The 60,948-nt window shown below is 47.5% G+C and overlaps 2 protein-coding genes across 3 annotated transcripts; both read right to left on the reverse strand.

Annotated features, from left to right (window-relative positions):
* Positions 1-38,485: 38,485 nt before the first annotated feature.
* Positions 38,486-48,788, reverse strand: LOC133347020 (HHIP-like protein 2). The gene is made up of 9 exons (XM_061558904.1): positions 48,252-48,788; positions 43,604-44,256; positions 42,974-43,117; positions 42,017-42,345; positions 41,699-41,825; positions 41,334-41,479; positions 40,562-40,643; positions 40,357-40,439; positions 38,486-40,250 (listed from the first exon to the last, which is right to left on the reverse strand). The coding sequence occupies exons 1-9, from the start codon at positions 48,540-48,542 to the stop codon at positions 39,835-39,837; spliced, it is 2,271 nt and encodes a 756-aa protein (XP_061414888.1). The 5' UTR covers positions 48,543-48,788; the 3' UTR covers positions 38,486-39,834.
* Positions 48,789-50,274: 1,486 nt separating this feature from the next.
* On the reverse strand, positions 50,275-58,344 carry TAF1A (TATA-box binding protein associated factor, RNA polymerase I subunit A). Of its 2 annotated transcripts, none has more exons than XM_061558907.1 (11): positions 58,138-58,344; positions 57,501-57,662; positions 56,467-56,624; positions 56,000-56,113; positions 54,765-54,966; positions 54,377-54,510; positions 54,103-54,261; positions 53,552-53,618; positions 53,324-53,444; positions 52,361-52,515; positions 50,275-51,116 (listed from the first exon to the last, which is right to left on the reverse strand). In XM_061558907.1, the coding sequence occupies exons 2-11, from the start codon at positions 57,652-57,654 to the stop codon at positions 51,046-51,048; spliced, it is 1,335 nt and encodes a 444-aa protein (XP_061414891.1). In that variant the 5' UTR covers positions 57,655-57,662; positions 58,138-58,344; the 3' UTR covers positions 50,275-51,045. The 2 variants fall into 2 exon arrangements, with proteins under 2 accessions (XP_061414891.1, XP_061414890.1); XM_061558906.1 differs by having other exon boundaries at positions 58,132-58,344.
* Positions 58,345-60,948: the final 2,604 nt, after the last annotated feature.

Below are 60,948 nucleotides of genomic sequence, written 5' to 3' on the forward strand. Positions count from 1 at the left end.
CGCGCTCTTGTTCACCTGCCAGCCACTCTTAATGCGGTATTTTTAGGGGAACCGCCGGGCACCATGGAGAACACGGCAACAAACAAAGAGGCGAGTTCCCCCCAGTAGCTGTTGGTGGTGTCGAGATTTTGGTGGCAAAGACCTCCCCACTCCACCCCAGCCTTAACAAACTGTTGGGGCAATTGCTGTGAGCGGGCACCGATGAAATCCGGCACGGCACCCTACGAGGTGGTTGGCCAGCACCACGCCCGGGCAGCCTTTGTCTCCCTAGTGGCGACGTTTACATACCGCGTCAGGTACTCATTTGAGGCTGAGTCGACCTAGGGGGGGCGTAATCGTCACTGATTGTTGGCTGTGAGCGGGAATCGAACTCTGGTTGGTAGCGCAGAGCGCTAACCGCGACACTACCGCTCCACACAAGTGGAGGCACACGCGCCTGCTAGCGCTCGGGCCACCGGGAGATGTACAGTATGTATGTAGAACTTCTTTCGCACCATACATAGGCAACCGTGCGAATCGGAGGTGCTTAAAGATGAGCTAACCCTATGATTGCAATACGCGTGGATTATATTTGCTACAGGGGTCCTTTCAGCGAAAGTCCAATAAATCATGACACTCATTTGAATCGTTTTTTTTATATAAACTATTTTTTTATTAGTACTGGGCCATAATACAGAGCCACCGAGCTATTGCAACCCTCTTTTTAAATGCTCATTAAATCTTCATGAGGAGCAGTAGGCTATTTGGTAAAATGCTTAAAAAGGCATTTAAGTGGTCATTTTATGGATGTAAAATTGATTGTTCTGGTGACATAGAATTATTATGTCCTCTATATAATTAGACCATGTATATGCTGCCACCCAAGTCAGACACATACACATGTAAATTATGCTCTTTGCTCCGGAGGAAGTCTTTTTTTTATATACCAATTGCTGCGGTTATGCAAATGACTGCACGCTGATCAGCTGGCACATTCAATTAAGCATCAGAACGCAAACTGCGCGAAAGCTGCACAGATTTTAAACCTTTAAAACAGTCTGCCTCAGCAGCTGCCCCCCTCTATTTTCTTTGAACCTATCCACGTGACTTTACCGAAAGACCCAAAGAATATGAATTCCTGCAGTCACGAAAGCTTTAAGTCAGATGAGAGTTCTGTTACAGAGTAGCGGTGAGCATTGAGCTGAGCGCGCGCACAAGCGCCGCATTCACGAGGCACAAACAAACCCCTATTATGTCAAAAGCCAAGAGTAAACGACGCCCTGGATTTATAAACTCGGGGCGTCATCGTTCACTTCATTTCCCCCTGGCCGGCTTCTCCTCCCCGGGGAGGGCGAGGACCTGCTTCGTGACATCATGCCCAAGTTTCCTTCGCCCGCGTTAAAGTTTCGTATCCATGCTCTCGCCGTTAGTCACGGGCATGCAGCGGCGCAATAGGGCCGTGTTGACGAGTGTCTGTTTCCCTGCGAATGCAGAGGTGTTTTGCCATCAGTAGACACACATAGTAGTGTACCTACGTTATAACAAGTTTTGCCGGCTGGCTGGCTGCCTTATTCGCTGGCTCGCTGGCCACGCGCTGCGTTCTAATTGGCTGCATGTTGGTAAAGGGCGCGCGGTTTTTTTTGGGGGGGGGGCACTGGGGAGTTATGTGAGTGGTGGGGGGCCTGGGGGTTGTCACGCGTGAGACAAGGGGGGGGGGTAACCAGGGGTAGGTAGGCAGGGGTGGCGGAAAGCCATCGTCCAACAATGGTTAATTTTACTATAGGTACTGTATTTTTCTTGTTTTTTTGTTAAGTTTTGCTCACTGGCTGGCTGGCTAGCTGGAGCGAGACAAGGGAGGGAGGGGCAAACTGGCAGTCCAAAGGAGGTGCAGGCTTCTAGTTGGAAAACAAAATAACACCGCTCCCTCACCTCCCCCAGCGTGCGTGCGACGTGCCCACGATGGCTCGCGTGCACAAGTCGCCGCACACGTTTCGATGAAACTTGTTTACACGTGTCTCTGGGTCATCAGGAATGGGTCACCGGCATCGTTAATAGTAATTAATACTTACTTTTGTGGATCCACTAGTGGATGAACGCCTTTCCGTCGTGGGTAGCTGTTAATACTTCAAAGCGCTGGTCTTTTGGTAAAGGAGAGCATCCAGGACCGATTGAGATATCACTCACCGCTGAAATTAGCCGTGGCCAGGGATCAAACTCAGGTCATAGGGCTCCTAATGTAGTCCGGTAACCACTAGGCCACTGCTCCTTTCCAACCCCAAATTCATGTAAATATTATATGAGATAAATCATCAATACATGTAATTGTGCTTCCTGTGTCACAGGCATTTTGCCTGTGACTCAAGTCTGTGACTCAGGTCATAGGGCTCCTAATGTAGTCTGGTAACCACTAGGAAACTGCTCCTTTCCAACCCCCAATTCATATAAATATTGTATGAGATAAATCATCAATACATGTAATTGTGCTTCCTGTGTCACAGGCATTTTGCCTGTGCTCAGGGACCTCCCAGAAGAAATATCTAATATCTGTGCACCTCGCTAACACATTAATACTCGACCTTGAGAGAATTATGACACCCAATGCTATTCAACATTCACCTTGAACACAATATGTTACAGACAACTCACACGCGTGGGCCCAGAACGTCTTACCACTGTACCTCGGGTTGCCACCTGCGCTGGTTTTCCCATGACATCCTCTTTTTGAGGTAGTGTACCTGTCATTGGGAGCCTTCCCGGGACATTAGGTGTCCTGATTTCGTCAGTGGTGTAATATACACCGCTCAAGACGTGCAGTCTTCCCTTCTTGAGGTATCCTGAGATACTGCATTCTTCCGGGTTTTTTGTCCCTCAGTGATGGCAATCCTACCTGTACCCCATCCAGGGCCTACTTCAGGCTGCGTGTGGGATTAAAACTCACTGGCTGGCAAGGCGGGACAGAAGCCATGTCTGTGTGCCAGTACCTGTGTGTGTGTGTGGCGGTCGGTAAGAGCGTGGTGCACCAAGGCCACCTTGCCTCACCACTTACAGTGAGCAGGATGCCACTTAGCCTCGTGTTATGAATATTCCACACACATGTTTACTGCATTCAGCTCTTCATATTATTTGATGCCGGCTGTAGTCTGGGCACGAGAGGGTGAAGACAGCTCCCGCTGTACCCTGCTGCAGTTGGCAGGGAAATTATTTCATATTAGTTATGAACAGACATCTCAGCGCTGCAGATTTAACCAAATTCATATTTTATCATCATCATCACCACTATTGTTTGCGACATTTTGACATTTGTCCCTGTTTCCAGTAATCACAATGAGACAATTATGCCCAACTGACACGATACGGCCTCAACGCAGGAACACAATAGTTTACTAATTGCAACAAAAATATATGGTACGTAATATTTTCTGTCAGCACAAATGATTGTACAGCGGCTGTTTCATGATGCTACTGCCACAGAATACATTAGCTCGGGGTTGAGGTTGAATTTAATCGGCAAAACCCAGGGGCAAGAGCACTAATCACTAAGCTGCCCAGCGAAAGTTTATTTTTTTAAATAAGCAGTCTGCTGCTAAAAATAAAATGTTGTACACTTATAATGAAAGCAATCATAATTATAAATTGTACAGTTACCTTGTTGACCTTTGCACAACTCAAATTGTCACGTGAAATATTTACTGAACAAATTGTTATACAACTTAAAATATAAATTCAGCAGGATGAAACATTTCTAAAAATACATTAGTCTGGCTAGGAAAGTAATTGCACAATGGTGCATGATAACATTACAGTATTAGGCTTCAGCAGATCTACAGTTGTGCGAAAGTGAAACTGCGCTGGACGTGATTCAGGTTGACCGAAATGTGATGTGAGTGCGAGGTGACGAGCCCCAGACAGCATTCGCCACACGTCTCACCGCTGTGTGCACGCTCGCCCGCCCGCCCGCTCGCTCGCTCACTCCTACGGCTGCAGGCAGCTCGTGCCTTCCACGGGGCCTGCTGCTAATGGGTGGTCGGGGAGTCTGCGGAGGCATCGACATACACAGACGGAGAACCTACCGCCGACACAGCCCTCACCACCTTGAAATAAGCAAATGGTCAAGACGCTCGCCAATGGAGATCGGCCTCGCACGCACGTCAACTCAAACCTTCTCAAAACAAGAGGCAGGCTGGAGTGACTGGGCTGAGACAGATAACAACAACAACCGCCATTCGCCACTAAGTAGGGGTGACGTCACCACGACGCTTGTGCCAAGCCAAGTGCACCTTGAGGCCACGTGAAGTGTCGAACGCCCGCTGGCAGGAGGTCACGGGGCAGACCCAGCAGGTGCCACGGGTCGACTGACTGAGATGACCGAGATGACTGGCTGATGCACCACCTGTGCCCCCTACTGTACCAACTTGCTGTGCTTTAGCCACCCGGCGTTCCGCTCGTTGTTGTGAGCGTTGCTCCTCCGCCCTCCGTTGTTGTTGGAGGGCGACTGCCTCCAACTGCCCAGTAGCGTCCTTCACGAGCCTCCTCCACTGAGGCCGATCTTGATACCGCTGGTATCAGTCATCGGCAAGTCCACTCAGCTCCACGTCCTCCTGTACCACATCACTCCATCTCTTCTCTAGCCCGTGCCGCGCCCGTTTAGCCCCCTCGATCCGGCCGAACATACAAAGACAAACAAAGACACCCGTGAAGACGTACTTGCATATCCACACAAATAGGGCCTGCTACTTTCGCCAATGGTCCCACAGATACAGATGCACAGATACGTAGACATGCATGCAAGGAGAAAACAAACCTCAAACAAGGGCTCCCTCATGAGCAGCTGGGCCCATCTCCACGCTGGTCCTGATTGCTCAGTTATTGGCGTCTCATCCGGAGTTCTGCGCGCGGCGCTGTACCAAATTGTTTCTGTCACCGCTGCACAACATAAATTGGGTCCATAAAAATAACACATTGGGAGTAATAAATAACATGTGAAAAAAAAGGGGAAATAACAAGAGCATAAATAAGAATGAAAAAAAAACTATGGCATAAATAACAATCAAGCCAAACAAAGGCATAAATACTCAGGAATGCAAAGGTTGCGTCATTGGGTAAAGTACTGGCCAAAATGCAGGCGCTCTGCTCTCTGAGTCCAGCCAATGTGGGTTATAAACTACACTTCAGCAGAGAAAAAAAAAATGCATGAGAGCTATCTTTAAAATAATGAATGCTGTAGCCAATGTTATATAAGCGGCTATATCGATCACTTTGTTAGAGAATGACAGTAGCGAGATTACAGTAAGCGAAGGCACTACAGAAAAAGAACGCCATGCGTCAGGAATAGCCACAGTACTCCGGCTTGACCATAGTGGCATAACCCCAGTGGTGTGGCCTGCCCCACGGTGGTATGACCTAACCTCGATGGCGTGGCCTTTTCCACGGTGGCGTGGCTTCACTACAGTGGTGAGGCCCGATTTCAGAGGCACGCGTGCATATTCTAAAGGAACCAGAATGAAGACCGTCAACTTCAGCGAGAATAATCCGGCTACAGCAGTGGCTGTATCAGGGGCAGAAATGCGTGACCAATATTCTGCGCCTACGGTATTTTCATTCATTTCCAAGTGTAAACTGTAAAAGGAAACCGAATGTCAACTTTAAAGCCACTGTACGCTGCACTATATGCAAATCAAAGCGTCTGCCTGCCCGAGTGAGCACCGGGGCACCGCTCGCGTCTCTCGCCAGCCCTAAGAGAGCCGCGTGCATTTCCACGTTACCGTGGCGGGTAAGGTTTCTCAGTATGACACAAACCGCGCCGCAGTGTACGAGATGGTCAAATTCACCGACGTCCAGAAAACCGACCCCAGACAGAGGCAGCAGGATGGGGGATGGAGAGCGCTGTGCCGCGATCGCCGATGACATTCGACGACGAGCGCGTCCCTCGCAGCCGTGATGCGGATGGCATCCCCTGGCCGCGACCCGTCTCCTCGTCGCTTAACGAGGAGACGTTATCGGGAACACCGCCTGCATGGTCAGCCTGCGTTCTCGCTGCCTCGATAGCCCATGAAATATAAGCCAAAGCTTCTCTACCGAGCAGCTTCATTTACTCTCCGCATTTCAGATTTGCTGCTTCTATTTTTCATCCTAACCTGCTCAACACAATCGTTGTAATTGAATTCCTTTTCCTTGTTTTTGAACAGGGCACCGCTAAATCAAGCACAGCTGCCTCCTGCAACCGATTCCGTTCGAGCCCGATAGAATTGTACGTGTTATTGTGGGCCCGTTTGGAATTCCACATATGTCGGGTGCATTTTAAAAGCCAGTATTTGCAGCTGTTGGCGTGCATAACACCATAATGCTAAGCCATGCTAGATAAACATACTTTTCAATAACGGAATTTAAAATATATGGAATCGCGTTTGTGTTTTAAGCTGTTTATTCTTTTACCAACGAAACCGACGCACACATTCGATTTTAAACAATGTTGGAAAGGGTGCAGTGTTTTGAGGTATGATGTCAACATCCTGAGTCGCTTGACAATGATGATATGAAATTCACAGGTCCCAGACCAAGAGATCCAGATCCACAGCCTCTTGACAGATACATCATTTCTGCCCAACTATCTTATCAACACACTTGGCAATAATCTGACAGCTAGTAACACATTACCTTGTCATGTTTCACACTGGGCGTGCAACGACTCCATTCCTTCGCGACTCAATGGCTTGGCGTGATTTCGCACCTCAATTCCATCTAAGAATCGATTTTTTTTTACCAGTGAGACTGGGGCACTGCACCAGTCTGCAGAGCTTACTGTAAGCAAATGACATCCATCACACACGATGTTCATCCCTTAGTCAATACGATGCTGGACGGGTGGCATTCTTCCTTCCCCGCACAATTTAGGTCATGGGGTTGTTTCACCATACTTGAAACCATGCTGACCTTGCCCTCTTGCTGTGTCACCTTGTTGTGGTGGTCGTGGTGGTGGTGAGGCTCGTGTGCTTCAAGGACCCCGAGAGGCTATACCGGTGGGGGTTTCTGGCAGGTCTGACAAACGACAGCATGCTGGCACCTCCAGGTTGGGGGTTGGGCGTAGCGCTAACAACGCGACCCACGGGAAAACGAAATGTTTGTCACGGTAACCATAACGAGAGAGAGAGAGACAACACCAGGGCCACAGTAGGCTCAAGCCTACCTACAGGCAGGGCCGGATCAAGGCACGAGGCTTTAGGGGCTGCAGCCCAGGGGCCTCCGCCATCTGGAGGGCCTCCAGAGATGAAGTGAAAAGTTATTTCGTTCTGTGAATGGTGAATTTTATTTGTTGTTAGCCATGTAAAAATAAAAAAATAAAAAATATTTTTGTTCCTTTTGAAAATATTACTGAGAGCCTTACAGTACCTGTAGCCCAGGGGCTTACAACATCTTAATCCGGCCCTGCCTACAGGCAGTATGACCACTCCTGATGAAAGATGTCTCGTCCCCACCGTGGACGAGACATCAAAGACAGCCCAAGTCAATGCCGTGAAGGACGAGCTGCCGGCGATCAACCTCTCTTGGGGCGAGGCTCAACATGTTGCCAAGGACAGGAAGAAGTGGAGGGAACGCATTGCGGCCTCGTGTCCCATAGGAGATGAAGGGGATTAGCTATAACTAACTTACCATGCGGACAGTCGTGTGGTTTGGCGAAGTGAATGGGGGGGAGGGGGGTGCGTCCAGAAGCGGTTAAAATATCACTCACCGCCGGCTAATGTTAGCTGTGACCGAGAATAAAACTGGGGTCAAGTAACTGAATTCAATATAAAGTTCACGCATGTATGTTGAACTTCGTTTGCACCGTACGTAGCCAACCATGCTAATCGGAGGTAAGAAGACAACGCATACGAATCGAATATAACCATTTGTTACGCGTACGACTCAATAAATCGTGAGTATAAATATCGATATGACATTGATGCACCGTCACACCCCCCCCCCCCTCATTTCGATCTGTCAGCATTCGATTACTCTGCATGTATTCTGATTTCAACAGCACACAATGCCGTTAGAAATACTGCACCGCTTTGAGGCCAACAAATACCCGACGTGACAAGTTACATCGCCTGTTCTGCAGGGAGACCAAACTGGGCTCAGGCTCCTGGTCCCGGCTCTCACTCAGTCTGACCAAACGCAAACCTTCGTTTTTAACAAAACTCAACGCACCTGGAATTTGCTGGGCAAATCGCCCGACCAAGCACGGCCGTGACAAGTGAGTGGATAATGAAAGCACGACGCAGTTCCAATTGAGCGTGAGCAATTACGCTAGGTACACATGACCCCCCCCCCCCCTACCAGGGAAAGCGCCACGGCCGTGAGATGTTAACTACCTCGCCCGGTATACAGGAGGTTGTGGGCTCGATCCCGACCCTGACGTCTGCTGTAAATTTGGAGTTTGCGTGTCTCCACGGTCGCATGGATTGTTCACCGGGTTCTTCCGGAGTTTTCCTCCATAGTTAAAACGTGCGTTTAGAGTATTTGGCTGCTCTACATTTCCACGTAATGAGCCACTTTGTTGAGCTATCATTTGTGATGGTCAGGTCGCTTCTGAAAAAGAGCTACATAGTTCAGTGGACCATACCTGGAAAAATAAACACATTCCTGCGGAGGGAGCTGGTAGGAACGTTGGGTTGCTCGGTCAATGGCCAGGGTCAACGGCGGCGTGGTGTATTCCGCAAGTATGCCCGACTGTGAGGGCGAGCACAAGCCGGCGTGAGTAGGTTAAACGTTGAATTTTATAAGGACACCACGGGGTGACCAGCCCCTCCCCACTCAGCCCCACCCCTTCCACCCCCCACCCAGCCCCACCCTTCCCACCCAGCCCCTCCCCACCCTTCCCACCCAGCCCCTCCCCACCCTCCCCTCCCCACCCAACCCCTTCCTGCACGACGGACGAACGGACACAATAATCCCCTGTGGGCTGGTGTAACCAGGAGGTTCCTACCAGTAAAAGTGTATTTTTTCAATATCTATTTTTAATATAAAGCCGCAAGATTTACCACGAATATTGGACGCAACAGGGAAGGAGCTACGTGCTCAATCAAGTGGCACATTCCAAAGCTGCAGCGTCGTTGAGAGCGGAAAGTTACTCCCGTTGCATGGATTTGCCTGTGGCAGAAACGCCAGTGTCACAACAACGCCACGTGGATCAAAATGATCGTATTGCGTTTGACGTTCTAGGTCACGAGACCTTGCGGTCAACAGTTGAATGTCTTCTCATTGGCACAGCCCCCGGTTGCTGGAGCCGTCTCACATTGACATGCTAATCTTTACCCTTGGTTCTTTCGGTAAAGTCACGTTGGTAAAGAAAATAAAAAATAAAATAAATTAAATCACGACGTTTCGGGCGCAACACAAGCGTCCGTCATCAGGCGGGGACAACCACAGCAAGAAACTCTTGAGGAAGGTTGGCGATTCGATTGGCTGTGATTTCTTGTCCCGTTGTCTGTTAAAAGCTCTAACAGATAAGTTGCACCTGAAACGTCGTGATTTCATTTATTTATTTTTTTATTTTATTTACCTACGTGACTTTAACGAAAGAACCAAGAGTTTGGATCCTTGCAGTCACGAAAACTTCAAATCTAGAACATGCTAATCTCTTACATTTTACATGCAAATTCCATCTATAGCTCCGCCCACTTACCCTTGGGTTGATCGCACCTCAAGCCTATAACACATTCCTGCGGAGGGAGCTGGTAGGAACGTTGGGTTGCTCGGTCAATGGCCAGGGTCAACGGCGGCGTGGTGTATTCCGCAAATATGCCCGACTGTGAGGGCAGGCACAAGCCGGCGTGAGTAGGTTAAACGTTGAGTTTTATAAGGGCACCACGGGGTGACCAGCCCCTCCCCACCCAGCCCCACCACTCCCATCCCCCACCCAGCCCCACCCTCCCCACCCAGCCCCTCCCCACCCAGCCCCTCCCCACCCTCCCCACCCAGCCCCTCCCCACCCTCCCCTCCCCACCCAGCCCCTCCCCACCCAGCCCCTCCCCACCCTCCCCTCCCCATCCAGCCCCTCCCTCTCCACCCAGCCCCTCCCTGCACGACGGACGGGCGGACACAACAATCCCCTGTGGGCTGGTGGAACCAGTGGGTTCCTACCAGTATAACCTCGTGTTGCAGCAGCTCTCTCCTGCCTCAGCAGTTCTCCTGCTGTGTTTGTCTCACCTGATGACCGAGTGCTTGTGTTGCGATCGAAACCTCGTGATCTATTAATTTTCTATCTACGTGACTTTACCTAAAGAACCAAAGGGTATGTGTATCGTGCTTTAGCCTGCACGTGTTGCGTGCTCAGTGCCCCGTTGATGGGGTAGCTCACGAGCTGGAGAAAATGTAATTTGGCTTTAGATCATTACTGATACAGAGTGTTTAATCAGGTGAGAATATGGGGACCTACATAGTCTAATTTCCAAGTGACCTGATGCATTAGTCTGCCATTTGGGGGCGATTAATGTTTTGTCTGAACCCAATTTAATTAAATGCGAGTGATTATATAATTTTATAAAATGTGGACCCCGTTGCCAGCACACAATGGCCTACTCTTGCGAATGACATCACGGGATCTTCCGCGTCCACTGGGACGTAGACAGCGTCGATTATTATGGTTATTACGCACGCAAATATTCACCGGGGCGGCCACTAGGTCCAGAACCGTGAACCTCTGCAACAAGCGGCGAATGTGCTACCTTTAAGATCCGCCACGTGTAGAGTGGTCCAGTGGTAGAGCTTAGAGTGTGTAAAAGGTGCAACTGGACTCGGCTGTGGTCGGGGGAGTTCAAGGCGCTGAGCTACAAAAAAACGGGAGTGTGGGGGGGGGTGGAATTGACAAGATGGTGTCCCCATTTAATTCCATGCACGAGGGCCCAATGCCAACCATTCTACGCCACTGCACTGCTTGGTCAGGAGAACTCATTCCGTTCACTTGAGTGAACAAGCTGCGTGCCCGCTGTCCGTGTGTTTACCGCTCTTTCTATTCGCGGGGCTCAAGGCATGGCCTCGCTAAGATGATGTCACCGCCATGTGAGCTGGAATAAAAACAGTGGCTGCACAGGGGAAGAATGCACCGTGGCCCCAGCCCATTAGTGGTACATCTTGTATTTACACAGCTGATGCATGACTTCACATTTTAATTTCCTCTTTTCCAATAAGGCATGAATTGTCTTCACTGCAAGCACAAGTTGTGCCAGCCTATTACCACAGCCAGGAGATTCATCCAGCCGTGGCAATGTGTGTATCTTTTTGTTATTATTCATTGATATTAAAAAAATCTGTACGAATTCAGCTCATGAGCTCATGAGAATCTGGCATTATATAAGGCGCACCAACTCTGGAGAATAGCCTTGTGATATCATGAGAACATTGCCCATGATCACGATGTGGTCACGTGACTGTGTCCGAGTTAAATCAATCTGGCGGGTGGTGCTCTGGCAAAGTGTCCGTCACAATCAGAGGGTCGTGAGTTCATTCTCCAGTAAGGATTTAATTCAACCCACATCCTTGTGGGGTCAATAAAATAAACACTGCTGATCCAAGTGCCGTCTTCCGCGTTGGGCTGAGTGTTGAGCATTTCTTCTGCTCCAGCTTTTACCACGCACTACTGTCAGCATCTTCAGGAGTTGAACAGTCATCCTCTCCTCGACATACTGGCCCTGGTATAGGACTGTGGAACTTCTTCCGCTGGCTTTAGACTGTCAATCGAGGCCAATGATGAATGCTCAGTTGAACAGGGAGCCACTGACTTTCACGGCACGACCAGAAGGGATTGTTCATATTTGGCTCCATACAAAATGATCACTGAAGATCATGCCAAAAGCGGTTGAGGCCACACATCGCCAACGCTTTCGTCTGCTCCGCCAGTTTACTGAACCCTAAAGGCATCCGTGTCGCTATGAACAGTTAATTTGTCCTTCGCCCGCACCTCCATTTAGCCCGGTTGGCAACGTACAGTCCGAAAGAAGTTCAACATACAGACACACCGTCTGAAGTCGGGGCGTACAATTGTGTACACATGTTTAGCTTAGCTTGCAAATGAGATGCGATCACAAATTATTTTTAATTTACAGAATCACTCCCAGTGTACATTGGTTGTGCACCGTATGTTGCAGCACCTTTCAGCCTTGCACATAGAATGTGCGATGAAGGTCAGTTCCTCAGGGCAAGCGCTGCATACATTACGCTGCCCATTTTCCTCGAAAGTGAGATTAAAATGTACTTATCTTAACGCAGAGTCTGTGAAAATATCCTCATTAGGGAAGTGTCAGCGTCAAATATTTTTTTAAAGAGTGTAATGTTAAACTGTGGCTGTCCCTCGCAACAAATTTAAAATCGATCAAATGGTGCATGGATTCAAGCTGGCACCTACACAGCCATCAACTAGCCATTGATGACCCAGACAGCCATCACACAGCCAGCCATCACAGTCAGTCATCACCCAGACGGCCATCACCCAGTCGGCCATCACCCAGCCAGCCATCACAGTCAGTCATCACCCAGATGGCCATCACCCAGCCGGCCATCACCCAGCCAGCCATCACAAAGACGGTCATCACCCAGACGTCCATCACACCGCCATCACCCAGACGGCCATCACCCAGACAGCCATCACCAAGAGAGCCATCACACACCCAGCCATCACCCAGACAGCCATCATCCAGCCAGCCATCAAACACCGTCATCACACACTCAGGCCTTCACCCAGCCATCATTTAGCCAGCGATCGTTTAGCCCGCCATCACGAAGCCAAACATCACTGAGTCAGCCAACAGTAAGGCAACCATTACGGTTCCGGCCAACAGCAAAAACGACCGCCAATATTCAGATTCGAAAGGGAAGAACCAGCACCAATCGTTTTCCCAAAAAAATGGCAAGTTGTTTGCCTCCTCTCTGCCAAAATTCACAAATAGCACAGCAGTAGTCCCCAGTCAGATTTCTGACATCACCCGTGGAATGTGGAGCCGCAGCGTTCAGGATGAAGGTGCCATACAGTTTTGCCTGTTCTCATTTCCATGCCCAAACAAGCCCATGTGTTCAACTGCCTGCAAACTGCAAGCGTAATTTGATGAGACAAAAAGAATGGTACTCGCCACAGCAGACGCATTGCTAATGGTAATATTTTGTGTGCATCGCTAAGTCGGCTGGTTACATAAGACTGCTTAGATCGAGAAAATAACAGGGCCTCAAGACCTGATATCTTGCAGGCTCGTACACCCTAGAGTTTACAAAAATGCATGCCATAATGTAAGCTTTTGTGTGCAGTCACTGCTGCAAGTGTATAATGAGTACAGTAAGGTATGCATTTCGAGCAGTCTTTTTACAGCAATATCAACCTGAAGCTCTCGACAAATGTGCACACATGAAAGCAATGCTGAAAAAAACAGTAACGTAAAAAAAACATTCTCTCGTGTTAATTTTTCAATTAAATGAAAATAAAATTCCGTATTCAGCCAAGGTAAACGGGAGTCGTGGAGGGAAGACGACTCGTGAGATGTGAGCCCAAATAATGATCGTAGTACGTCTTCTTGGTTCTTTCCTGCAGTCACGAAAGCTTTAAATCGAAGAAAAGATCATAGTACGAAAAGATCAAAATATCAAAGCCGTTCATGACACCACACCTCGCCAAAGCGTTTTGCCCTCCGCCAGCTCCTGCAAATGCTGCACATTAGACAGACAACCTCCAAAATCTGTCCCAACAGTTTCCCACCATCTGTTCTTAGGTCATCCACTCAGTCAACAGACTTATGGAGACCACTCCATTACCTGTCTTGGCCATATGTCCTCTACCCATCCTCCACACATCCCAACCAGCACAGCGGTTTTTTGTTTGCAATCACATCCACAAACTTTACTTACCTGACATGTTATCTTCCATACCTTCCCAATGCTCATATCCTGTCTTGCCATGGAAATCCCGATCATCCGTGTCGGACATCTGTAGTGCTCAAATCCTCAACAACTTATTTTTTAACCGATGCTAGTGCAGCTCTCTGATCCGTACAGTAAAACATATTCAGCACTCCTGCCTCACATAGCATTGTTTACACGCTTATCTCTATTTCGCAGTAGTTTCCATAGCCCATCAAAAAAACATTGTCTGCTGATAGCAATTCACTTCTTGACCTCCTTCTCACAACCCCCTGACCTGATTTAATGTTCTTCACCGCTGTTTCAACTTCTTCTGAGGTTACCTCTTTCAACCATGCCTAATCCTGCACGGACATTTTCTCCTGTTGCCCGTAGCAATTATACTCCTGAGTCGATGCGTTCTTCTCTGCTCAAAAGGCGGCTGCCATACCTCTAACACTCATTCATCATGTCTGCCATACCTCGAACACTCATTCATCATCAGTGTTCACACTACCATCCCTGCCCAGATCCAGCTCTAATCCGCATTCTTAAGACATTTCCTTAACGCGTCATTTATTGACCATTGGAAATAAAGTTCTGCTGTTCCTCTTCCTGTTAGAATTTTCCATCTCCTCTGCTCGCGCCTGCCAATAAGTAGTCCTCACCTATGCCAGTTTCTGGTTTCCTTCCTGTGGTCGTGCAACGTATCCTCATTCTTCCCTGCTCTTCCCTGTTCTATTGTCCTCTCCATGCAACATTTGCTTTCACTTCCCTCGTACAGCTCTATCTATGGCTTCTTTCGGTTGAGCACTTGTCCATCCTTATTGCTGACTTTAGGACCAAGGACTTCTCCTGCTGCTGCTTCAACTTCAACTACCATGAAGCCTTCCCGGAGCGTCTGCTTCTCATTCCGACTCCCCTTCTTCTTCTGTCCAAACCTGCCTCCCGGTGCTTACCTGGATTTGTGGCTGTACCTCGTAAATCTTTAGTTTTGCTGTGTCACGACTAAGAACAGCTCCTCTAGGTCACTTGCTCCTTGGCTTCTCTCTGACTCCTGCAAGAACTATTTTGTGTCTGGATTGATATATGCAACATTGCAAGCTCTGGTCTTCAGATAAGATTGCCTGCGTTGTTCCCGGGTTACAATGTAATCATACAGAGCCTCAGGCTCACCATCGGGTGATTTCCACATCAGCTTGGGTGACTTATACTGGTAGGAACGAAGTGGACCAGACCACCAATAGATTAATGTGTCCGTCCGTCCGTCCGTCCGTCCGTCCGTCCGTCCGTGGGAGGGGTGGTGTTGAGGGTGGTGTTGGAAATGAAAGACTACGAGTCTTTAAATCTCACAGCGTTTCTTGTCAAAACAAATACTTTTAATTAACGTTACACTAGAATACAGTAATTTTTTCTTTAACTCCTCTATACCTGGTCGATATCTCTGTACCGGTACTAAGTATTATTCCTACCAGCCCACCCCGCAGGGTCCTGTTTCTGTTCAAACTGTGTATTACAGATAATGAATCTATTCCTTGCTGCATAACTCGAGTAACATGGTTCCATTATCATTCGCCCTGCCCTATCCCATGCTGCCCCTCTGGGACAAACATGGTCATCCAATTTGCTATCACGTTGCTAACGGCCATCCCTCGTCCTGCTTCTTGATGCCTCACCCCCCTCCCACGCCCCACGATATCGCAGAGTGTAATCCTCACGTCCGGTCCAACTTGAATCTATCCCCCTAATTTCACTTATCCCACCATTCGCGGTGCTGTTACCTTTTCGTATCACCAACAAAGCAATGTATCTGCCTCGCCTTTTTTGTGCAGTGGCCTTACATTTCCACTGTCATATCCTGGTTCTTGTCTTTGTATTGACTTCAAGTCTTCCTGTTGGATAAACTTTCCCCGGCCTTTAAATTTCTTCATTTAAGTAGCTGTACTACCACCCAACCCTGATGCCACAGCTAGAGAGGCTAGGCCCGCAAGCCAAGTATTCACAACCACCGCGGTGCCTGAGTGGACTGCGCAAACCTCGTTGATCCAGGTAACGTTGAATCCAGCATCGGGAATTCTGTTCGGGGGCTAATTGCCCTCCATGTACCCAGGAAAAAAAACTTACTTGAGTATAATTATTATTCAAGAGGGTCCTGCCATACTGGAATGCTTGTTCAAGTCCACGTATGAGTGTTTGACTTGTTGGAAGATAAAAAAAGAGTACCTGCAAAAATGACATGCATACAAGGGGGTAAGACTCAAAAGCTCCACACGGATAGATTTAAGAGAAGCAATTGCTATACTTGCGCCTCCTGGCCAATGCACCCGCTCATCTGAATACAAGCACCATCACCATAGGCGCCATCATCAGCTCCATCACCGGGAGTATGTGTGAAGGAGGGCATCCTCACGCAAGGTCGCACTCAGCGCAAACTCCTGGGTGGGCACTCGGCGCAGGAGGGCATCGGCTCAGCAAGAGACCCACGAGGCAGCCAAGTGCACTTTGTTGAACCAGGTGAGAACTCAAGAGACTAGGATAGACTCAATTGCAAGAATAACCCGAGGCATCAGTATGCCAGTAGGGGGCGACGTTTGCGATGTATAATCCCATTTTTTGGAAGTTGTTCGATTGATTTTTTAATGTTGACCCTTGACGCCAGCACACAGTGACTCACTATTGCGTAAGAAGCCCCAGGATCTTTAACGTCCACTTTGGAGCAGACGGTGCGTGGTGTTGTGGTGATCACACCCGCAGAGGCAATCGGGGTGGCCGATGGATTCAAGCCGTGGACCTCTGCAACGAGCGGTGATCGCACTACCTCTAGGGCCTCGGCCATACCGCCACCCTAAACCACACCGTAGCAGTGATGTGGCGGACACGACGCACCGTGCTCTGTCGGACCCCGTGTGCTCAATCCTCAGGGTGGTCCCCTGTACATCCCCTCTGCAGACACTTGTCACGCCAAGAGAGAGGGGGGGGGGGAAACACATTTTACGCACTCAGACATTTGATTCAAAAAAAAAATCGAATTCTGGTGAGTCGGGCTATAAATATTAAGTCGAAGTGTCTTCGTGCTCAAGCTATCATGCGGCGGTGATCATTTAAATTCCGAATTGCTGTGCCAGGGTCTGTCTATTCAGAGCAGCCACTGTTTATTGCACCAAGTTATATCCATTTCATCAACCCTGCAGGATAACAACATTGGCGTTGACCCTGCCGAGCGATCGAGCTCGAACCGTAGCGCCACCGCGCCAGACGGGGTGACGTCCGATGAAACCGGTCTGAGTGCACCTCCTGGACTGGAAGCGACACCGGCCAAGTAGGCACTGGACACCGCTGCTCAATAAATCAGCATCAACTGAGGTCGGAGATCTAAATGCTGGAAATGTCACAACTCATAAGCAACGAGGCCACAGCACACACGCACAACCCCGATACAGGGCAGAGCGCGAGGGCATGACAGCACATCGCTCCTGATCAAGCTCCCGACGCCACGGCTCACGTTCCTGTTTAACCCCGGGCACTTGCCACTGCCGCTCTTTGGCTGCTGCTACTCGAAAGTGCCAAAGAATAAATACATCAACGTCTCCGACCTTATTTATCTACACCGCGTCACTATCAACCGGCGCACTTGGGCACCTGCACGGCAACTCATTAACAAGTCCGACTTTTTTTCTCCTTGGCATTTTTATATAATTAACTTCGAGAGCCATCACGTATGAGCAAACAGTAGACACACAAATACCCTGAGTTTAGGCGCGAGGATAATGTCCATCGCCTCCCCTAACACCCCAAGGCATTGCAGGGCAGTGCTTCATAATGCACAGCAGCACAGCTCCGAATTATGTGTGGTTGGTTTTTTGTTGTTGCACACAAGTCTCTGCTTGCTGCTCTAGACAATGTCAATATATAATAGGGCACATTTACCAGGAGGCCGCATTAATTTAAAATGTTGGTTCTTTTTTGTGAGCAAAGTGCCCACTGCATTTTATGAATGTGCGTTCCTAAAGGGCAGTGTGATTGCGACGAAGTGGCGTGTGATGCAATGGACAATTCCTTGATCCCTCGGAAAGCACTGGCACAACTACTCTCATTCGTTCGTGCTTTCAACCTTAATTAAATGCAATGGAGGTCATTTAGCACGTTCCAGAGCCATTCGATAGAAGGTATGAAGTGCTCATCTAATCTCCGCGCCTGCAATTATTTCCACAATGAGCCAAGACTGATCCTTGGTAGGGAAGACAGAGAGCAGTAGGAATGAGTAAAACCTGTCCTCCAACATGCGGGATGATACTTCCTTTCCACTCACTCCTCAGCGCATAGTTCGCAAAAGAATAGCCGGACAAAATGAGACGATGGTGCGACAATACAGCTGAGGTTAGATGACGGTTGCTTCATGTTCCCCAACAACCAGGAGAATCGGCCTGACAAAAAATAGTACAACTCACGCAAATTCTTCACGCCCCATCGAGGTCAGCGGCCGTGGCCTCGCCGCTCGCTGCATCTCAGTCAGCTCCCGTGGGAGACGGAGTGATTCTGACCGGTCCCTGTCAGCGCCAACAGCCTGCTGGGTCAGCGCCTTCCACACCATCCCACCCAGCCACCATCTGCAGGCCCTCTCTCTTTCTCTGTCTGATCGCCACCGTCTCGCGCACGCACAGCGGCAATCCGATTAATATGCGGCGCACGCAGCACGGCCGTGAGAATTTGGCTACAGCCTCCAATCCACTCTGCCGTCGGCCTGAGCTTATTACAGACTCTATTTATAAACAGTAATTATGCAGAGGAGAACCGGTGTGCAGACTCGTGCGAACGTTACTGCAATCTCCCCTCACCCGTCACCCCAAAGGTAGGTCTGGCCCAGAGCCGCCACTGAGGGCGCTGCCAACAGGAGAGGTCAGGAGGTCACAGCAACACCACCAGAGGCGCGCAGACTCCCATTGTTCCCGACGCCCAATCCCGTTCAGTCAGTGTTTGGCTACTCACGCAGGCGTGCGGAGTGCTCATCTCCGTTGGCTCCCCGAGTAGGCAATATCACGTTGTTATAATGACTACTTGACTGTCGTCTTGCCCAGGAGACTGTCACTGAGTCTAAATATACATTTTCTAGAAAGTCTTACTTCATTGGAATGTTTGGCCAAAAAACCATTGGTGAGTGATTGGCTTCTCGTGGGAGGAAACTGGACTAAAAGGTAAAGGCGCAGCGCTGCAAATGCCGCGCTCACGCCGCTGCTGACAGAAGGGCCTCCGCCAGAGAGAGCTCTAGAGAAGCCCGCCAGGAAGTACATCGGCCTACTCCTTCACCCTGGCCAGGTGGTGAGTACCTCCTCTCTGGGAACAAAGTGAGAGAAGCCACATCGTAGCAAACAAACCCACGCGACTTGCCGATCGACCAAAGAGATCCTGGAGTGCCCCATCAACACTTGACGAGCGGGCGACATTACGCACTGTCATTGTCCGTGCCACCTCACATGCTCCATGCCAACGACACTTGGCAACTTGGGAAACCATGCTCGACTCTGTTTAGTTTATATTGTTTGGGTGTTTCGGTAAAGTCACGGAGATAGGTTCAAATAAAATAACAAAAGAACAAAATATAACAAAACTAAAACTACGACGCTTTGATCGCGACACAAGCGGTCGTCTTCCTTCCTGAAGATGACCGCTTGTGTTGCTTGTGTTGCGATCGAAACGTCGTAGTTTTTGAGAATAGGTTTTCCCCTTTTTTCTGGCCACAAAACAGGTGTTAAGATGTTAAAACACCAAACTGAAACCTTTTACAAGGAATCATATCTGCATTAACCACAATACGTGTGGTCAGAATGCAAACAAAAAACATACTCTGATAATATATGCATAGTCTTTCAAACGGATTGGTCCACACCAGAGACAGCTTTCTTTGGAGCCTAGTCTCAAAAGGTGTTAGACCAGAAGACGCCAAAAGGCGTACAGCACAAAGACAAGCACTATCAGCATATTTTGATACTGGCAAAGGAGGTCCCATGATGTCGTAGTTTATGTTTTTTTCTTTGAACCTATCTACGTGACTTTACCGAAAGACCCAAAGAATATGAATTCATGCAGTCACGAAAGCTTTAAGTCAAGATTTCTGTTTAGTTTCCAAGACGCTCTGAGATCAGCCGTAGTTTATACCAGTTTAGTCACAGGTAATGATGGCGGGGCCGTCTTACGTTGGACAAGCACACCACTGTTGACTTTTGACAAAGTGGTACCGATTTACTCGACCACAGAGGAGTCCCCACTATGAGCCCAACTCTCTCCACCAAGTAACGTGCCCTTTACACATTTGACAAGATATTTATAAATGTCTTTACAGATACGGGTTTCAAGCCAATTATTCATCCACGCTACACACATTTCTGCATCAATTATTGCTATATGCCATCACAAGAAAAAAAGATCAATTCAAATAAATTGTCCTTGTCAAAAATGTCAATTAAAGTACTTTTTACTCTACTTTAAAAAGCACCGGACTAATTAAATTAAGAGAAAAAGTGTTTTCTCGGTGGCATGTGCATCACATCATTTTTCAAAAAAATTAAATTACACATTGGTTGCAGCAAATGAGTAAGGATGGATGGCAAAGACTGACTCATGCTATTTTACAAAGTACGAGTCATCGCTCTTAAGATGAACTCATTGAAATGCATTACTCAACTAAGAGACGGTGTCAGAGTGAGATCGCATCAAAGGGCACAAACACCAAACATTGCTTCATGAGCACGGGATCGCACTCGCCATCTCATTCGCCGCAAATTAGTCACTCCCGTGGGAAGGGAAAAAAACGCATCGCTATTGTTCGTCCGAAGTCGAAGAGCAGTCACCCAGAGCCGCCTTACTCGAGCCACTTCCAACACAATCACAAAAAAAAATTCCCCTCCATCCGCTCGGAAGCTTCCTGTAAATAACCACCTTTACACACTTCCCCGTGTTCACAAAGCCCACGCAGCGTTCAAAGCAACAAGGCACCCACGAGCTCTGCCCACGTGTTCAAACGCCATTCAAATCCTGCACGGGAAAGTTATGCGTGACCACACGGACCAAATGACCGCCATAAATGCAACTCGTATCGTCGGATCTTGGAAAGTGAGCAGGTTGGAGCCCGCTTAGTACTCGGATGGGTGACTGCCGGAGGCTTGTCAGGTATCGTAGGTGTGTGACTGCAAAGGTGGCCAGGAAATGGCAGTGTTGAGTGGTTACCCATTTGTACGCGTGGGGAGGTTTCCACCCCACCCCTCCTCCCTGCTACATGAAGGCAAATAGTTATTAATAGATACGGCCAAGCATCACAATGCAGGGCCCTCCTGAATAATAATAATGATCTCGAATTCCGTGGGAGGCCCTCCTGGCTAAATGACGTGCACTGCGATTATATTAAATTTCACATCGATGCAACGCACTCAAATATCGCTTTACATTTTCACACATCGAAAAATGATTTGAACGTGAGCTAAAATGTACTCTTGACATTCTTCTCACAGTTTGATTGATTTTAAATAATAATGATCATAATTTAAAAAAATAGGTCACACGCAAAGTCTGTCACCTGTCCCTTCTGACAAACGGTCGCGGTAGGCGGCTGACGATTGCTGCGCGAGACGGGACTGTGGTACTCGCGTTGCGTCCGCGGTTCAGATGAAGTTTACTTCCACTCCACGTGGCGCACGCGTAAATCATTAATAGCCACGAGGCAGCAGCAGCAACAGCAGCAGCAACAGCAGTCGTAGCTACATCAGCCTGCCTGCGCGGAGTATGCGACGATCGCAGTATGCGGGACGCGGTTGGGTTCGCCAGGAAACCGCGTTCACGTCTCAGCTCCTGCCCACAGACGGGCATCAGTCAGCGCCATCACTACCGCGCCGTGTTCAGGGAGCCGGCTAACGGGTCGGTCGCCAGCTAATCGCGCAGGCCACTCGTTCCAGCGCTGTACAAAGCCATGGGAAAGACGGGGGGAGCAGTAGAGGAGGGCTGCATATGTATACGAGCACTCGGATGACCCAGTAAAATCGGACATGTCGATAGGGTCCTGGCCCACGCATAGTCACAACAAATGACTGTTTTTCCCTTTTCTTAAAAAAAAACATGTGATCACGCCTCGTGCCAAGAACGGCACCGGATAGCTGGCAGGCCCGAATCTGAACCGTGGCCACTTGACGATCAACCGATCCTCTTGGGATCGTCGAGCAGCAAGAGCCGCAGCGTTTATAAAAACATGCATGCAACAAGTTTATAAACACACGCATGTCACACGTTAATAGCAAAACCAACATGCGAGACGCGGTCCTGTGACAGGACAGGCTTTTTTCATCCATTGCAAACAGATGGGATTGGCCCGAGTAGCACGCGATGGCTTTCCAGAAATAGAATATAAAAAACAGTTCAAAGGACAGTGGGATAATTTTTTTCACATTTTCTCAAGATTTTAATGTCAGCACGGAGCGGTGCCGTGCTGAAAATAGCAACGAGATGACTTCTTGGCATCTGAAAGCAATTTGGGTAATGGGCGACGTTTCATCGTAAACATTACAGGGAAATTCCTCCTGACAGACGAAATGCTGCGCTGCAAGCTAACACCACCAATTGGCCTTGTTGCATCGGGCATAGGAAGCAACATCATCGCAGCACAACGAGAACGAGTCTCTCAGCTGTCGCCCTGTGCTCCTGAGAGCGCGCACACACCACCTCTTCCCACACGCACGCCACGATACCTCCCTCGGCGCCGAAATGAATTGCACCCAATAAGAGTTTTCGCAATAAACTCTTCCCATGAATCCCATCTTCTGCTCTTTCAAAACTGCACTGTATCCACCACATCGCCATACCGTGGGTCGTGCCCTTATTTGGGGCTTGTTCAGATTAACGCAGCTTATTTTCCTCTCAAGGACTTATAAGCAAAGTCAATCAATAGGAAGCTGCAGCCAAAGAATACAAAGTCTAAATCAGAAGAGGCAGTTGGCTATTCCAGATGGAGCCCAGGGGACATGGAACCCGCAAGATTTTAAACAGCAGTTCATTAAGGGCTTATCCATTTACTCTTGCTAGGTGGCATTTTAACACAAGACAAATAATGGTCCTCAGTGCATTTAACCCTGAGGCTTTAAACAGCCATGCGCGCGCTGGCCACAGCTCAGGCCGACAAACCCTGATAAAGAAAATATTTTCACCGAGCGCTGTGTGCGTGCGGAGGTGTCTGAGACGAGGGCGAAGTGTGTGTTTTGTGTGCCTTTTGTGTTTTTTGGTGTTTGCCAGGTAAGTAGGGCGGGTGTCGTCTGCTGACAACGTGTTGCACGTTAAACACCATGCGCGCGCCCGGTGGAACAAATTCCTCTCCGTGTCAACTGGATCTAAATGCAGATTTTAAAAAAGTATAAGCCTCAACAACAGTGACTGGTAGAACATGAATCATGCACCCAGAAATAAAGAATCCAGCGACTTGTTAAGAGCCGATGTGTAAAACGTGATAATATAAATGAAGTGAAAAGTAAATAAGCATTGGTAAAAAGAAAATGAAATTTTCTCAATGTTTATTTATGCACACGAAATCTGAATATAAACTTTGGTTACGTCAACCACTGCCAAAGTGCACAATCGCACGCTCCACCTAGCCGTGCACCGCTCCCTTGAGACACACGTGGAACTCATTGCTTGACGTAAACGGAAACTGCTTGCTCCGCGCGGACATACGCTCGCACACTTTTGTTTCTTCCCCAAATAGGGAAAGAGAGAGAGAGAGAGAAAAAAGCCTAAATTGCTAGCGTGTTCAGTGACGATGACATGGGACCGTGACATCATGCAAGAGCGGCTCACGCCGCATTCTCACGGCGTGAGCGAGGTTCCCAAAACACGTCCGCAGGTCCCTCCACCGGCCTGGACGACAAGGAGCCTTTTTCTCCTGCAGCCGCTAACTCCCGATGTGGCCCGGGCACGATCCTCTCTGCGCTCGTGTTGTAATTAAGAGAGAGAGAGGGGGGCGGGGGGGAGAGAGATGCGGCAACATCACAGAACGGTGGAGCAATGAGCTGAGACGCTGCGTGGGTGGTGGGATCGTTAATGTGCTGTCCCCACCGCACCGACATTACCCCGGCCCTCGCAGCGTTCTGAAGTGATGGATAATTTGCACGGTGCATTATGCGTGATTACACCGAGCCGTGCCTGAAGAGAGCCACCTCAAGGCTGAATCGCATCCCTATAGATATTGCAGCCATCCATTACCCCCGCACGCACGCGCAGAGTACTGCCTCGGATGACTCTGAATTTCCCTGATTTTAAACGCAAACATTATCCCATTATGAGACAGCGGCAGGACATTCAAATGTACATTAACCCTTGCGGTGGACTGCGTTAAAAAAAACTCTCGATCGATGTTTAAAATAAAAGGGGGAGAACGCGGGCGGTGCTGCTACATGGGCAGTGGTGCGCGAGCACAAATCAATCAATTAAAGCTCAACACATTCATCAATAACTGTGTGACCTGAAAAGGAAAATACATAATAGGCGACGTTTCAGGCAATGTCCCTTCTTCATAGCACACACGAATAATAGTATAGTTGTCAGGCCCATGGTGTAGAATGCAAGTATCCAACTCTTATTTGCACTTGTCCCTTTGGCCTCACCGCGGACAGTATGCGTCAGGAAGAAGGGCATTTGCTGAAATATCGCCTGTTATGTTTGCTCTCCTTTTAAGGCCACAGTACAAATGAAGAATGTGTTGAGTCGGTGTCCCAAATTGTACCCCGTTGCTTCCTTTTATTCCTCCAAAAATCTGCCGGCAGCCCCGGCGCACAACGCAATGCCGGGACGATAAAGCGGTACTCATCACTGCGTGCACCATCTGGAGCCGATTAGAGCACACATCCAGGCAACAGGAACCCTCATATGCAGAAGGGATTGCTGTTGTGCATCATTCGGCAGGAATGTTTTAATCGATGGGGGCTGATGCAAGGCTCGGAGATGAAATGAAGGTTTTAAAAAAAAAAACCGACGCTGGGGAAGGTGGCCTGCATCGTAGCGCCGTCCCACTATATGGCCGGCAGCCAAAAAACAACAACCAACAACCAACAACAACAACCAACAACAACCAACAACAACAACAACAACACCGGAACTCACGCCCCTCACTCTGGGTCTCCCGCTCAGCATGGCATCTTCTCACCAATTTGACAAGCCATTAGAAAATGAAATGAGGCATTCAAACAAAAGGACGCCTATACGTACGGCAGAGGGGAGGCTACTCCCCCCCCCCCCGCTCCGTATCAAATGTCATCATAATGAAAACAAAACAAGCCTGTTCTGCACACGCATTCCTGCGTTTGCTCCTTTGGGAGAGAGAGAAATTGGGATTTTGTTTTGTTGGGGTGTTCGGCCTGGATCTCATGAAATCCAGCTTGATATTTTTTAGCAGCCGGTCACTCGCCTGTCCTTGTTGTGTTATGTGTGACAGTATGAGACGTCTTAGTACGCAAGCCTCTTGGGGTCTCTTGATAAGCGCACATGTGATTAGGTTGCACCGGGCTGTTGTGAACTCAATCCCTCACCTTTAAATGCGCTTTTCACGAAAAAAGCGATTTACGTTTTCATTTGAAAATGAAATGACAGCACAAAATTGGATGGCAATGGCATCAAATAAAACGGGGGAGGGAAATAAATGAACCTTAACAAAAACATTAGAGGCAAATTAATGACTACAGCACAGAGCCCATTAAAATTCCACGTGATTTTGTTTCCACACAGGTGCGGAAAACATGTGCAAATACCACAGGTAAAATACCCGCGACCTCTTTTGCTTGTTTTCTCCTTCCCCGTGCGATGTATGAAAGAGCCATTTCAGAGTTAACAAATGATGCAGGAAGCGAGGACATGAGACGCGTTGCTGCTGTGTTCATAACGCAGCAACAGCAGCGACTCCACTCCGCTCCATGGACACCCTGTGAACTCATTCCCTGCCAAGCTCCCAAGCTGACTTCACCAGACACTGGGCAACCAGCCGTCAAGAGACGTCAAGCGCACGGGCAGCCGCGGGACACCGGAGCAACGCGCCGCGTGCAGCAAGCCGAAATTCGAGCCCGCGACGCCCTCCGATAGGGGGCCATCCATTTAGTAGGTACGCAAAAAACTGTCAAAACTTGACCCCTACCCCCCTCCCCTATACGCACGCGGACTTTTTACACCCCCCCCCCCCCCCCACCACGAATCCTATAGAACGGCCGATATTTAATCCACGCAGAAACGATCAATGATTAATAATATTACCGTGTTTAAGCAAACAGATAGTCCACCGCCGGACTATCTAACTCATTTCGATTTAAAGCTTTCGTGACTGCAAGGATTATTTTATTATATTATTTTATTATGTTTTATTTTTATTATGTTATTATTTCCATTCTACGTGACTTTACCGAAAGAACCAAGAAGATATCTAACTCATTTGAAGGCCAATGTAGATAAATTATTATCGAGGCTTTTCACACCCCCCCCCGCCGTTTCCTATGCGTACGTACATTGTCAGTAGAGCCCCCCCATATGCAAGCGTTTGGTTAATTCCCCCCCTCCCCCCTCCATGCGTACGCACTAATTGGATGGCCCCAAACTCACGCGCTAAACGCACCGCCACAGTCCCCGCACCCATAAAGCGCGCACAGGTTGTTCACGCGCGTGTACAAAGCTGTTCGCTGTAATTAGACCCCGTGTATATATGTGGGGGGCGGCGGGGGGGAGATGTTATAAAGGGGGCTAACATTCATTGACAGACAAAACAACATAAAGGCAAGAAACTGCCGCGTGGCGTTAACGTTCAGGCCGAGTCTGTCGTTGGATTCGCATGGAATAGAAACACACACAAGCACTGGTGAGACCACGTGAATTATATTACCAAGCAAGGTCAGAATGTCATGCTGCATGTCCCAAGGCCGCGCCGTCTCTCACTGAACGATGCCCGAGAAAACTTGGGTTCAGTAAACACGCAGCGCCACGCGCTCACAATTACATCATCTTGTGCAGAAAGGATCACATAAAAGAAGCAAACTCAGCTGGAAACACTGCGTTGGCATCGACTACACAAGAGCCGATGCTGTTAGGGTAATAGACTGTGATTTCAAAATGACCCCCCCCCTCCTCCCCAGCGAAGATGACTGACAATTCTGTGTTCAGAGACGAACTCCCAACTGCGATGTGAGATTTGTTGAATTTTGCTCCGGTAGAAGTGTACACATGGACAATGTTTATTGAGCATTATTAGATCATTAAACATAATCTGCGAGGAATGGTGTAAAAAGAGTGCTTTGTAAACCCTGAAATTGATGTGGAACAACAATCCACTTCCTGGCCATGCTACCCATTCAGCCATCGAATGATGGATGCATGCTGAGCTTCTTTCACACCGTACGTAGCCAAGCGTGCTACTAGGGGATTGCAGCGTGAGGCAGTATAAACACAAAAGACTCTGGATCACTCTATGGTTTGCAGCCTGTGGGTTTTCCCATGAGCAGTGTTTTAAGAGCCGTGGTGAGGATGTTACTGAGATGTTCGCGGGAGAGCCCAGCGGCTGCTCACGGAAGCGAGGATTGTGAAACGGCGACTCTGCTCTCTGGCACAACGAGACCCACCGAGCGCTCCGCGTGTTTCGTGGGTAAAAGTATAGCCTCGGGAAAGAGCAATGGAGCATTCCTCTTGGCAATGCACCAACTGGTGTGCGCTTTCGAATGACATGATTACATATTAAACAACTCAGCGACCGGGTCGACTTCACAGACAAAAAAGCTTATTCAACTCTACAGTATAAAAGCACTGATGGATTACATAAATAAAGCGGCGACTTCTTTAGCCATTAGCCTGCACTCAAACTCTCCCATTTTATGTTTTTGAGAGTAATTTGAAACAAAGTAGGCAAGGGGGTGAAAGGAATGTATGCACACTTTCCCCCTCGATTAATTTAAACTTCAATTCTCCTGCAGGTGACCCCCAGTATGTAATATTACTCACACCAAAAAAAAAAAACCCTTACAGCAATTACAAATCCCAGAGAGCCCTGCAGCAAAGTCAAAATCCCAGACTGTGTTATGGGTAGAGCGTGGGATTCATAATAAAGGGAGTTATTTTAGTGTCTTAAAAATTCGGTGCATTAAAAAAGAAATGTGTTAAGCTCTTCAAATGAGCACGCACATGTCATCTTCCCACGACCGCAGCAGCTCGTGCATCAGAATCGGGCACATCGATGCCAGATGGCGGCGGTGGCGGCGGCACCGTGAAACGCGTGGCCAGTGAGGCACCCTGCCGACTGACAGACAGAGATCACTCCGCCACACTCATCAAGCCGCGCCAGAGGAGGTGCCGCGTGGAAGCAGAAGCAATCTCGACCGTGTTGGGACGCTCCACGCACTGACATCCTCACACCGTTAATTTCCCAGCAAGTCGTGTCGAGACAATTAAAATGTATTTTTGTTTACGCACATTATGTCTTTTTGGCAGAAATCCGCCACTCGGAGCGTCATTACGCGGATACTCAACATTAAAATATAAAATTCTATACTATGAGAAATAACAACTATAGACACTATTTAATATCTATAGTTTAAAAAAAACTAAAAAGCAAGTTGGAGCTGTGAGTTAGTTGTTGTGTGCAAATGCAAAGAGGTGTGTTTTAAGTTGCGACTTTGAATGTTCGGATTGAGTCCGGATTGTGTCCGGATTGCTTCGGGGAGGATCTTCCAGACGTGTGGTGCTGCAAATGAGAACAGTTTGACTCCCATAGTGTGTGTGTTGGGTTTCTGGTGGTAGGTGGAGTTTTTGGGTTGAGAGGCGAAGCGATCCGTTGTTTTGCTCGATCTGTATGAAGTTTATGGCGTGAGGTTTCTGGTGTAAGGCGATGGAGGTTGGTTGCGTATTGCTTTGTATTTTAACAACATGATATTGAAGTATATTCTGTATTTGATTGGTAAGTAACCAGTATACGTTTCTTTTTGTGTGATGTGCGATCATTTATGGAGGTTGAAAATTGATCTAGTGGCATTATTCTCGATTTTTAAGGCGTTGTAGCTGTGTTTAAGGTAGGGAAAATCTCGCAAAGAGGTTATGAAAACGTGTATGAGTCATGACCTTTTCTTTATGAAGGATGCGTGGGGCTATCCGTTCGATGTTGCGTTGATGGTAATGTGTGTGGTGTCTGTGCTTTGACATGTGTGTTCTGAGACATTTTATCTCGTGACCAATGTGATGCCAACGCTTGTTATTGTGTTAGTCGGTCGTATCGGCAAGCGGTCTGCTGTAATTAGAAACGTTTATCTTGTCCGTGTGTTTTTTGGGTGCTGGGCTGGGAAAGCATCCTGGACTGCATTGACCACACAAATAGAGGAGCTGCTCATGGAGTGCAATTAACACCCCAAAAGACTGAGAAGTCACGGAGTGTGTGACCTATCCTGTTCCTCCTGCCCCTCTGCTCGCGCGGGCAGCCACTCCGACACGGGGTGTTACACGTGCACACGGCAAGGTCAAATGGTTAATTCCCCAGCAGTCACCTAATGAGAACAGAACAACACAGAGACGTCCTGCACAGTTTAGTAACCCTGATACGTTGCAAGGATATCGCAGAGGACACTATTTAGCAGAGAGCAATCGCCATAGTTTAAGTAATGCATCATCATTGGCAGCGGTGTCTCTAACTACCTAACAGCCAGCAGAACTGATACACGTCGGTTAAGCTTCGAACAACTGCAGTGACAATCGCGCAAGAGAATTTATTTTAAAGAATTAGTCACATGTATAAAAAAAACGGCCAAAAAGAGGATTTTTTTTTTTTTACTAAATACATTTGTGTTTGGCGTTTGAGAAGTAGCTATCAGCACACTATGTCTTCATCGCATATCTGGCTCTACGTATGAAAATAATTAACTTTTCTTACACAAGCCATCAGCCACATGGCATTCTGGGAGTGCTTAATTTCAACAGCATTGTTTCAAGACTCGCAAATTATTGTATCTTATATATCTAAAGTGCTCACTCACCTCCTTGTGTGAATCTTCATCGTCAGAATAATCATCACCAAAGGACAGACCCAGGTGTCAACATTCAAACAATGATAATAGGCTGTTGTTCCATGGGGCATTGTTGCTGTTTTACTAGACATACAAGTTCGAGACACACAGGTACATAGATTAACAATTCCGTTTAGTTTTCCACTGGAGGCAATGTTATTTCTTTGGAAAACACGACGTCACACTATCCACTGCATGTGTTGTGTTTTTGTTATGGTGATCTGTACGGCTTTAATTTCCTATACATAGCAGAGCAACTTGTCGGTGTCCATTGCCTGCTGAAATAACTATCGATCATTCGACAATGATAATAATAGGTTATCAACTCGTGATAAAACTGAGATAATGTAATACAGCACTATTTTATATCACAAAATACAAATGGCAGGACATTCAGAAAATGATCTCAGCCAAAATGTTGGCTTTGGTTCACGCTCTAAGTTAAAGTGACCTTTCTGACAGCCCTCTATTTAAGTCCGTGAAGGTTCACGAGCTGGACAAGACAAAGCGAGTTCACACTTGTCAGTGTTTGTGTTTTCTAAACGCGTGTTTCCATGGTAAATATCTAATTTTAGATGAAAAATGCCACCAGTGCAGAAGCAGGGAAGAGGGAGGGGTGAGCATTAAATCATTGCGTTCTGGATTAGCTCCCGCCAATGAGGCCACTCCGAATCGTTTTGGCCATATGGTCGAGAATTACCAAAATAGCCACTGCATTCATGAGGCAGCGAAGGGGCTTTATCGCATTCTCAGCCAGTCGGGCCTGCGCCATGAGCTAACGGGCAAGGAATTGGGCTAACTTTAACACAGCACACCACACACTCGGTGTCTCTCGTTGCTTTCAGTACGATCTTCTGTTGTTTAGCATGATGTCTGATGGGCAGCGAACTTAATTCAGTTCCCGAAGAAGCTCATGCCGAGCTACATGCGTGCGATACAACCCGTAAACACATCTAAGAGCTGTACAGTACAACCACAAAAACCTATGCAGTGGCACTACACATATCATAATATTATTTGGGTCTTTCGGTAAAGTCACGTTGATAGGTTAAAAGAAAATAACAGTCGTTTTTTGTTAATTTTTCTTGAACCTATCTACGTGACTTTACCGAAAGACCCAACGAATATGAATTCCTGCAGTCACGAAAGCTTTAAGTCAACATATCATAACACTCAACAATAAACAATTATAATAAACACCATCCATCAGTCTAGATTTTAGATTTTTAGAGAAAATATGACGCTTCACATCAGCCTTAGAAACATACAAATGCACTCCCATGATTGCATTAACAAAAGGTGTTTTATATATATAGTTGTTCCTATAGGGGAGCAAAGATTAAGACAATTATCTTTTGAAATGCTGCAAAAATAATAACGCAGGCGTTCGTACAATCAGAAATTAAATGAACCCACCCAATTCAAAGCATCACCCAGTGCAGTCCTGCCCTCCCTCATTGTGCATCACAGACAAAGACCCCCCGTGTAGCCTTAACAGACAATTGGGGCAAGTGCTGTTAGCGAGGACCTATAAAGGCCGGCACGGCACACGAAGGGGTGGGTGGCCAGTACCACGCCCGGCCGCCTTTGTCTCCCTAGTGCCAATGTTTACTAGATACCGCACTAGGTACTCATTCGAGGCCCATGACCGGTTCAGATAATTAATCGTCACTGGCCTCACCCATGAGTGGGAATCGAACCCGCTTACGTAGCACATCGCACGAACTAATGCACTATCGCTCCCCCACTCTTCGTGCATCGCGCACACATTTCCCCCCCCCCCCAACTTGAACAAAAAACATGACCTGGCCCAAGTTTTCTATAAAAAAAAAATCCCCACATAGGGCATGAAAAAAAATCCGTGTAATGTTTGTGGAAACAAAGCGCACTTCACTGGAGGCCCACTGGAGCCACGCGGAGAGGGCTTCCTAGAAGACACGACGAACCTGGAAACTAGAGGTGGGACGATCCCTCGATTCATCAATTAATGTTCACGCCTAAGCTCATGATACATGCATTCAATCAAATCTCATGTTAAATAAGAGTTGATATTATGCAGTCATATTGTATGAGGTGAGGGAGCGGTCGTGCATTGCTCAGGGCACCTCACGCCAAGGCCGTAATTATAATATATATTGGGGGGGGGGCACACCCCCCCCCCCCCAATATATTGCTATAAAATAGATTTCTGTTTAAAGGATTGTGGTTATGGTTATACTATATTAATCCCTAATCTCTGCCATTACATACAATAAAAAAACAGAGCAATGTAATACAATACACTAATAGACATTATCGTAAAAAAAAAGTCCATCCTATGTATTAGTGAATTTTTTTATATTTTAGGCAGGAAATGGCAGGAAATGGCAGGAAATTCGATTTCAAATTTAGATTTTTTTTTTTTTTTCTGGGGGGTGCGGACCCCCAGATCCCCTGGAAGATTTGGTCCCCCCCAATGTTGACTCCATGGCTACGGCCTTGCCGCACGCTATGGAACCCAGGAAACATGAATTGGATCCCCGGTTATGGCTAACACCAGTGATGAGTGATAAGCTAAACTAAAGTCTATTTATTTTACTAGGTAAGGCCCGCTAAGCTATAAAGCTCTTTTTCAGAAGCGACCTGGCCACAAATGATAGCTCAACGAAGTGGCTTATCACGTGGAAATGTATTGTAACCAAAGACTTTAAACGCTTGTTTCTAAATGTGGAGGGAAAAAGGAGAACGCGGAGAGAGACACGCATACTCCGAATATACAGTTTAACACGCAGGCTTTCGCGACCAATATCATTCATAATAGAGCTTTTTGGGTTAGATGGCGTAAATATATAAATGTGTTGTTAAAACCCGCCACCACCCGATACAGCCAACACACCGGTTAGTGCTGTACTAGTGACGAATTGGCCATGTTCTGTTTACGTGACAATCCTTACTAGTTGGCTGTGTCGGGTGGTGGCGGGTTTTAACGACACATTTATATATTTACGCGATGTAACCCAAAAACCTCTATTATGGATCTAAATATACAGGCGTCAGGGCGGGTTGTGAATCATCCCACTGCTAGACGAAACGCACCCATGCACTTTGCTCTAAATCGATTGCACGGGTGACAATGTCTCAGGGTTTGGCAGAGCTTCAGAGATGATCGCCAAAGCCACCAAGAGTTTGAGAGTTTTAGTAAGCATTGCTTGCACTCACCATGGTGACAAACTGTGCGACCTCCAGAAGCAGCGACTGCTACCGCCGCCGCTGATGCTATATTCTGCAGGCCTTCTGTTGCTAAAACAGCGAAGACATTGTCCAATAACAAACGTAAATATAGCCACGTCGCATCAAAGATCCCCAAGCCGAATTTGAAGCCATGGATACGAATTCATGGTCCACCGTGTTACCGTAACATTTGCCTTCTCTACATCGTGATCATGTTTATTTAATCTTACCCGCGACATGAGCTCATCGCCCCCATGACATGTTCATTGTGAAATGATTACGGAGTGGTCTAAGCAACCTTTCTATTTTTTCAATGTGACAACCGATGCGTTCAACCATCCTACACACAACCGCCCTCGCACGCCAATTTGTACTACGGTAGTGGCATCGCTGTTTCTTGTGAGTTATCGGTGAATGTATTAATATGCAGCCTATGCGTACACTTTATGCACACCTCTAAATGGCATTGGGTCATGCGTTGTATGATAGACATTCGTTTGGATGTATGTTGAATTTCGTTCGCACCGTCAGGAGCCAATCGTGTTCATTGGAGGTGCAGGAGAAGGACAACAAACAGAACTGATCAATAAACGGAATATTATGTACGACATGTCAAGTTCAGTCCGGTTTGCGTGATGCTTATATTTAGTAGAAAGCCTCAATAATTCTCAAACCTATTTAACGTGCATCTGGCCAGTTACATTTCCAGGAATATTTCGCGTATGGGAGGTACACAGAGAACACCAAGACGTCGGTAGTGGATAACACTTAAAGCTCCGCACAGATGTGTTCGTGAACACATTTGCTGTGCTGCCAATCTCCTACCCCAACAACAAAAAAATACCCCAAGTGCCCCACCAACTCTTGCCTCTCCGGCGTGTTGGATTTCAGGCGTCACCGCGTCCTACAATAACGGTCATCATTCAGATCAGATATCAGTGTGCCCACATGGCTGCTGCGGCTGCGGCTGCTGCTGTTGTTGTTGTTATTGTTGCTGGGTGAGAGTGCAGGGTGCGACGAGGAGATGCGCACATGTGGTGGCGCAGATGCAAGTGGGGGTGGTGGGTGGGGGGGTGATGATTCCTGTGTCTGCCGCCGCATGTGGCGTGCGCTCACCCTGCAGGAATGCAATTCCCTCAGCAGGGCCCACGGCTTCTTCACGTGATCCCTGCCTCCACATTCACGTCCCGTCACCCGCGTCAGTGTCCTAGGGGCGGGTGGATTGTGCCACAGGCCGACAGTCAAGCGGCTGAAACGTTTCAGACGAGAGCACCGCGCGTATCCACAAGCATATGTCGCCGCATCGGCGACTGTGCCAAGACTTCCTTTGCCGATAAGCAGCACGCCAACAAGAACACCGGCAAAGGGACATTTTAAGCAAAACGAAATTTTCAAACAAGTATGATACTTTTAGGTTTTTTCGGTAAAGTCACGTAGGTGAAAATAATAATTATAATAAAATAAAATACTAATAAATGAAAAAAACCTAAATTAAAATAACTAAATTATATAAATTTAGTTATTTTTCATTTTTTATTTTATTTTTTACCTACGTGACTTTACCGAAAACACCTAAGAGTATGAATCCTTGCAGTCACGAAAGCTTCAAATCTAGAACAAGTATGAATTTTTTTTCGGAAAATTATTTTAAAACATTAAAAAAATATTCGGAGCGAATCTTTAATATTCTTAGCCATCATTCGTTTGTATGTTGATTTTTATTTACGTACTCAAACCTAAAAACGTAGGTGACACCAAATAATCATCGTCGTCGTCGTCATCTGCCATAATCAATCCACCGCTGGATGAAGTGCAAGCCCATCGCCAACAGATGAGCAAGAGTGCTGATGTTCATGTTTAAGTTGTGAGCGATGGTGAATTCACCGTCAATCTCATTTCCACGACGCGAAGCAAAGCGAGATGCCATCTCATTGCTGTTTCCGAGGAACTGCCACAATGCACCTTACGCTACACGGAATGTATTCGATTAATTTGTGTTGACATGATTTCACATCGATTGGGTGCATATACTTGGTTGTTTCGGTAAAGTCACGTAGAAGAGAAATAATAAAGTAATAAAAATTAAACAATAATATTCTCACGACGTTTCGATTGCAACACGAGCAATCATCATCAGGTGTAAATCGAAACGTCGTGATAATTTTATTGTTAAATTTTTATTATTTTATTATTTCCCTTCTACGTGACTTTACCGAAAGAACCAATAATATGAATCCCTGCAGTCACGAAAGCTTTAAATCGAAATTTAAATCGATTGGGTTGTCCAATGTTTTCGATTTCTCAAGTGGCACAGTCGGTTTTTTTGCTTTAATGTCTGTTTGCTTCAAATAATTTATTTCGTGTTATTTGTTTTACTTCTGTCATGTTGGTGAATCAGGTCAATCTTGAAAACAAGCTTTCCGGATCTCTTTGGAGTTCTTAACAGCTTGAACAAATACACTTTACAAACTGAACTTGACCTCAGAGTGTTGTCAACGTCTCTTTGAGAATCTTACAATCGATGTCGGATAATCACCTCCTTCGGACAGAGCAAGAGTTCTGTAAGGACAGAGCCCCTACCCCAAACTCCGACTGAAAATGGGAATCTCTGAGTGGAGATTTGCCTTGACTGCCAATTGTGTCACCTGGCAGGATTGCTGGATTGACATAAAACAAATGTTCGCGTGAATACTGCCCTCTGCTGTTCATATGTAGCACGCTTTTCACTTCCATCAAGTGGGGACAAGCCATACAGTAAATTGTTTACTGTAATGATTACTAAATAGATACACGGATAACACGTCTCTTTCATACAGCTGTCACTCCACATAACAATTAAAAGGTTTTTATTTTTTACACAACCATCAGCCCTCCCCGTAATCTCTGAAAATGCATCATATGCGCACCGTTGATTCAGTGCAAACAAACTCTGGACAGGTTTAGACATCGTGTCTCATCCTGCAGTCAGGTTTTCATTGATGCTGGTGAACTATCAGATGTTACAGGCAAGGTCCCTTCTAAGATATGGGTCCTAAATTATGAGACATTTTTAGTTATTATACTTTGGGAGTGTAACGATTCGCACCCGAGATTCCATCCGTTCTGACGATTCCAGATAGCGATTCGATTCCGCTATTATTTATTTAACAGTTGCGGGATGTATAGCGCCCTCTTGTGGCTTTAGCGGACAAGTGAACGCAATGGGACACGTGCTTGGAATTTCCAGTGAAGCGTGGCAAGTCCTCGCTTAACGCGTGTTCACACAAACGCGTTTTCGCTATCACGCGCTTCCTCCATTCGGGAACTTTTCGCACAACGCGGAACGCGCTTCGTTATAACGCGGAACGCACTCCGTTATAACGCGGAACGCGCTCTGTTAAAACGTGATTTGGACGATTTTTGACCCCCCCCCCCTCGTCACACGGCGTCACAAAAAGTCAGACCCCCTCAAATATGACGTCACAAAGCTCCCTTCCCCCCACCCAAAAAAAAACATATTTCCATTTGTTAAATAAAACATTCTTCAAATCGCTTTAAACTATTGTCATTGTAATGCATATTTAATGTGGCGCTGCACTCTGATGTTGTAGGAGTGTTGTTGTGACAATTAGTGTTGTTATAACAATTCTATATTTATTTAAAGTTGCGCATTTTGATGTAACGTCACATTTCTTACCCCCCCCCCCTCGTCACACATTGTCCCAAATGTCTGACCCCCCCCCCCTCCCTAGGTGCGTGACGTCATTTATGGACGGCCCCTTTCTGAGCGGTCGACGACGAACTACTTTCTTGAACTGCGCGGCTGAGCGGTACGATGCAGTACGCGGATTGATACGGTAACACGGCGTCATACCCATCGTATCTCGTCAAACTTTTGTCGTGAAATTATTCATGGCGAAATTGCGGCACTGTTCAGGAACGCATCGACCGCGTTAAACGAGGACTTGCTGTCTATTTACGTTCGCATCGAAGCTTTCATTACCACGCCGTCCCCGTCCAACACAGTCCTGCAATGCCACAATTTCATCTCGCTCCCGCACGAGCTGACCTCACGGCTCCATCTCCACACTTCTCGTCCTGTTGGCCACGTTTTCTCCTTTGACTGCCAGCGAATTGCCAAAATCGCGTGTGGTTTTATTTGTGTACGTTGAACAGGAGGGCCGGCGGCGGTACCGGGGGTAGTGGAATGGGCCCTGCACCCCACCAATTGTCCCTTTAGCAACCCAAGAAGTACACTCTCCTTCGTGGGTTCCCACTGACGGTGGTCTCCCAATACCACAGGGGTGACTGGGCACCCCCCCCCCCCCATCCGAGAGGAGCCGGAGCACGGCCTAAGCAAGTCAAGTCCACGTGAGCTGCTCGTACCCAGACATATCGTGCAACAGTTGTGAGGGTATACGAGGGGAGCGGACGTGCAGTGGCTAACGCTCTACGCTACGATCCCAGCGACCCGAGTTCGATTTGTGCTCACGGCCGATATCTGAACCGGTTCTGGGCCTCCCCTATGTCTACTCAGCCTTAAATGAGTACCTAGTAGTGCGGTGTGCAAACATCAGCACTGGGGATGCAAATGCGGCCGGGCGTGGTACTGCCGACGTCGTATTTATGCTCGATAGCGACATGTGCCCCAAACGTCTCTTCAGGCTTTTAGCCCCCCCCAATACGTTCCATTCATTGGCTACCACATTCAGATAAGCCCCTCCCCCCCTCCTCCCCTCTTAACTTGTATTTAAGAACCTGTATCTTGGAATCTTTCCCTCACTTGATACAGTAAATCTAGATGTGACGGTCCCACCTGATGACGGAGACTTGTGTTGCCTCCGAAACGTCGTGATTTATTATTTTATTTTTATTATTACTTTTATTAATTTTAATTTAATTTTTTACCTACGTGACTTTACCGAAAAAACCTAAGAGTATGTGGGGGATCTTTGCATCATTTGACCATACTTCACCACGCTGCTCAGTGGGTTGCCAGGAGCACATTTCGTGTCACCTCTAGCCGAGTACCTGACCGACGTGGGTGCCCAGAACCTGTTCAGATACTCAGGTCCTCAGCGGCTCTCAAACAACATCTTCAACGGAGGGCCCCCGTTGGGAGAGAGAAAATCAAGTCATTGCGCGTGAACTCATGACTGAACATACGATATGCACGATTAGATGCATTAATGCGAGCGTAAGAATTAATATTACAGAATCAACACAACGCTATATCGCTGCTGCCACTTTCACTGCTAAGAAATTCACAATAACATTCCTCGGGTTTTACATCTGATACTTGTATTGATTGCACGCACACACCGACATGTCTTGCATTCTTTACAGCCCTTTGTCAATCCTTTGCTGGATGAAGGCCTGTCCGCACCGTATTAGCCATGGGATTTGTTTGACCATACTTCACCACAATGGTCAATCGGGTGGAGGGTGAATGCGAGGAGGGGTTCAGATATCACTTCACGACTGACGTTAGCTGTGCCTGGGATCAAACTCAGGTCACTGGGTTCAGAGCACAGCGCGCTAAAAAGATTGAGTTTATTTGGCACAAAATTTAAAAAAATTGTATTCAGGAGAAAACGAATTCGCAGAACGTGTGCGTTTACAGGTGACCTCAAGGCAATCAAGGTGAAGGAAACTTCATCCCAACCCTCAGGAATAAAATAATGAAAACACAAGGGCTGCTGATTTATTACCCAGAAGACTGCTTGCGCCCGTTTGTTTGTTATTCATAGGAAATCCTTAAAACTCCAAAATACTGCCGTGGCATTTTGGCACGCGTTATACCGACCCTACCTACACACACTTGCAAACAAACACCGGCTTGAGAAATGCAGCAGAACAAATGGCGTCCGTGGCTGCCACGGCAAAATCGAGGGCTTAGCAGACTTCACATGTTTCTCTTTACGTGGGGAAAAGTTACCCGTACATATTTCAGGGGAAATGCAACACTGAGCACCAAAAATAAATGCGACACAATCCATATGCAACGGTAATTTTTTTTTGTATTTAAAACAAAATAAACTTAACAGACCGTGACCCAATCAATGAGTTTTGCTGTAAATACACAGGTGGTGAAACCCAAAAGGCGATTGGTTTTTTTCACACTTTGGTCTTTAGATTTTCAGTTATGGGGGTATTAAAATAAATTAAAACAATAACTAACACTATACACTTGTCCTGATTTTAGTCATTAGTTTACAAATTCAAGTTTAGTTCATGCTTCGTAAAAATTCGAACGATGAAAATACAGGAGGATGAACACTGTAAAAAAGCAATCGCACAATGCCGCCACACCAACTCGATGGATTCTTCTGCAGGCCCCAGCACCACTGCATCGTGTGTTTTTAAAAAGGGCCCTTGACAATGCAAGCTGCTTCTTAACCTTAGTCAATTATGCCGTCAGAGAATGCGTTGGCAACTCACAGTACAGCTTCTCTTTCCAAGACTGGCCAGGCAGGTGTAAACGTGCTGTGCTCCACGATCTAACATTATTATGCCCACACCAAGCGCTTGATTTCTCATGGAATATATTTAGACGCCCCCCCCCCCCAAACCCCCTGGAGACTGCCCACCCGAAGACAGTGAGTGGCGTGGGGGTGGCTGAGAGGAGGGCGGAGGCGAAATATTTTCCAGAGCCCAGCCCAGGACAGCTCCAGCGCTGAAATGAAACCCCGCTCACGCCAAAGGCGAGTGACTTGTCCGTGGATGTCGGTGCCGGACAGCACTTGAGACTTGCACCTTATCATCTCCTCTCTGGGCTACTTTCGCTCATCTGTATGTTCGTCCGCGGCGCGTGTGGCCTCCGCACGTTCGGCGCGGGCCTTCGGCGCGTGCCTGGCCGCAACGGCCTCAACGGCCTGCTGACCAAGGGACGTTTGCGGCCGGCCTGCCCTGGCTTGCCCGTCCGCCTCTGGCTCTTCTGCTGCCCTTGGCGGGAAATCGCGCCTGCGGTCGGGGGCCTCAGAGTGGGCTGACCGGCTGGACGCCGCGAAGGATGCAGCGCACCCGGTGCTGCCAGCCTTGAGTTGGTGGTGGTGGTGAACGTTTTGCCTTTTGACCCAGATGGCCGTGTAGGCTTGGGCCTCCGAGTGGGCGCAAGTTGGGGAGGTTTTGTTGGAGGAGGTGGAGGGGTGGTGGTTGTTTTTGATATGATCAGCCCTAAAACAAAACATCACAGCCCAGGCTTGTGAAAATTGTTCAAGACATTCCATTTTTATGAGTGCAAAACCCCAGTGTAGTGTAAGAACATCTAAATAGTACCTACTTTGTTTGGGTTTGAAATCTACAAGCCTTCCTTTCACCTGAACAGGGGCCACCGTCACCTCGCACTTCTTTGGGGGAGCTCTCCTAGAAATGGAATAAAAAAAAAAGAACCCACCTCAGACACGGTTGTCCTTTTTCCAACAACAACAACAACGCGTTAAAATGTGGAGCTGCGAGTGGAGGCGATGGGTATGCGGGGGAGGCACCTGGACGGGTCTACGATGCGGTAGATGGTGGACGTGGGAGACCGAGTACTCGCCAGACCCGATGACAAGAAGTACAGCTCTCCTGGAGGCAGAACACAGCCCCGTAACTCAACGTGCGGTGTAGGAGTCGCGGCGCAGCGTTGTTTTCTCATCGTGGTATTCATAGCACTTGTTTCAAGGACAAACGTTGGCATATGAGAAATCGGGAAGTGCTCTACAGAGTGCTACCGATTTTATCAGCCCTCAAAATCAGGACTGATCAAGTCAACCCACGACCAGATTAGACATTTGCAACCAGCTGATGTGCAAGTCAAGCGCTCTTACCGCAGAGACACCCTCCTGGATTTTTGACGCAATATAAACATGCGCAGTGCTTTGCCAATACTGTACACTGCTGGCAAGAGCCTCCCGATGCCATGTGGTAACGTGGGGGGTTTTTGGCCAAACTTCAACACACTGGTCAGTTGAAGATTCAAGGCAAGGCGCAGAGATGTTAAGGTATAGTTAAGGACAACAATGCATTTTGCCATACTTGCCCTGTGGACACAAGGTAGCCCCGTAGCTGCCTACAACACCAGTTTTATTCAAGGGGTTCACCCAACCAAGCACTAGCCAGGCTCAAGCCTGCTTAGCTGCCGAGATCTGACAAGATCAGGTGAATTCCGGATCATGTGGCCGCGGGCACAAATAGGTGAAAAACAAATCAACGCGGCACATTGGCTGGGTGAAGCCTGAATGTGGGAGAGCGTTGGCGGCAGTGTGGGAGACGTGCCTGCCTCGTCCTCGGCAAAGGAAATGATGTACTGGTAGTAGTTGTTGATGACGCCAGGGAACACGCAGGTCTGACCCTGGCCCATGCACACATCCTTCTTATCCCAGCGTCCGAGCCGAGGGTCCTCCTTCAGCGCCATCAGCCGCCTGCCAACAACGGCAAAACAAAAGTAAAAAGCAGTCCGAGAGAAACATCATATGTTGTTGAATTTGGTTGTGAGGTGAAGACAATTCTGAACCATTTCGGATCTGAAGCATTCCATTAAAAGAATGCAGTGCCGTCTAGATAGAAATGTACCTTGAGAAAATGGTGTTTTGTGTAAGAACGTCTGCTCTGGTGCTATTGATTTTGGGGTGAGGACACACCCACTCATGAAGTCTCCAAAGATGTAGAGTCCATTTAGGTTTGGGGAGTGGCACCCCCTGTAGATGTAGCCACCCGTAACAGACTTCCCCAAGCTGTGGTTATATGCATATATTGGAAGGATGTCATCTGTACATATACAAAACAAAAACAAGGCATTACAAACAGAATGCTTCATGACTGAACGTGTGTTTATACTATGACTGCGTACAATTGCCCAAGAGCAGCACACAGTAGCTCAGGGCACAACATCGGACCCCCGAATATTGAAACGGATGACGGCGGACGCTCTCCCAACGAATCACCAAAAACAAACGTGCCGAGTGTGTGGTTGTGGCAGAGCTGGCGGTCGTAGCACTCGAAGCCCTCCTTGGCTCTCCAGCCATAATTGCCTCCCTTCACGATGATGTCCACCTCCTCGAACTTGTTCTGCCCGACGTCGCCGCAGAAGAGACGTCCTCGCCCCGCGCCCGTCAGCCGGTCGCCCCGGTCGAAGGAGCAGCGCCACATGTTGCGCACGCCGTAGGCGAACACCTCGGGCCGCGCGCCCCGCTCGCGTACGAAGGGGTTGTCGCTTGGCACGCGGTACGGCCGCCCCACGTCCGTGCCGTCCACGTCGATGCGCAAGACCTTGCCGAGCAACGCGGACCTAGCGGGAGGGGGGAGGCGGCGGTGGTGGTGGTGATCAAGATGTGGAGACAGTAAAGAGCGTGATGAGCCTTGTGCTTTCAGAGACAAAGCAACGACGTCATGCGTCTCCACGTGACACCAGACTGTAAACTTGGCCTCGAAGAAGAAATGTGTGTGTCTCAAGCCAATGGGAGGGAAAGTGTAAACGAATGGCCTTAAACACTGGTGGGAACTGAGGATATTTTACAATATAAACAAGCAAGTGGCTACATTGAAGATATGTTCCTATTTGAGGCCTGTAAAAATAACCGTTGCAATGTTGGGTATGTTAGGTATTACACAAACACCAGGTGCTGCAATCAGGTGTAACCAGGGCTTAATTTGTCACCGAATGTAGTCGGCGTCGCTGCGAGCCTGGAGTAGGCGTGTTGTTAGTAGCCACAACCATAGCCGTGAGGCAGACTCGATGCGGTGTGTTGGCCGCAAGAATATTTTCTGAGTCGCCGACCAGCACAGAGCCAGCTGCAATGAATCTCTGGTTGAAACCACAATAGGGTTAAGGCTGTGTCAGCAACTTCACTGCACCGATAAACGCACGAGGGGCGATGGGTGCGGGGTGACGGGGTGGGGGGTGTGGGATAACGGACTTGTTCTGCGCGTTTCCGAAGAGCCCGAATGGGTCCCCGGCACGGCCACCATCGCCGGTGAAAATGTAGAGGAAGCCGTCTTCTCCGAAGAGCAACTGCCCTCCGTTGTGATTGGCTGCTGGCTCCTCTATCTCTAAAATGTACCTGTACAGACAGAGGGCTTTTAACATCGTGTTTTCATTTGCGTATGTCAAAAAAGTTTAACAAAACTGCACTCAATTAATTTTATCGTTAAGCGAACTCTACCCAGTGGTAAAATGTACTTTGGCGATGGCTTATAAATTGTATGTTTAAAGATATGCATATCGTTAGAAACTTTTCTAACAAGATGACTAATATAAATGTATGAAACCCATCATGTAAATGTGTACATCTTTCAGACAACTGAATATACATTGCTATTAAAAACATCATTACATCAGTGTCCTTTGCTGGAAATATAAACGCTATGTTCTTGGCACGCACGAGCATGACAAATAAGAGACCCATTATCCTAAAACAGCGGAACGTCCAAAATAAACATATTGAACGAAAAACAACCACTTACTGTGAACCACAGACTTTCCTTGTGCAGCCAATGACAGCCAAAACTATGATAAATACCCAACACGTACCATGCGATCTGCTTACCTCTCGGTTTTGGGATCGACATAGTTCATGTTGTCTGGCGACACGCGGAACTCGCTGATGCGTATCAGCTCTCTCTTGCGATCCTTGGAGAGCACCGAGTAGTACGTGTACATCTTGCCGTTCTTACGATAGTTGGGGTGGAAGGCCAGGCAAAGGAACCCGCGCTCATCCCCGATCCAGGGCGAGGTGAGGACCTCCTTGCTGACGTTGAGGAAGGGTCGCTCGGCCCGCGAGCCGTTGGGCAGCAGCATCCACACGAGGCCCAGCTGCTCGGCCACGAAGCGTCGGTGCGTGCCGTCGCCGGCGTGCACCATGGCCACGGGGTTGCGCAACCCGTTGGCCACCTCCTCGAGGCACAGCTGCATGCAGCCGTCTTCTCCCGCCTGCACGACGCCCAGCTCCGCGTTGAGGTCGGGGCTCTCCAGCACGGCGGGGTAGCAGTACTCCTTGTCTTCCAGCACGAGCCTCTTGCAGAGCCGCTCCCCGTCCGTCTCCAGGCGTCGTACCTCCTTGTCGTCGGTGAGCAGGCTCAGGGTGGAGCCGCACTGGTAGTAGAAGGAGCGGCAGTAGTCGGGGCAGAGGCCCGGCAGGGTTCGCACGGGCGTGGACAGGTCCTCGGCGTCGAAGAGGTGCGCCGCGTATGGCGAGCACTCCTGCCGGGGCCAGGGCGACAATGTGACACCGGCCTGGCTTTCTGCTGTTATAGCTCCCCACCTATGGAAGCCACCTTCTCATCCATGTACGTGACTCGGGCACAGGCGATGTCTTTAAGTCACGAAAGCTCACGTCGGTCAATACCAACGCTTGCGGAGCGCTCGGTGCAATCTGTTCACCCAAACAGTTTTGTCTGGTGGAGTACTTTTTAATTATTATCTTGTTTTGAATCATGTGTTGACATGTTTACGTGTACATCACTTTGTGAGCTTTTGATTAAAGGCACTAAATTAAAATACATTATAATTATTTAGGCGCATTTACAACTCTTATCTGCAGTGCTCAGAGTCTTGGGCCATTTGTATAGCTACAGTGCAAATGGTGACACAATGTGTTATGCTCGAGCAGTTTAGTGCCAAAGGTGATTACTTTTTATGTTTTCCATCAAGACAAAATGACATAAAGAGTGGTTATCGATTGGGTTTTAGGAAGGTGTATATATCTTGAAGCCATTCAGTCGGGCATTGCTTGACAAGTACTACACGTGTCGGTTTCACATCCGGGCTCGGTTTTTGATGTCCGACGCTCCACTTAAGTATTCCCCGAAATCTGCTTTCCACAAAAGTTATGGCTGAGGCTAACCCCATCTTGATCTCCACTTCACTGCCCCACGGCACATCTGTCATCAATCCAACACGAGTGCTCACGTTTCGTTTGAAGAAAGGTTTAAGACATTTCTTGGGCATATGGTTAACATGGTGTTCATTATCCGACCCAGAAGCCAGCACTCATTCTTAAAGCCCTTTCACAAAACACAAAGCTCGATATACTCCAAGGGCCAATTTGCAAAAGTATCATATTTAGCTCGCTTTATCACGCTTCCTTTATATGCATCACATCAATGCTCCATCCTGCGGTGCCACGAATACAAGTCGCTGCTGTGCATGAGGTCAACTCTCCACGTCATTTCTCGTTTCCTGGGGAATGTTCCCTCCTCCGACTTCCATTCCATAACCGGTCTCGTTCTTCATCTCTTACCAGGGGGCCGTGGCGTGCCCAAGCCAACTTACTTTTCACGTTGTTCTATTTGATTTGTCAATGTCCAATTTTCTGACTCGGGGAACAAGCACTGATTAAAATATTTATTTTGTGCACCTTGGAATGTTGCATCTCACTATTAAAAAAACCATTCTCCAACAGCAGGCCACCACACACTCGCCTGTTTCTTTAATTATTTTCATCCCTGTCCTTAAATGGCCTCGAAACACAACAGAAATCTTCGAATGTTTTTAAAACTTGTAAGGGGGAAATAAGTAAAGAACTGAACAGCAGAGCTTGCAAAGTTGGCTGGGCTCAAGCTAAATGACCCGGGCAAACAACATGCACAACAATAAGATACAGTATTACATAAAAAAAAATTTAAGTTACACATCTCACAGAACAGTGGAAAAAATCTGGTGCCTTGGGACTCCAAAATGCCCTGAGTGCCCTCGTCAATGGATGCACATCTGTGTGGCGAGCAAGTGTGAGGCAGGGCACTTATAACAAAGGGCTTTGCAGTACTGTACAACACTTACAACAGACACCTCCCCGGAGTCTGGCACCTCTCCTTGGATCGTCCGTCCTCGGAATGCAAACCAAATGGCAATGTGGCACTTCGTTTTTCATTTCCGGCTGCAAAGTGAACCTAGGCCAGTTAATGACGGGCGCCAATTGTTGCATAAAACGGTTTACACAAGGAGCCAACTCTTCGCGTGCTGCTTGGAAGAGTGGTAAGAAGGGAACTCGCCTGGAGTCTTCCCGCCGGTCTGTGCAGAGACTGACTAATTTACGAGCGGGTACAGAGAGTGCTGCTGTATTCCATATCCCCCGTGGCCTCTGCGCGAATTTAAAAAGATTTAATGGACCCTGGGTGGGTTCAGTTGAGGGCCAACGATTTGCCCCGCCATCCACGATTGCATTGGACTCGAATGGCCAGCAGGTGTCGTATTCAGTTCAACGCGTCGGTTTTCGCGACCAATATCGTCCATATTCTTTGGGTCTTTCGGTAAAAGTCACGTAGATAGGTACGTATTAATAAAAAAATAATGAATATAAAATCAACACAAAAACTAGGACGTTTCGATCACGAGCGATGACGTCATCGCTCGTGATCGAAATGTGAACCTTTCTGCGTGACTTTACCGAAAGACCCAAAGAATATGAAAGCCTGCAGTCACGAAAGCTTTCAGTCAATATCATCCATAAAATACAGGGTTTTTTTATTTGGGGGGTGGGGGGTGGTTTAGATCGCGAAATACGTAAATACGCGCTATAACATGACAAAAAACCTGTATTATTGAGGTCGCATATTACTCACGACAGACCTTGCCGGCTTATTTTCATTCCTTGTTTGTAAACTGTACTCGGCATCTGAAGTTCGCACGGAGAATTCACACAGCACCCACTGCTCCAGTGTAAACACTTTGCTCACGTCCGCTACCTCAATGGGGCTTGCCCTGAACACGCTTTTGGCACACCATGCACTGGTTGTAGGTGAAGTCACTTTCGCTTTAAACATGTGCTGCACATGTTCCTATCGAGGAAGGTTTCGCACACGCCAGACCTCGCGAATCACCCGCCACGCAACGTCTTATTCCGCGTTTACTCCCCCACTCAAATACGAGTCCGTTCACGCTGCACGCACCTGATGATTGTTAAACACGTCTCGCGCGAAGCAAATAACGCTGTCTGCGTTCATTGGGTCTATTCAAATCAAAATTGAGATATTTGTGTGCGTGCGTACCCGTTCCACGTGTCTGTGCGCCATAATTGCTTGTAGCGTCACGTGTTTAACAATCATCGGGCGCGTGAAGCGTGGACCGACTTGTACTTGAATGGGGAGTAAACGCGGAACAAGACGTCGCGTGGCGAGTCGCGAGAATTGGCGTTTGGGGAAACGCCCTTGCTCGAAAGTCTGGATATCTGATGAACAAGAAGATCCAAGGAGTGGTCTCCCATGCACTTTGACAAGTTGTCAGCACATCTTATTAATGCAAATGCTCCTGGTCTCTCCGAATGTGGAGACGAAACCCGATGCTCAATGAATGGGCAGTCACGACCTCAAGTCGCTGGTATTGCCCACGCACCCTTGAGACCAGGGGTGGGGAACCTTTTTTTCTGCCAAGGGCCATTTGGATATGTATAACATCATTCACGGGCCATACAAAATCATCAACTTAAAAATTAGCCCGTTATCTTTGGTCTAGTTTAGACGAAGACATTAAGCACGGCTGAGCCAGGTTAGTACTTGCGTCAAGAAGATTCGTGTGTGCGGGAGGTTCACATCCCTCCTTACGAGGACCGAACCACCAAATCGTCTTCGTCCCAGGCACGCGCCCCGATGTTTGGCCCTCGCTCCCCCTTTGATCATCTCGCTCTCTCTCTCCTCGCCCTCAATTAGACAATGCTCTTCACTCCGGATGTCGCTAGACATCCAGCCACCTGCTCTTAACTATTAGCCACCTGTTCTATTTCTCATCCAGCCACCTCTGTTCTTAATTATTACAACACGCTGTATGTTAACGTTTCTCTATTCAGTCCCCATACACGCGAATGGTTTGGAATTACTGCCTGGGAACGATTACTGTACCAGCTGTTGTAGACTTTGGCTGCGGGGTGGCCAGGAGATGACAGTGACAGCAACGGAGACTTAAATCCATCCGTGAGGAACTTTTGAGTGTGCGTATCCCTCGTGTGCATGGTGGATTATTCATCTGTCTCTCCCGAAAGAAGCTGCCAAACTCATGAATGAACGTGGCCAAACATCTCAATGCACCAAGACCCGAAAGGCGAATCTTGGGACGTAATTGTTATCATAACTACTCCTGTACCACCAATGCATCCAATCACATTCGTAATGAGCTCAGCTTTTGGTCCCTCCTCCACGTGCATGGCCCAAGCACAAAGAGCAACACAAACACACGGAGGAGCCAGAGGCATCACCTCGTCTCACCTGGCAGAGGAGGTTCTTGATGAAGGAGGCGCACAGGCGGTATCCGCCTCCATCCATGTGCCCCATGACCTCCCAGAATCTGCGGTAGATCTGCAAGTCCCTCTCCGCATCGCAGCAGCCGAAGCTGCCGTACTCTATGCACAGCTGCAGCGGAGATGACGGCTGGAAGGGCGGGCGGTAGTCGAGACACTGAGGGTGTCCGGTGACCCTCGGGCCGAGGCGAACCAGGGCGACCACAACGAGGAGGAGAGGCCAACGGAGCAGACGACGAGAATTCGGAGCAAGGCTCATGATAATTGTCTACTCGGAGCTAACACCACCACCACCACCGCCGCCGCCTTACCTAGCGAGGTCCTTACACTCCCCACGCAGATGTCTGCTCGTGCAGGATGGAGCTGGCAGACAAGGCGGCGTGGTGTGAGAGAGAGGAGAGATGTGTGGTGTGTGTGAGAGAAAGAGAGACGTGGGTTTGAGGAGGTTGCGTGAGTCTCCGTGGATAGCGGCTGGGCGGGCTACCGCCTCCCACGTCACGTCCCCGGGGAAACACGGCTCCTCCACCACCTCCTCCTCCTCCACCACCACCAACACCACCACCACCACCACAGCGCGCTCCTCCTGCCCGTGTGAAATTCCATCCTCCACCCTCCTCCACCGCGACACACTCGTCTGCTATTGGACCATCACTGTCATCGATACAATTATCCCCAATTATCACCACCATCATCGTCGCCGCAATAATAACAGCAATAAATAAAAATGCCTTCGCCATCATTGTCACGAATTGTTATCATCATGATTAGCAGCGGCTCGGTGCGTGGCCGCATTCCTGCGTCGTCTCGTGGCAGCCGAGTGAACGGATCCGACCGGACGTCCCCTCCCAGCACCCACACAGCGTTGCCAGCCGTCTGTGCACGATTACACGCGAACAGCACGGACCTTCTGGATAACCACGGAGCGAGGAGGGACTGCGAGCCATGAAGCATTCAGGCTCGAGTGGTCTTCAACACATGCCACAGCAATCGTGTTCTTTGCGTATGGCACAGCAATAACTGTATGGTCAGGAGCTCAATGACAATGTCGGCATCTGCTAGCACACGACGAGAGGGCTTCACGAGTGAGTGCTTATTCCTCCTCCATTGCAGGGGTTTACTCAATGGCCCATCGTTTGGGTTGTATGGCCGCAGTCGCACTGTGGCCGATCTTTAATTTCAGACTCATTGAGAAAATGTGCGCGTCGGCCTATTGATGTCCTGATGCGGTTTATGAACCCTTTGTGAAATGTCCAAGCCAGAAAGTGCGTTGTTTAAATCTCGAATGAGACGTTTATCCGAGGCAATCACGTTATTTCAGTCCATTTGCCAGCGTTCGTCTGGATCTGGGCGAGATTTTAAGATGGTGATAGCATAAACCCAGAAGGGGGATCAGGACTTGAGTCGGCAGCGAGGTACATGGATGAGGCTTTGTAAAAATATCCAAGTAGATATTTCTACCTACCTGACTTTACCGAATGAACCAGAGAGTATAGATATTGGTGTTAATCCAATGTTGGATTAACGCCTTTCTACGCTTTGTACAGGAATGTTTTTTTTTGCCCAAGAAAGCATTACCAAGTCGAGATACTGTTTCAGTAAAGGTCCTTCATAGGGATTTTTTGAAAAGTCCATCAAATCAGGAAGTGTTTGGCACGTGGGGAGTAACCAGAGTCCCCAGAGAAACCCCACCACACACACGAAACTCCTTCAAAGGTCTGCACAGATATGTTCACAAACCCACTGTCTGTACTGCCATCTCCTAGCTACCTCTCAGCGCAGCTTGTCTGGAAGTTTAACAAATCTGTGTGATCCACAAACCCTTGCACCCCCTCCAAAGCACTGAATCATAGGTGACACCATGCCGGTTAGAGGACATTCAAGGTACCTGGAGAAATGCAGTATGACCTAAACGCCAGAACTTAGGCAAGATCCTATTATCAACATTCATGCGGCACACTACAAATGTACACGAACACGTGGTAGCGAAGCAAAGATTTATTGTACAATGCCTTGATGTACATAAATTACTCATTTGAACAAAATGCTTGCAAATCTATTGAAAAATATTCAGCGCTGGAAATGGGAAATTACTGGAACTCAAATGATTCCCACCAACTCCACTAGATCTGAGGAGGCAGAGCTTCATGACGAACGTGGGTCTCTCTATGCATGTCTGTGGGTGTTTGTGGATCTCTCTGTTAGTCTCGGAGTCTATATGCGAGTCAAATTATTAAAACATATATATGAATCCTTGATTCCTTCCAGAACAGTCGTGTTAAAACTTAACTCCCACCATGGCGTTCCGGAGCATTCCGGCACATTTCCACGGCTGACAATATTACAAATTAAGTTGAAGGTACAATTAATCGCAAACCACTAATGACAACTTAACATTGATTTTTTTTACATTTAATATTTACACAATACAAAAAACTGGCGACAATGAAATGTAAGATGTACTTGTCAATAGATGTCAAACAAAACTTGGAAATTATATATCCCATAAAGGGTTCTACAATGCTACTCATGAACACCAAGGTCTGTTTATTTTCAAATTCTGTTAAAAGTTACTTGTACGGAAATAACAGATAACCCAGATACTGGGATATTGAGATGTCCATAGAAATCTCTGTATAAACATGAGTTCTTAGAATACTGTGTCATCACCATTCACTTGGCAAAATATTGATTTACAACAGTGGAAATGTCGAACAAGCTACATTGGCAAATGGTATACTTGTAAACGAACACAAAAACACACATTAGGTTTTATGCTTCTTGCGGGGTGGAATTTTCTTCTCTAGAGCCCGCACACGGACGCCGTATTTATTTTCTGTAGATGGAGAGAAAGGAATGGATAAATAGTTTGCAAATTCTCAATTTCATTTTCCACGCATTTTTTTTTATTTCTTTCCCCAAAGCGCGCACACAGGTAATGAGTCACACAGCGTGGACTTCCCACTTACTTGTTCCCGCAGACGCATTCACCACATGTGTACCCCAGCAACAAACCACACATGTTTAGCCAGTGAGTCAAATGAAAAGACCACAGAAAAAAAACCCACTAAAGAGACACGGGCAATGAAGGTCATACATGTATCAATTCAGCATCATACAAAAGTGCGGAGGATGTCTTACTGTATTTTAGAAAATAATTGCACGTGCAGATGCAAAAAACTTTCCCATTTTAGCACACTCGTGTACTCGTAAATCAAACAGTTGGAATGTCCACATCAGAGTCCGTGTGCAATGCTTGGCACAGGTACAAACACCTCGACTATATAAACAGAGACAATTTGTTTTTTTTTTTATCTTGGAAGCAAAAAATGACGGCCTCCGTGTATGTATGCATACACTGCTGTATGATGCTATGTATGCAAGTGTAGCACGCAGTCATATATCATGTACAGTATAGATATCCATATGCATGACACGTGTGTATATATGTTGAACTTCTTCCGCAACGTACGTAGCCAACCGTGCTAAACTTGTGCATTCATGTATACATTCAAAACTAAGCTAATAAGTTTCACAATAATCTACACTAGATTCCGTGATAAAAATGTGTTTTTTTCTTAATTTCACGTTGAAAGAAATGGCGATTGATTAAATGTAGTAAAATTACATTTACAACACCAATGTAAAAATGTTGCTCACACAAGTGACTAATTTGCATGACACACACCATGTGTGTTCATGTGTCTGTGTGTATCTTCTTGGTTCTTTCGATAAAGTCACATAGAAGGGAAATAATAAAATAATAAAAATAAAACATAATAAAATAATTCTCACGACATTTTGGCCACAACGCAAGCAGCCGTCCTCAGGTGAAGACCAGGTCTGTCGGGAAGACAGCGTCTGAATGAAACACCCCAGGCTTGGAGCGTATATATTTAAGCTGGGTTGGAGGGAACGGCTGCTTGCGTTGTGGCCGAAACGTCGTGAGAATTATTTTATTATGTTTAATTTTTATTATTTTAATATTTCCCTTCTACATGACTTTACCGAAAGAACCAAGAAGATGAATCCCTGCAGTCACGAAAGCTTACATCGAAATTTATGTCTGTGTGTACTTACTCTTCCCCATCAGCCCATTGGCTATAGTGGCCTTGTTGGATGCAAGGAGAGGATTGTAGTGGAAGTCATCCTTGGCCTGGTCCTCACAGAAGCAGAACCCTGGCCACCAGTCCATCCGGTCTTCCCAGGACTCGAAAAAGCAGACCTCATTCCCACTGTGCGGTAGTCAGACAAGAGACCATGCGCATTACACAGTGGTAGCATGGACCTACTGCATCCCTCACACTTTACATGTAGCAGTCTGTTCATATGTGTTGATGTGTTTTTATTGATCACCCCAAGATATAAACATGCCACAGAAATGCAGTTTGTTAAGTTTTTGGATGACCGTAAAAACATTAGCCAAGTGGCAATTAATACAAATAAGTCTGAAAGCAGGCATATTTTGGGAGTGTAGCAGCGTCATTTAGTTTTACGCATTGCACTACGAACCCGGCAACCTGAGTTTGATTCCAAGCTATGGATAACATCAGTGGAAATTTATAGTTTTGTATGTAGCCAACTTCACCCAGCCGCACTGATCCACACGAAGTTTCTTCAAACTCCCATGGCCAAATGATATGGGGACGCCTTCATCCAGCAGTGGATTTACAACCGCTGTGATGATTAAGTGTATTTCCCTTTATTTTATAAAAAAAGGTCCTACCAAATGTTTCGCAATTGGGGGGGGGGGGCGATAGTTGCTTTGTAGATTCGAATTGCAATTTTTTCTTCAAATTTAGCAAAAGGTGTACAATGATGCCAGCAAACAACGTCCTAACCCTTGCTAATGACGTCCACCGTAAATCAGACGGGTGAATATTTTTTTTACGGTTAATACAGTCGCAACATTCGTAAGGGCGGTCACTATTCGAATTGCGAGCCCCCCTGCAAACGTGCAACTGCAAGAAATGTTGTACCGTGGCATGCACGTGCAAAGGATTTACGGAACGCACTGCGTCTACATGTGACGGCATACTGTACTTTTTAATGCAAGCGCTGATGAGCTCTGCAAGACTCTGCCAAGGTCGCACATCCCTCTGCCAGGGAGAGTAATCCAGGAGGCTCATCAGCACAGAAATGCTCTCCCGCATCGTGTCCGTCCCTAAAGTAAAACATAAAATGTGCGTTACGAACAGGCACGCCCCCCACGTAGTATGTAACGCGCGATGCATTGTGCTCGCTGCAGCTCAGCGGGCTGCAGAAACTCACCACTTTCGTGCAACAATCGGCTGTATTCCAGCATCAGCTCATGAGATGGCACCAATTTATGCAGGACCTGTTGAAATTACACATGCAACAAAGACAATAAACGACATTTATGATGTCATGCGTTTCCCCTGAACACTTTTTTTATCAAGTATAACCAGTGATAGTGAACACCGATTTAACGACTCCATTGTTAGGCATGTAACTGTGCATCGATTTGAGATATAATCCTCCGTTCATGGTACTACATTATGATTGAATCGCGTGATAATTTACTATTTATGTAGATGACACGAAAACCATTTGCTTTGCGAGAGCAGCACATAAAACTGATGCTTGAATTAAACTGTGGAACGGCAGTGGCAAATTTTTACCTGGCCTATGAGTGCGTCTTGAAAGAGGGATGCATAACCCACATTCACCTCACCTTAGCAGTAAATAAAAAATTACGCAACATACTACACGGCAAATGTTCACAGTCATTAAAAAAAAACATTTAAAATGTCGGGTTTTCTTCCATTTGATTTGCAAATAACGGTGGCTTAAGGCAGCACCCTGAGCACGCCCAGCAGCTTCTGTTGAGGAGCGTCGTGTTGCTTGAGGAAGTTGTAGAGCTGGACGTGAGCATTGGGGTTGGGCGGGTACTTGTTGTCATACGCAATGTTCTCCAGAAGTTCGTGGGCTTCGTCCACGTTCCCGTAAAACTCCAACAGCTGTGGAAAGGGTGGTAAGCAAAAAGGAAGACGTGACGGAGGCCGTTGAATACAATAACGAAGTATATTGTGGATATGTTGCTTATTTATGTCACGTAGAACTGTTAATACGTGCCTCCACATATTTCGGGGTGAATATGTCCCACACCCCGGGTTTCTGCAGGATACTGATGAGGTTCAAGGAGGATTTCCGGAAGCTATGGTGCATCTCCTTCACGGCAGCCGAGTTGGTCTGCGTATCGCCCATGTCTGAATCACGACATGACCGTAATCAAAACAAATAGACATGTTTCCTTTGTGCAAAAAAAACTGTAACACGGCAAAACAAACCTTTAGCAGAGAGAGCAATAGCTCGACTAATGCAAAGAAATTAAGAACTCCAAAACCTAATAAAATGAAGCATGGAAATATACACGCCGAAACAAAGACAAAGATCCACCCGTACAACCTTAACAGACTGCTGGGGCAAGTGCTATTAGCGTGCACACCAAATGACACTGTACCATTTCCACTGGAAAGATGGTCCTTTTGCTGCTGCCAGTCATAGTAGTGAAGTAGACCGCAATAGCCTTGGATGAGGTCTACGAGCAGGACGCGGCTTGGCGAGGCAAGGTCCCTGTGCTTCGCAGTGAAGGCGATAAGCTCACGGTGACCCTCCTGCACCCGCCCCTCGCACAGCAGGTTCCAGGCATGCTCTAGACACACCTGGTGTGGTAAAGGGACCAAACAGCAGATCAGCTGAATGCAGACACGTAGGATGGCACGTCCCACTGTACATAGCAGTTTTAGTAAAATCCACATGCGTTGATGTATGGACTTCTTTCGGAGGTGATGAGAATAATGATCACTAAAGTCCCAGGCCGATCACTATGGCAAGCCGAACTTGTTTCAATATGAAGAAAACGTTGACGCACACTGCCAAGACACCATGCAGATATTTATTTTTGCCGTGTATACATGCACTTAGATTATTTTGCTGCTAGAATTTCCACATGATAAGCCGCTTTGTTGAGATATCATTTGTGGTCAAGTTGCATCTGAAAAATAAGCTAATTGCTCAATGGGCATTACCTGGTAAGATAAAAAGTATAGTTTGGTTTAATTGTTTTTACGTGATTTGTTTACCTTTTCTATACTGTGCCCTCCTATCGTGTTTTTGTATCGTTTGTAGTTGTAACGTTCTGACGCGCCGCTACTGGACGTCTGCGAAAAAGAGCTTCACAGCTCATCAGATTCCTCCAGTTGAAATATTCCGATTCTGTTTGAGTTCGTCGAGAGCGAAGTGCGCTGATCGCACCAAAATGCAAAGCGATGCGTGAGAGACTTGATGTACAGCCACAGGCGGGCTTGATGTCTCCACATAACACAGCTGTGCTGCTGGCACAAGAACCTTTCTCACACAACCTCGCTCCGTGGGCAAACTCGCACTTGCCTGGGCACCAAAGTGATACTTTTTTTTTCTAAGCTTACTTGCATCCTGCATGTCCTTCGGACGTGACCGTCCTGCCAGCCAGCCATCCAGCAAGCCAGCCTGACAGCCAGCTAGCCAGCCAGACTGTTTTCTAATACAGAATTTTAAGTGTTCATTATAAACACAACATGATTCATATACTGGCATCTATTCTGCTTTCCGTTGAACTTCGGTAAAGGACCTACTGCATGTAAATAGTGTTTGCGTCGAGTGTCACGTTTCTTTTAAATTTGAATTCATCAATATTGCGAGGTTCTGTTAAACTACCTTCAATTTTAGATCTCTCGAAAATGACTTCATCCTGTTTGCAAAGAGGCTGAACTGCTCCATACTTCTCTGTGGATGGTTCATCATCACTTCAGCTCCAGCCTTCCAATAAATCTAAAAGAAAACATAACATTTACTGACTTAAAGAGGTCATACAGCCAACATTTTATTTTCTGCTTAATGAAATAATTACGGTGTTTAAAATGGTAATGTTAAAGTGTAATATCACATGAACATCAGATGTCCTAAAACTCCACATGAACAAATACAAATATTACAGCATTATGTCCAAATGCACAAGATGACAAGCAGATATGTACAGTGCTAAAAAAAAGTCTGAAAATCAGAATCTGGACCCTCCATAAAAATGTTTAAGGCTCAGCGAGGCCTGGCTGTGTATGGTGGCACTTCCTTTAACAACAGACTCACACGTCCCGCTGGACATCAGCTTTTCACACGTCCCTCACCTCGGGTAGGACATTATTCCCCAACCACTCCAGGCTTCCAAGCGCAGGCAGCAGGAGATGAGCAGCGCGGACCCAGTGGTGGCGCAGCAAGGCCTCGTGCAATTCAATCAGCCATGTGCTCCTCCCAAAAATCCCCGCTGGCTTTGTTAACGTGTGCCCTGTAACGAATGAACACACCCCATCGTCTGCCAAGTGCTCACCAGATCCCCTTATTAGTCTGGAGAAACGTGCAACCATGAGAGATGGTGCCAGTCCTGGGGAGGCTTTCATCCAGCCGTGGATATATCTTGACCGATGGGATGTTTGCTGTTGGAGAGCACAGGTAAGGTGATGTGTAGTGATAGCACTAAATGGCATACTTTGCAAATCAGCTGCTGCATCTCATAACAATGGTGCCCTTTAACTAGGAAAACCTCACCAAGTCCAAGATAACCATATTGAGTACGTGGAAGAATTATGAACGCCCCTCCCATACTCAATGGGTAAATTAATTCGGCCCAATCTCAGCACTGGGGCATCTGAGCGACGAAGAGTACACACGAACATGGGGCCCATTCCTCAATCTTATGGTTAGGCCTCCAGCAGCGTTCGTCATTTTGCAGGCCTGGTGCTAATAATGCGATTCGGTGGCAAGATGTTTACTACCTCGCCAGGTGTACAGGAGGTCGTGGGTTCAATCCCAAACCTGACGCCTGTATATTTGGAGTTTGCATGTTCTCCCCGTGGTCGCGTAGATTTTTCTCCAGGTCCTCCGGTTTTCCCCACATTTAGAAACATGCGTTTAAAGTACAGTACATATTTGGCTGCAATAAATGTCCACGTGCTAAGCCACTTCGTTGAGCTATATCATTTGTGGCCAGGTCGCTTCTGAAAAAAATAGCTATCGTGGGCCTCACCTGGTGAAATAAAACGAAATAGTTACGTGGTTTATTTTAGTACAAATCCACGCCATCCCTCCCATCCCTCCCCAACGAAATGTGGCTGGAGGTGACCCGAGGCTACGCTCGTGTTGTAAGCCCGGTCTGGCAACGTACAGAAGCGATTGCAGGCGATGACCTCATGGCGCGCCCTCTTCAAGCCAGGCGAGCCTAAGAGGTGCTCCTCAGTCTCCTCCTCATCCGTCTCCTCATCCTCCTCCTCCTCATCCTCCTCCTCGCTTGTCGTCTTCACCTGTCGCTGATCCTTCATGGCCGAAACTGCAGTGCCACGCACGGGTCAACAGGGAGAGAGAGAGGAGGCAGCGAATTCGGGGTTGAAAAAGACAAAGCGTTTGCCCAAGGTAGTGATCCAAGCCCGCGCTGTGGTGCTCCTATTCTGGTCTGGACCCGGACACACGTCCACAATCCACACCGAGAGCCATAGCGCGCACATGTTCAGGCCAGCCTCGCCGAGTGGCCTTGTGAGCGAGGTCATTAAGCGACTCTGTAGAGCGGCGTGGCGTCGCGGTGTGTGCTATGTTGAACTTCTTTCGCGCCGTACGTAGCATATCCTGCTAATCGGAGGTGCGGGCGGGGCTAAGGCCAACAAACTAAACACAAAAAGCAGTTTCAGAAAAAATGTTGCTTTCAATCAACATTTGAAAGTGCATAGCTCCGGAACATCCGAATGGAAGAACGTTCCAGACGGCCGCCGAAGCGCATTCGAAAGCGCGCGACGCAGTCGCACCGTGGCCGTAGCGGCTGTCGAGGAGGCGGCTTGCGGGGCTGTTAAGGCTGCCGACGAGCCGGACCGCAGAGGAGTTCGCCTGCAGTAGACTGGGGAAGCTAATCGGGCACGAGCCTGGCAGACCCTGGGGTTAGCGGAGCGCGAGTGGGAGCAGCTTTTGTTGCTCCGCACGCAAAGCCAGGAGCCACTTCCGCGTGCGCGGGCTGCCACGTGTTGGATCGATTCCGAGAATATTTCGGTGGAGCGCTGTGGAATCGATTCCCCATGGATGTTGCGGAGAGGTCGTGGTGGGGGTCGGAGATCGGTTCAACCCCAGTGCCGAATTGTTATTTGAGTAGCAAAAGTAGCTACAAATGCTACGGGCCCCGGACTTTCAAGGGCCCCCGCGCTAAATGCGTTCAAGCTATTAATTCCGGTTCAGTGATGCTGCACTTGCTCTATTGTTATAGTCCAATATTTTTGGTTCTTTCTGTAAAGTCGCGTAGATGGAAAAATAAAATAAAATAAATACTAAAATTAAAAAAATGTTAAATAAAAATAATAAAATGAAAAAAATTTAAGCTAAAAGTACTATAGTATTATACCGCCTTCAACTTTTATCAACGACTGTGTGTTTAATATTAGCGATTTGTCGTATCATTTTGGTAGTAACGCAAATGAAAAAATACAATAACTTTACTATGCAAGTAAAAAAAATAGCTTTTTTATATTTATGTGCTTTTAAATTTAGGGCCCCTTTATAACATATGCGACAGGCCCCGCACTAGCTTTATTCGGCACTGGTTAATAATGAGCGAATTAATAAACTGAGCGGAATGAACGACTTCGTCGACGCGTGAACTTATCAATGCGCGAATGGATGAGTGAATTGGTGAGTGAAATAATAAGGAAATTCGTTAATTGAGAGGTAACTGAGGACATGAAGAGCGAGTTTGCAAATTAATTCGTAAATGGGTGAATTAGTAAACAATTTAAATTGTGAATCAATTGGTGCTGCTGTCCGTCGATTACCGGTCTGCAGTTTACCCCGACGAAACCCAGTTCTGCCGAACAATATCTCCCAGAAGAAGGCCAGGCGTGGCTGATGAGATGTGTAAAATAATACATGTACATGTGGATGGACAGACATGTGAAGGAGGCGTATTGTTCCTTATATTTATTCTGTTGCTTATATTCGCCAAAGCGATGCCTTGCTCATTCCCTTCCTAATCCCTCCCCTCGCCCCTCCAGTTCGTCCCGTCCCTCCCCTGTAGCCCTAACGTGACCCCCGCGTGACCTGTGTTATGGTGACTAATTCCTCGACCCTTTCACGCCCTACCATCTAAATTGCTCCATTTTGTGTTACCACTTTTAAAACTATGTAAAGCGGCTTGAGGAAAGGTGCTAAACAAATATTTATTAAGATAATGCTCACTTGGTAGAAAGTAATGGTTGTCAGAATCTTTATTTAGACTGGAGGAATCCGATGAGCTATGAAGCTTTTTCACAGATCCCCAGTGTTATGGGCTTTGTGTAATCATCAGGAACCCCAATTTATTTGGTGATGCTGCTGGTGCATTGGCAGTGGTGCACAAGCAAAACTAAACAAAACCCATTCTACACACTCGTCAACAACACTGCCTTAAAATATATACAATCGGCAACGTTTCAAGCAATGGCCCTTTTTCAAAGCGTGTGAACTCCAGTGCTCAATTTCAGCCGGAACAGTCCAGAACCCTATTCCGGAAATTATTTAGGCACCAGACACATCCATCTCGCCTTAATTTGTTTACATGATATCTTCATGGATATTTTTTCAAACCTGTTAATATGATTCATGGCAATATAGGGCACAGTAATATATGATGATGATTATTATCATCAGTCGTGCCTTACGGCATCAATGCCTACTCCTAATCCTGATTACCCCCATTGCACATACGATGTCCACTCGCATTGCGTGCGAGTGTCCAGGCACACATTGCAAGTTGCACATTCAGCACGACCAGGATTGACCACGCTCAGGAGCCGGATCGGCCTGGCTGCGTCCATCGTGCGGTCTTTACCCTACATCTGGCCTCAACGCCGTCTCAGCACATCTACCAAAATCCGAATATACGAGACTCGCGCGATGCCAGCTCTGCTGTAATGTGCTGAGAAGTGGGCCCTCCTGCAATCAGACTCAAACAGTCTGCACGCCTTCCTTCCGTATGTGGTGTAAGCATCAGCTCCTTCGCATCGAATGGTTCGACTGTGTTCCCAATGCCAAAGTCTCGTCGAGGACTGGTCTTCTTACTATCGCAACATCGTCCACTCGAGATGTGTCTCATCTGTTTGGCCACATTGCAAGAATGGAGGACGACTCGTCCCGCACGACATGCCTTGCCTCTATCCATCCAGGCGATGAGTGGATCTCAACCATCTCCGGCATGTAAGTTGGCCATGCCAGGGTCTATCATGACACCGGCCTAACATTGCAGGTGGTCTTCTACAACACGGTGAAACATAGACACTCTGGTTGGCACAGTGGGCCTTTGCCACCTATGTGACTCTGATGGTGGCGGGCGCTAACGGGCATGTGTCAGACCTCCCGTGAAGGTACAATACAGGTGAAGTATGGGAATTGACGGCAGGAACTTCTTGACGGGTAACACACTTTTATTAAATCCTTTAGGTATCACAATACAACGTGTGGTCTCTCTTCTTCCTCCGACACACTCCACTAATCTCGTGTAAGCTCTAGGCCTCTGGCTACACCCGATACACTTGACTCGTGTAGACCCTATGCCTCTGGCTACACACAATATACTCGACTCGTGTAAGCCCTATGCCTCTGGC

The sequence above is a fragment of the Lethenteron reissneri genome, chromosome 25 (genome assembly GCF_015708825.2).
Source record: "Lethenteron reissneri isolate LAM-NWPU_2019-01 chromosome 25, ASM1570882v1, whole genome shotgun sequence".
Taxonomy (NCBI): Eukaryota; Metazoa; Chordata; class Hyperoartia; order Petromyzontiformes; family Petromyzontidae; genus Lethenteron; species Lethenteron reissneri.

Coding starts and splice junctions, on each gene's coding strand:
- LOC133347020 (XM_061558904.1), bottom strand. CDS start 48,542: ATGAGCCTTGCTCCGAATTCTCGTCGTCTGCTCCGTTGGCCTCTCCTC. Junction 41,480..41,698: donor TTTGGAGACTTCATGAGTGG/GTGTGTCCTCAC, acceptor CGTTGTTGGCAG/GCGGCTGATGGCGCTGAAGG. Junction 40,644..41,333: donor CTTTGCCGAGGACGAGGCAG/GCACGTCTCCCA, acceptor TTCTGCCTCCAG/GAGAGCTGTACTTCTTGTCA.
- TAF1A (XM_061558907.1), bottom strand. CDS start 57,654: ATGAAGGATCAGCGACAGGTGAAGACGACAAGCGAGGAGGAGGATGAG. Junction 54,511..54,764: donor CCATCTTTCCAGTGGAAATG/GTACAGTGTCAT, acceptor GTCGTGATTCAG/ACATGGGCGATACGCAGACC. Junction 53,619..54,102: donor AGCTGCTGGGCGTGCTCAGG/GTGCTGCCTTAA, acceptor TAATTTCAACAG/GTCCTGCATAAATTGGTGCC.